We start from the raw sequence: 59,691 nt of genomic DNA on the forward strand, positions 1-59,691 counted from the left end.
CTGCTTTCATTTATCACTCTTTAACTGGCTTCAACATCTCTTCTCTCTTTCCTGTGGAAGTGAATGATTTTCTTTTTCTAGTTCCCTTCGCTTAATATACTCCTCTTTAACTTTATGGTGTCACTACACTCCAGATGACACTTGATTAAAGGTGGAGTGCGTGATTCTGCAGAAAGAGTGTTGACATTTGTATATGTTTGATTACATACATTGTACGGACAGATACCATGATATAACACAAGAGTTGAAAGTTCACATCAAGTATTTTAACTAATGTTAGCTATGCTGTGGCTGCTGCAGAGCTAACATGAAGAGAGGACAAGATGGCTTCCCACACCAGCTCGGGGAAGACTCCCCGGCTACTATTGCAAACATGACAACCACAGTATATCCTGACGAACTGAATGTCTGAGTGCAACAGCCCACTCTGCTTTCTCTTTTTGTTTCTCATAGTCAGGCTGCGTACGTTACAGGATTCTCTTTCCAGAACCGACATCTAACCACGAGGAGATGAAGAAAACTTTAATCAAAGTGAATGTGCTACTATTTTCTACTATTGCTAATGAAGATGCAGCTTTAGCTCGTGTTGTAACTCACTGTATGTCACAAAGATGTCCAACTGATTACATGGACTGTCTTACTGCCCCCTGGATGCACACATGGATGGTTAAGATGGTCAAGTCAATAAAAAAATAACATGAATAAAAGAAAACAATGAAATTCTACCCATAAGCATCCATAGAGCAAGTCCCCACTTTTCACTCTTTACCCAAATTGGTGCAGGTAAATAAAAAGCCGCCCTGGAGGCTGCAGGGGATGGAGAGTGTATTTGTAGACAGAGAGCCAATGGGTGAGGGAGGGGGGAGGGACATGAGAGCGCGTGTGTTTGCACTAAGTGTGTGGAAACGTGCATGTGTGCCCCATGTGCACGCAAAAAGGGGAGAGAGAGATAGAAAGAAAGAGGGAGAGGGAAAGAGAGAGTAGGGGGGACGTCCTTTCTACAGTGGACCTGTCACACACAATATTTAGCATGAAGTCAACCCCCCTGCCTCCCCCCTCCCTCCCTCCACCCCTATAGTATGTGTGGGGATCAAGCCTCACTCCTCGACAGCCTTCATGTCTGACAGCACAGAGGGAGGAAGAAGAAGAAGAAGAGGGAAAAGGAAACTGACCGAGCGACCGACTGAAGCTTTTTTCTGACTTTTTGACGCACCGGGGAACTTTTTGTCCATGTCACCAGAAAACCTGAGGCCAAGATACCCATCAGCCTTCAGCCGAGCTCTTTGTCTTTTCCACGGATTAATTTAACCAGACCGGGATTCAATGTAAGTGCAAATAACCGCACTTTCTCCCCCATCCTCTCCTCTCTTTTTCTCTGTGTGCGTCTGGGATCCATTCAGCGCGTTTTTAATTGTGCGTAAAAGCTGATACAATCCAAGACAGGCACTCCATTAACTCTACTCTATGGTAGACTTTTCAGCATTCCATAAAACCAACAATTCCCTTTTATTCTTGTACAAATGAAAGTTCAGCTGTGCGCTCTCAGGGCCTCTGGATTCGGCTTCAAATACACAGAAAAAAGTAACAACAGGAGTTTGTTTTTGGGGTGCGCCTCCGTGGAGCAGATTACGATGCTTTGAACGCGACACAATTAAAAGAATGTGAAGCATCTTCGATTCAGATTAATTAACATTTTATGAAAACATTTATAACTCATCATCAGATTAATCGAAAAGCAGAACAGGCTCTGCGCGAGGGCTCCGTGCCGTTTTGGCCTCGCTGAAATGTACGCTTTTATAACACAGTGCTGTGTTTTAGTGCTCATTAATTATCAGAGTCGTCCTGCTTCGATAAATGCTGCGTGTGCCCGTATTTTGGACTTGTTGGAAAAAGAATAGAGTGAGTTAGAACCGGGTTAAGCAGCGTTTCCACGCCCCGAAAATGCCTCTTTTTCTCCTCCTTAGTTTCAGTCTGATTTTTTCACCATTATAAGTTTGTTTGTTTGTTTCCTCCAGAATTGCGAGACTTCGCAGAGGCGGACGTTGTGAAAATATTTGGGAGGTCAAAATATTTGGGGATGTTGGGGAAATTGATAGGTGGCAGGTGGCTGCCGGGGCCACAGGAGACCGCGGACAGAAAAACAGAGCTGTACACCCCCCCACCCACCTCCACCAACCTCCCACACACACACACAAACATACACACACACACACACACACACACACACACACTCAGCAAGCGCACATACCCACAACTTCAATCTCCTCTATGCTTTTATTATTTGCGTCCATATTACGACCATTATCACAAATCATTTCCGGATTTTAACCTTTTAATATTTAAGGGTGAAAGTTCAATACTGACCTTTATATTACAATTATACAATTATATACATATTATAAAACAAAGTTAGACAATATAAAGTCCGTTAGTTGCTCACGTTTTCAGCGTCTCGCGGCCTGGGTTCATTTTTTTAAATTTTTTTAAATGTTTTGAATGTTTTGTTGTCGCGCGAGCGCCGATGTGAGGCCGAGTTTATTTCATTGTTTAACCTGCAGCACATTCTGCCTCACTCAGCCAAAATAAACACATTGACACCAATAATACTAACATTAAAATTATAGTCTCATATTATGTGAAATATTACGGTAAATTAAAAGTGGAGAGTTGCAACCAGAAATGTTCTGTTTGCTTTTTCTATTTTGTACTTTATATTTCACGCATAAAGCCAAAATATTTACGGTCTAAGCTGCGCCCTCTTTTACCAAACAATTAATTTTCGTTTTTTAAAGTCTGCTCTGTAGATTTTCTTCCATAAAATATTTTTTTAAAAAACTAGCCAAAACAAAATCCCCGGTTTAGATTTCCTTCAAGTAGGCCTTCAGACATGGCCTCTTTTGCATCCGTTGCCGGGTCAGGACATAGTAAAATAACATTTGTATAATCGAAGTTTTCGTTTGGCCTCAGGATGCGATGTAAATCTTTCTTTTAGTGCTAATTAGACAACCAAAGCGGCGCGACAGAGAGTCTGAAGGCCACGGTCTGCTGAACCCACAGGCCGACCTGTGCCCTGAAACACCACAGAGCAGCTATTTGACGCACAAGTGTAAATCTATATTTCATTTTAAATATATATAAATGAGCCTACCTTAGTTTGTCATTATAGCGAAGCAAACATCGTCAATAGTTGGAGAGGTGGAACTTGCATTTGACCTTAACTCACCTGTTAAACCACAGAACAAGGCGCAAAACATGAAGTAAGGTACAGCAAAAAAAAAAAGTAATATTCATGCATTTAATCAATGTATTCATTTATGTATTCATTTATAATTATTTAATGTAAACTTTTAATTAACATACATAACTTATTATATCACGGCGTATTTTAGCGCTGCACCCGTTAATAACCTACAATCCACCCTCCCGCTACGCTTCATCATGTCTAAAATATGCTTTTATTTTGAAATAACTTCCTATGAATTATTAAGGCCCAAGACGTTTCACGCTCACAGAGTCAAATCAGAGAAATACGTCACACCGTGATATTATCCCTGCTGCAGGACGGCGGTGTGTTAATCACTGCTGTGCACTTGTGTTGCCTCGCTGATTGCCCCCCCCCCTCTCTGTGCACGCGGGCAGAGACTCTGCTGCTGCGGCGCTGCCCGGCCTCACTCCCTCAATCATATGCAAATGGCTGTTATAGGAGGGCACAAATTAACATCTACAAACATTGGACTGAAATTCCATCTGCCGCCTCTTCGAGGAGGCCCTTAATAAGTTCTCAGACAGCAAAGTGACACACATCTTAATCAACTCTTAATCCCGGGAATTAATTCTCGACGCGTTTATGAATAATTCCCGGGCTAATGCCTGCAGTCCGTGGAAATGCAAGCAGTCTGCCGCGCGCACCGCCAGATGGACCCGCGCAATCTCCCGAAAAATGAGAGGATTTTTTTGCTTCCATTATTATTTCTTTTATTATTATCACCAGATATATATTTTAATGAGATCGGTGTCACCGGGCGGCTGCTTATGCAAAGCGCTCCAGCTAATGCAAACCGGGGACTCGCGCCTTGCTGTTGATTTGCGTCCAATGTCTGAACAGGAGGCCTGCAGCACTAAGGGTAAACACCCAGCACCATCCTAGGGATGTTTAAGGCTTTATTTCATAGTTTAGAGGCGGCCAAACAGCGTGTCAGGTGGATGTGGAGGTGGAGGTGGCTGCTTTTGTGGCACCAGTAAGCCAGGAAATAGCCTGAGCCCTGTGATACTCTCTGTAGTAGATGAAGAGGAGGGCCACATCTTCCTCCAGAGTCACAGTGATCAATGTGCCTGTCTGCTTAGCTGCTTGTTAGCTCAGTGTTAGCTTGTTGGTCATATTGAGCTCACAGTGAGGGGGGAGAAGGGCCCTTCATTTTGGAAATATAATCATGTGGCGCCCCTGCTGTATGTGTATCTGGGAGGGGGAGGGAGGAGGGGGGGGTTACTGACACCTTGTTCTGGACAAAATGACTGGCTTGCATCACCCGCACGCCCCTCACTTCCAGAGCCAGCCGGCCTCTCAGCACCACATTGACACCGGGCCGCCTGTCCATCCATCACTGCCACAGCGGATAAAGTCCCCCCGGACTGGCTCACATTCATATTTCTGACCAAAATACTGGACCTTGCTGCTGCTAGACTTCACAAAGGGGACAGCTGTTGCTCTGTCAGGCAGGCGAGAACCCGGACTGACCTGATCCAGCAGCCACGGGGACGTGTTTGTGGAGGGTCTTTGATTTTTAAACTCTTAGAAAAACAGCTCAACACAAATCTACAGCACAGGTAAAGCTGCTTTTAACAAACATTATTTGGTCTCTTATTTTGAAAGAATCAAAAAGTTGTTTGGGTGTTTTGTTGCTGATTTTTGCTGTACATTTGTGCTGAGATTTGCGACTCTCAACAAAGAGAAACTTCAGTTTTTCGTCACTCAAAAGGACTTAAATCTTTTTTCTCTCAGAGTTAAAGGTGGGAGCGAGATTGTTGCTCATGTGTGCCTCGTGAGTTACGTTTTATCTGGGCGATCAGCAGGCTTCTTGCTGAAATGTCAGGGTTCAGGTTTGTTTTAAAAGCTCAAACACGAAATGAGATGACTGTTAGATCAAACAGCCTGCCGTGCAAAACGCCCAAGTTACAGAAAAGGCAACAAATGACTAAAAATAAAAGGTCACATTTTCATTCGAATCCCTTTGAAATCCCAAAACAGGCCGATCGTTCTGTTATTGAATCATTCAACTACAAAGAGAAGGGAAATAATGAAACAATATTTGTGCGGCTATGAAGTAGGGAAAACTGATCTTTCTGACCCACAAGTCAACTTTAACCCACAAATCCATATCAGAGGCTCATTAATCCGACGCTACAACACAGAGGGAGCGTGCTTACCGAGCTAATCTCTCTGCTGGGAGACTCGGCCTGATCCTTCCAGTCTCGCATCTTTTTTTTTTTTCCCAGAGATGCAGCGATGGCCTCTGGCCGACAGAAGAAGACTCATTTTCCTGTCTCTTAATCTTAGCTAAAAGCTCTGATCATTCTCACGGACGCCAAACAAAAAACAGATGCAAGCCTTTTCTTTAAAGTCTCGGCCGCTTTGTGTTAGCAGTGACAAATGCTCAATGTGCATTCGACAGCGTTTTCGAGGGGGCTGAGTCGATGCTTGTCCGGCCGGAGGAAGACGGCAGATGTGCTCGATGGAAGAAAACGTTCCCTCACCTATCAGATGTCACAGATATTCAGCCGTAATAAGGTGCTAAACCTTTAATCAGAATATGCAGGTTGGCTTTAGTGCAGCATTATGATGCTTTGTCAGAGCGACTGACACAATGTTAAGTGGGGGTCAGGGAGAGTTTAAGGGAAAACTTTAATAACTTGCAGTGATGACATTGTTGGTGTTTGTGTGCCAAGTTCACATCATTAGGAGAGGAGCAGTGGAGCTCTGTGGGAGCTGATCCTACACCAAGTGACTGAACAACCTCCGTTTGATGAGCCTGCATGAGTTTAAAACCCATTTGAAACACACGTCCATCCAAATATATATATTTTTTACAATATACTAATTAATTTTACTTACAAAATCGATCTTAGTTGTGTTTTATAATGCACACGTGTCTTCAGTGCTTTAAATCCGCAGACGTGTCTTTTGCTTCAGATGAGATGGTCTGTTATTCCTACGGGATTTCTTTTTACAGTGAAGCACAAACTATGTCAGATCACTTTCATGAGAAACTGAATTGGCATGTAATATCTTTAATATACTGTCATACTTTGGCAACAGGAGTTCACACTGGAGGACATCGAGCTCTCGAACACTCCTTCAATGATTTGTTCAGATGAAAGCAGGAGATATGATGAGTTTAGTGACTGTTTGGAACAGAAAAGTAAAGAGTTTATGTAACAGGAAAATAAAAATGTAAATGATTGAACTTTTTTTTTAACCTAAAACTCATTGTACTGAAGTTGTTAACACTTTTATTTGAGACTAGAACAGAGCCGGAGCTCCTTCTGAGGACACAGAGGTCACGCAGTCAGAGCCGTGTCTGGGAGTTTGGCTGTTGTAAGGCGACTGAAGACGGCTTCACATTGCTGCTGTTAAAGGGTTATTCTGATGGAACCTCTTGGACTTACTTTGCTGCATTTGCATTGAGGAAAAAATATTGAAATGTAAACTAAATTGAAAATAAATAAAAGCACATAGAGTAGTACAAGCAACCAAAACTAATGCTAATGCTTTAACCAGCAGAAGCTTCGAGCAGAGTCAGACTCTTTGGTGGAAAGCCGTCTGCCACGATCGGCTACTGACCGGTCACTGACGATAAATTATTCCGCCTAAATTATATTAATCAGAATCCCCTTTTTTAAACAGTTTGTAAGACTTTCAGGAGGAGTGTTAACCCCTGTCAGCTCTAAAGTGTCTGTCGTGGCTGATACCGTGTGTAAAGCGCACGCTGATGATCAAAGAGCGCCGAGGAAAATAATGTCATTTCAACAATTTGAAATGTCGACAGTGAGTCTGGTTCAAGAGTTCAATCAGGTTGTGCAATGTGTTGTTGTTGGTGGTGTTGTTTGGGGTGGGGGTGGGAGGGTGTTGTTTGACGCCATGCCAAGCTCTGAATCCCGCCTCCCCTCGCCAGGCTTCAGATTTAACCCCCGGCAGAAGTCACATGTGACTGGCACACAAAGGCCTGGTATGGTGGCAAACAGGCAGCGGGGAAACTCTGCTGGGGGGCGCATTCTCCAGGGGGCGAGGAGAGCTGGTTTTGAGAGCGAGAGAGAGGGGAGGGGGGGAAACATGCCTCCCCCTGAAAATCTAAATTTGCTGCCTCTAAGTATAAAGCTCGTAGCCACAACGCTGACTGCACACCGGCAATGTCCTCACAGGCAAAGGTGGTATTGTCAAAGCTTGGCTCGGAGTCGCTGTTTGATTTTCAGGGATGAGCTTTATCGCCTTTTTAAATCTTTGATGACATGGACTCATTGTGGCCCTCAGCAGCCTTAAGACTCTCCTCTAAACCTGTAAACTTTAGCTTTTACTCAGCCAGTCCTGGGAAAGGCAAAGGTAAATAGAGGAGGAGGGTAAACAGTAACAGCACGCTGAGTTTAGGTGAGCTGAGCCTTTACTTTACGCCCGTTTAATCCCCTTTATTCCTCCATGAACAGACATGTTTCCTCCGTGTGATATAGCGATTGTGTGACTCTGCTTTTATTATTTTAGCAGCTTTTAAATGGAAGCTACTTTTGTCACATTAATCAAAAGCATTCTCTCATCATACACACTGACTTTACAACCATCGTAGCCATAAATCACCCCAACCCTCGATCATCTTGGACGGTGTGCGTCTGTGTACGCGTCCCAATATATTCAAGGTGTTAACTGCTCTCAGATAAATAAACCGGCAGCTATTTTTGGGCCTCATTGAGCAACAGTTCTACCTCAGCGGCTGGAATCGGCCTCTGAAATGTCATCATGTATTTTACAGCAATAACTCAATCGCCCTACACCACGTAGCCCGAAATAGAGTCGATTCAGGGCAGGTCCTGTTTTAGCTGCTTATGTCAGGCTCGTATAAAGGGATCGGGATTACAACCACGACCAGCGGTGAATGGAAAGATCGGAGAGAAAATAGAACTGGAATGTGCTGCTAAATTAAACCAATACACACACTCAGACTTCAAATGAGGGTTACTCATTTCAATAAATTGGTGCTTAAATATAAAAGTCTAACAGGGCGTATTCTTCAGAGGGTCACAGTGAGGTCAGTGTTTTTTAACCATCTTCTCGTCTCGACTTCTATCTTTGATAAAAAACTTTACGATATATTTTTTTAGAGTACATCTTCACAAAAATATGTGATGTCCTTTTGGGCCTTGTGTTTTTGTTTAGGGAGACTGTAGAGTGGGAAGTAAACTTTTTAAGGAGTTTTTTCTGCACTCTTTCTGACGGGCTGCAACAAGCTTCCAACAAACGGAAGCAGAGGATTTATTTTAATGTCTGAGAGGCAAAAACCAGGGCAAAAAAAAAAAAACCCAACCCAAATTAAAACAAACACTTATCCATGTTGATAAATCTTTCTGCTAAGTGAGATGAGAGCATCACTTCTATTATCTTCTCTCATCTGCATCACAGCAGCTGGACAGCCAGTGAGAGGACGGGAGGCTTTGGCGAGTCAAACAAAGTGAAACTTTAAAGGGGAACGAAAAGGATTGTGGGAGATTAACCATCATGCTCAGTTACGGCGAAGAAGAAGAAGAAATATTTCACCTGTGTTGTTGTTTTTTTAAATAATGTTTGAAGGATCTTTGTGTCAACAGAGAGGCTAAACACGATCACACAATGAATGCAGATCTAATTAAATGTGTGAACGAGCGCATTCCAACAATGATGTTGATATTGTGTCTCTGACATGTGTGTGTCTCTCCCTGTGTGTGTGTGTGTGTCTGCAGAGCCTGGTTATGGATTTTAACCTGCTGACGGACAGTGAAGCCCGCAGCCCGGCGCTGTCGCTCTCTGACTCCGGGACCCCGCAGCACGAGCCGGGATGTAAGGGACAGGACACCAGCGGTCAGTCCACACGCAATACAATACGCATATACATACATCCACCTGGGCCGATGTTACGTAGATATGCGTCATTTTCCCACTATCATTAGATCAAACCTATAGTGTGTTGATAACATAATGACGATCATATAGCCTGAATTCGTGCAAGCAGAAAAGGGCACGTGTACACTTTTTATGAATAAGGCACGAGAAGGAAACATTCGTTATAATATTAGTGATTATATTAGGGTAATAATAATAATAATAATGATAATAATAATAATAATCAGGAAAAGCCTGCGTATTTCTGTGTAATATCTTTAATAAATTATGGATGGAAACGGCCTGAAAAGCAGCACATAGTAATTATTCCCTTCTGTTCTGTGGTCCATGTTCACAGTACATGCTGGATCGTCAAGGAACTAGAAGAGAACTAATCCCCCCCCAAAAAGCGACCATCAACCGATTACTTTACATTTTTAAATCGAGCACAGAAAAATAAATAAAACCGAAAATACGCCGTAAACTCCTCAGCATTTGCAGGCGCGTTAGAGAGCAGTGAGCCTGCAGGGACCGTGATCCTGAGAGCAGCCTCTTTAATTGGAGCTTTATTCGTGTCTTTACACAGCAGCCTCTCTGCCGCGCGTGCAGCTGATGACCTCTAATAACGCATCACTCATTTGACTTTGAATATGAAAATTTATTCCAAACGAGAGAAACCTTTTTTCTTTTCTCCTGAGAGCAGCAGAGTCAGCACGCGCCCTGATTTTATTTAGCTTTAAATATGACATCCATTGATCGATTTATTTATCTAAATGTGATCATCTTTTTCTGCACATTTTATCTGTGTTTAGTAATAAAAAAAATATATAAAACGAATAAATGATGATTTAAAGAAAATCTAACTTTTGTTTTAAAACCTCGTTTTTGTATTAAAATGTGGACTTTGGACAAAAGCGCCTGCAACATGAAACTATCACATTGTAAAATGGGAATTACACAAAGTGATGACTAACTAGGCTACCTCTTTTCCCCGGGCTTCTTCCGGGTTTGGATTTAGCTTTTTTTTTTAAATTTTTTTTGCCTTATTTGCCGATACCAACACGTAGGTCACGTGATAACAGATGGTTATACAGGTGTAAGTAACTACGTAAATACGTGCTTGCTGTTGATTGGTGGACTGTCGGTCGCTCTGTCACTCTGCTTACACAAACTGCAGCTAGCTTGATACACTTCTGTAACATTAATAAACATTTTTATGTTACTATCAGCATGTAGGCCGTATACATAACCTTTATCGTCCCCCCCTACCATCTGCATCTATCGGTGCTCTGTGAGTGTGTGTTTATGTGTGTGTAACCTAATCTAATTGCTAAAGTGTGTGTGGTTAGAAACCCAGCCGTAACAAACTGTCAAACACAAACTATTTTAGTCCAAAAATGCTTTCATGTTTCTGCTGCTGCTCAGGACGTCTGAAGGAGGCTCAGACAGTCTGACAGGATTTACTACCTGCTGTCGATGAACCCCTTTTAAATACACGACGTGGTGCTTTTCATTGGAGCTACATGTTGATGTCTTAAATACATTTCTCTCCATACGTGGATTTTATTTTGAAAGTTAAGCCATAATTAAAGTAATAGCACATTGGCAAATTGAAGTGATGTGGTATAATTATTAAAAACATATGTAATTAGTATTATTATTGTTATTTATTTGTAATAATAATGTAAACCTAATTTACATGTTTAATTAATTTCGTTTCACAATAAAAGCCTCAAATATTAGCACGTTTATAGACTTCAATAAAACTCAGATATGATTTAAAGAAAATTCTTCTTTTCTAATATGTTAATATATATAAAATGTGAAATATTCAATAATTCTCTACCTCAGCTTTTCTCTCTCCTAATAACAGGCATGAAAATGTACAACATGTTTTTGTTTGTTTCTGTCCAAACTCTCTGAGAACTCTGCGTGTGCAGTGCATTGTGGGTCTTTTAAACTCCGTGTTTGATCCGCTCTGTGACATTTCTTGCTAAGCTCTTTCACATGCAGAAGATTCCAGTTAAAAGTCACATCCTCGCGTCGCTTCAAGTCAGTGACATGACTGGTCTGATGAGGAACAGACTTCATTGTGTTTTCCCTTTGAGAGCAGAGGGACACAATGGTGAGGGAACACTTTTATCCACAGGGTTATTTCTTCATCATACAGACGTTTCTTACATTTTATTGTTGCTTTTATTCTCATTTATAATGAACACAAAACACATCAGGTTTACTTAAGCATAATACGTCTGCCACACCTCACCACACCGAGCTGACGCCTGTGCCCCGGGCGGTGTGCGGTCTCACACCCATCACTGAATGACCACAGTGTGTCTCTTTATTCAAAGCTTTCTCTCTCAGCTTCTGTAAAGACTGACTTTGATTTTGAACTTGCGTGCTGGTTTTTTAAGATCTAACCTGGCCTAAATCTATCTTTGATAGTCCATCAGTCGTGATCACTCCTCTTTGATGATGCCTACACGACGACAGCCTTTATCTCTGCATGTATTCCGGGTTTGTTGTTTCTCCAGTCGCTGAAAAGTGATTTGGTTAAAAGCCTCTCGTCGCTGCTTTCCAGCTTAAATCCCTCTGAGAAGCTGACCTGGAACGGCTCTGTCATGTCGGCACATTATCAGTCAGATTGCTCCCATTGTTGCTCAGCGCGTTGCTGCCCTTTCCTCTGTATTGTGATAGACTTTGGCCTTAAGTGACAGCTTACCCAGTGTCAGTTTACTGCCAGATAACAGCCTGGGCCTGGCCCTTATTGGTTTTGCTGGTGGCCCTGCGGAGCCTCTTTTTAAACCCTGCTGATCATTTGGAGCTGCTCTGAGAGCTAAGCCCTCGCCAAACAGAGCCCAACTTGCCCGAGTCACAAAAGCCTGATCCGCGGGATTAGCTGGCCAACTAATTTCACTTCTTTCTGTGAGGTCCTTAAATTGCAGGAGTGAGAGGAGCCCTGGCAGACATAACATGGATGTGTGGTCCTTTAAAGTGGCAGCGCTGGGGGCCAAATGCAATCACTCAGAGCTCCTGCCCATCTTTGAACGTAATGCAGTGTTTGGAATCGCTCTCTCCTGGCAACGTCACACCCCTGCTCGTCATTCCTCCTCCTGCGGGATGGAGAGAGTTCACATGATGTTTGATCTGACAGTATCATCCAGTGGCTTTCAGCAGGGAAGGACGCTGCTGATGCAATGATGCAGAGTGAAAGGTGTCAGAATAACGTGCTGTTTCACAGATACAACATGTGTTAATGCATTCATTAAAACTGTGCAGGGACGAGAGCAGGAAACGTACATGCATAGACTTACTTTTACTGAAAGCACAGCAGGGAGCAGAGATTACAGCATACAGCTTTACATTTTAAAGGATCATTTATAAATATGTATAATTTCATTTATATCTTCGTTTTATATCATTAAGCTTTTAGCAGCTCAACAACAATCGCATCCAAGTTTATACGCCCTATTTTCTCTTATAACCAGAGCTCGTTTGAGGATTATGTAACAAACAGTGTTAGATAGAAACAGAAATGATGGATTTGTTTAGATTTAATAACCAAACATTATAAAAATGTGTTCCAATTAACTCTACTTCAACCGGCGATACACTGAAATGCTGCTCACACATTACAATAATGATGATAATAATAATGCACTGAATTACTAATATGACGTTAAACATGGCTTTCAGCATAATAAGCACTTTGTCTTTTAATGGTTGAAGTTCCAACCATTGAAGTTTCCAAACTGTCCTCTTATGTTATAATTACCATAATGTTTACTCTTTCTTATCATGTCATACATTATGGTGTAAAGGCAGAGTCTGATTTTCTCTATATAGTACAAAATGACTCAAGTTCTTTCATAAGTAAAATATGATACAATAAATGTACTAATGTACTTTTAACAAGACATTTGTGTCGGGCTGTACATTTATTAAGAACATATTTCTGCTTCCTCTCTTTAAAGTGGTAATCTCAGTTTTGTTCTCTTTGGCGGTACCCATGGCGATAAACTGTAATTGCAGGAGCACACAGACAGTGTCGCATGTGTGACGTCCACAGTTGGCCTCTTGATTTTCCTCACCGATGGGCGTTTGCCTTCATCTGAGCGTCGAATTTGTTTCTTTTTCTCTGGATTTTCACTTATTTTTGAAGTTGTATCTGTTGTCATCGATCTTTTCTTTGTCTGTTCAGCCATACCAAAAGTTCAGCAGATTACTGCTTAAACACGTGCAGAGACAGAAAAGCAGCTGCTTAGCTCCGCCTACCCTCTCTGGCAGACCAGCCACTGCTGGGTGATGGGAAACGCGTCACTAACTGGGCATTGCTTGTGATTTTTTCCGTGAAAGTCGCCACCGACGCCCAGTCTGTATTACAAAGGCTTTCAGCAGTGGGCCATAGGCTCAATTACCATTGTGTTACCTCATTTGGCGATAGATAGTGACTTAACAGACATTTATTTAAATGAAAATCTTCGAGATTATCTCTTTAAGCCCGACCATCATGGTACAAAATGAAGAATGGCTTTGCGCTAACTCTCGTTATAATCCCACTTTTGGAAAGGAGGGGTTACCAACTGGGCCATGTTTTCAACTGATTGTTAAAATTGTGTGAACCACTTTCCCTTCATATATCTGCAGATAAGCACTCCTACAGCTTTTGTCAGTGCCTTCTACACAGACTCATCATGTTCAAGACATTGTGAAATAAGTCACATGTAAGGTTAAATACATGCTTTGCAGTTTTTCCGCACTATCCTCACATTATAGAGTGAGGCATTGATCCAAGCTTACATTTACGTCAGTGATACCATTTAAAAATACAAACCTTTCAGCAACATAAACATTTTATCAATTATTATTATTAATATAGCAACAAATTTTACATTACGTGTAAAACATTGTTGTTGCTAAAAACAGGCACTATAGGCATGATTAGATTCATTCTTACTACAATTTATGATCTAGTTTATTTAATTTGACTGAAAAACAAGGTGAGAAAAACTCTCAAACTCAAAGTTAACTTAGTAGCTTTTCATGTTCATGTCTTGTTCTCATATTGTGTAATCTTCCTGCCTCGGCCGCTCCTCCCCCTGTCCTCATAGAACTTTTGTTCTTCTGTGCCTGCAGACACAGAGAAATCCCACCAGAACCAGCTGGACGAGTCGAGCGCAGACGACGGCTCTCTGAAAAAGAAGCAGCGGCGGCAGAGGACTCACTTCACCAGCCAGCAGCTGCAGGAGCTGGAGGCCACCTTCCAGAGGAACCGCTACCCCGACATGAGCACCAGGGAGGAGATCGCAGTGTGGACCAACCTCACCGAGGCCCGGGTCAGGGTGGGTACACACGGCTCTGCACGGCCGAGCATGGTTACATGCAATCAGCCATTTGTACATCAGTGTGACACATTGGTCCTGATGAACTATTTTCTAGATTGTCCTGATATTTGATGTGCATGTTTCTGAGGCCAAACCCTGAATCTTCTCCTCTAGCACCATCTCATGGGCCGAACTTTCACTTTTGTATAAATATAAAAACGTAGCGTAGAGATTGGCAGGATATAAACTCCTCTCAGTGGATGAACCTTCCACATTTTAGGAACACTGTGAGCTTTTCTCTGGTGCAATCTTGTGTGCAAAGGCATGGAACACATTCAAGCTCCCAAAGGATATTACCTTTAGTTTTCACTGTAACTCTGAAGCTTAAAATTTTGTGCACAAACTTCCCTGACTACATGGGAGGAAAAACGCAGCCCTTCCGTGTATGTGAATCCCATAATTCTTTATTTTGTGAACAAAGATAAAATAGATCTCACTATAATCACCTTTAATTTTTTATCCCACTGATTTGCTATTTCAGCTGGACTTCCTGGTCTGATTTTCATTGTCCATAGTAGTCCCTGCACTGTTTTTACCAGGTCTCTTTCTGGGCTGAAACCCTGCGAATCTTTTTGGTATATTATATTATTGTGAAACTTGTATGTGTGGGGTATGATGAACTTAAATAATTATCTGCCGCCCCTTTTGAACAACAGGATTGTGAGACGTCAACAGAGGCAGTAAAACAGCCAATTTGACGTCCATGTAAATAGTTGCACCGGACCAACGGACAGGGTTGTGACACTTAGAGGTTTTAAATGTGCGTGCGCCACCAGCAGTACACAGCTAACTTCAAAGAAGAAGAAATTAGCAGCAACCAAAAATGGTCCAGGAATACCCTCAGAGCTGAAGATAGGATCTCCTGCCATATAACTGACTTTGAAAGGTACATGATGATGGTTTAGAAAGCAAGGAAATAAGCAAGGATGGCATCATGACAGTCCTTTTTAAGGATATATCGTGGGATCTGATTGATCTGATTCATAAATATAATTTCATAGGAATGATGTCATATTGCCTCCTACCAAAGCTTCAGTTCACACACCAAACCTGAATGTCAAAGGTGGCGCAGAGGTTGCCCACACACAGAGGTTTAGTCACCGTAGCTATATGGAGCAGGAGGACACACATTCCAATGGATGACAATACAATCGCTGGCCTGCCTGACCCGTAATGGATCACATTAATGTTGGCTGGTTGAAAGGTCACATAGCACGCACTCTTGGCTGTTATTTTGAAAGGACAACAGACTGCACAATGTCTCGTCCTTAATATCCATCAGTGGCCTCTCCAACCCGGGCCGCATGCAGGCCGATTCCTACGTGCCCGAAATACTTCCCCTGTCAGATTGATTCATGTGATTTGTCAGAGAGCTGTAGTTAATCACCAAAGTTACAGCCTGACGCGACATATTGATGACACTTAATCGAGGGTTTAGGGACACATGGTGCGGTATTCTGTACAGACTGTAAAGGCTTTAAAGGAGGTGTGTTGTTTCTGAATCAGGCTTTGGAGATACAATTGACTTCACTTGACTTGACTGAAATATTATTATTACTTTAATGTAATGGGACCTTCAGAGCAGGCTACAAAACCAGGCCACTACCATGCTACATGCTAGCAAGCACTGCTTTAAAGTCAGTGCTAAGGTTATGTTTACCACAGTTGCCAGTAGAGTTTAGTGTGTTAGCATTCTAAAGTTTGGTAGTTTGGTGTGTGTTAGCATGCTAAAGTCTGGTAGTTTGTTTAGCACTAAAAGCTCATTGCTAGCTTGTCTAATGGCCATAGAACAACACACTTTCGGAGCCACTCTTCCGTGTTTATATTTTCCCATCCCATTTATAAGTTGTAATTATAGTTCAAAATATATTCAGCTTGTAAACACAATGTTAGAGCTACAGCTGTGCCAAACAGAATCCCAAATGTAACCTGCCTCCACACTTTGATTTTTCACATTTTATAAAGGTGGTGCTGCCTAAAATATGCCTCTACAGATCATTATTCAGAATATAGGGCCTGTGTTTGACAGGACTTCATGGGTTACATCCATTTCTCCATCTGCCTGCTGGAAGTACAACCAAGTCTTACCGCAGATGGTGAAACAATCACACAATTTAAATGATTAGATTCGTTTATAAGGACACATATTCAACCTGTTGCTTGTCGGTCATCATGAGTTTCAAACCGATGGGTTTCAGTTGGAAGCCTTTCAGTGTCAAACAGCGTGATTACGTGTTGGTGGCACTCATTTCGTGCCCTAGTAGCCTTCAGGGCTTTCTGCCAGAAAGTTTTCTCTTACACCCGGGAGACTGTGGCCCGTGTTCAGTGTGGGACTAAAGTCAATGCTAGACCTAACCAATGCTCACAGTCTGATTATGTTTAGGCATGAAAAGTACTTTGTAGAAAGTAAAATTTTATTGGAAAATATTACTTCAAGGAAACTATCAAAGCAGGGGATTAGGTCAAGTTACGTACAAGATGAATTACCTCTCTTTACTCCACTTTGACTTTTATCCTCAGTCCTGCCAGTATGACCAATCTGTTGCCCCTGACCGACTGCCACTTTTTTATTCTTTGTTGGCTTTCCAAAGGTTTTTGGAAAGCCACTTGGTTTGGTAATAGACCCACCATCATCAGTTCATATCACTTCTTCTCTAAAGAAAGTATTTTAATGACCTTCTCATGCTGTCGTTGAACCATTTTACGGATAAATATGGCTTCAGACGAGCTACTGAATAACCCTTAAGCTTTTACCACAAACCTTCAAACTGCATTGCCTCTGAGCCATTAAAAAGATTGGGTAGCTCGTGTCCTCTGGCGTGGGCTTTCCCCTGCTGTCACTGGAATGGAAAACTCAGAGTCATGTACTCTATACTCATATTAATGGTCAACAGCTTTCTGTTACTATAATAACAGAGGGTTGGATGATACCCCGCATGCATGCCAAGGGAGCAGAGAGCAACTGAATATCAACATGGGACTTTTACACAAGGTTTATGGGGGTCAAAGAGATAAAAACATTTGATACTAAATTATTTTAATGTGAAATGAAAACATAGTTTTAACAGATGACCAGAGATAGATGCTGTGTTTAAATAAAAGGTTTCTGTCTAACCAACGAGAAAGAGACAGAACCGTTCCAAAACTTTCCTCTCAAACGAAACAGTTTTAATTTCTAAAAACCCTCAATTTAGATTTTCCACTCGAGCTTTAATCCAATTCATTTCCTCCAAATATAGGAGCAGAGAATGACAAATTTGAAGATTTCTCTCCCCTGACATTTCTTTCATTGGGATCTCACTATTCAAATAAGTCACTGATTAGTTTTAATAAGCCTCGCCTGATATCACTGTTTGATGATACACTTTAACTTTCTTTCTGGGATCATTATGTCTTCAGAATAGTCTGGATACATTTGCACACAATATCACTGAGAGTATTTGAGACGGGTTAAGATACTCTGACTCAATGTTTTAGAATAAAACTTTATTGACTTCTGACACTTTGGGATATTTGAGGTAAAAGTAAGTGTTAAGTAAAAGTAAATAAGCCCTTCAGTCATTCTGTTTTCCAAAATAAGATTATTGTAAATTACAAGTCATGCTTTGAAAACATCTCATGCCTCATGATTGACAGTAAAATGATTCACTTCACCCATTTAAGCTCTATGCTGGTCACAGATTTCACCTCATCTGGTTACCTTAATTTCCCCTCACATCGAGGCTTCATCATTAAAATGCATATTAAATAACAATGCTTTGTCTAGTTTTGAACTCTGACTGTGTCATACCTTTAATTCTCACAGCTACAAGATTGAACAAGGAAAGCTTCCACAAAAGCCCTTTTCTGCACTGCCAGTTCAAGGCGGGATTATTACGCCGGCATCGGAGGTAGTGACAGAGACGTAACAGTTGCAAAACGGCGTCAGTGTAAACAGCTTAGCCGACAGGGTGGAACAGCGCCGTGTGTGTATTTGAACGCCGGAACGCTATTTAAATACACACGTGCACCAATGTAAAATGGCAAAGGCTGTATGATTGCTGTATCAATGAGTATAATCAAGCGGAAAGTATCAACGAGCTTTGTTACGCCGCTGAGGCGGAACTGCAGTGTAAAAAGGGCTATTACTACAGCCAGGTATATAGTTATATTTTATATTAATGTTTCAGTATGTTTCATCACCAGTGAAAAACTCCTCACAGGGGCTTTAAAGTGAGTGATACATGTGACTGTTAAAGAAAGCAGGATGAGATTTTTTGTTAAAAACCACCACAAGCATGTACAGGACAAAATCAGCAAAGAGATAAGAGGTACGGCTTTGTCCACAGGGGGCGCCAAAATCAACACAAACCCAAAGTGCCTCACAGCAGCTTTAATTTTACTATGACAAATACATTTCAACTTAAAAGCCACTGATACTCTGATACATGATAGCCACTGATACAAAATAACACCATGTCACTTTAAACAACAGTTCTAATGAGGATTACAAAATGAAAAGGTATTTTTATACCTTTGAAACAACTCAATGAAACCTCAAAGGCTTTGTACTTCACTTTCTTCATTTAGCTTCCCACTGAGAGCGTTGAGAAGTCTTGGATAATACAAAAAAACAAAACAAAGGTTTTTGTTATTTCACATCAGAGATATCTCTATTTCTGTTTCTTTTCCAAGCTCACCTTAATGATTTGGAGTATCTCAGTTAAAAAAGGTGATGTTGCTGACCTATGATTGGTTACCTATGATCAAAGCACACCAGAGTTTTAGTCTTTAAAAGTGATACCCTCTGAATGATTGTGGTTTTTTTTAACAATGAAACTGACTGCATTTCCTCATGCACACTTGGACACATTCAATGTATTTATACTGTATTTATATTCGGTAAGTACTCAATTCTGATTGGCTATAGGGTGTTCATTAATTCCTGACAATGGACACCTTCTAAGTAGTTGTAGTGAAACAATGACATGGCTGGTTACCTAGTCTTCTAGTTAAACACATGGTAACAATATGTTTGGCTTTCGTCCACTGTGTGCATTGTTCTTGACTTATTATCTTGTTGTCACACCTTTAGCTTTCGGTCTCGAAGCTGAACCAAATGATTCAACGAGCTGACATAACTAGAAACATCTCCTTTACCAATCGAAGCTGAGATCTGTTGTATTTACTGCAGTAGTGGACAAGGTTTCCATTGCATTGGACTATTATGATTTTTAGGTATTACATAAAACGTCAGGCATTTCTTGGTTAACAGATTTAAACTTGATTTTAATTGCAAAACCAATAAAGACAAAGAAACGGACACCTTTGGGGAATGATCCCTTTCATAACAACCCTGTTATTGGTGGACGACTTTCCCCAACCTGCCTGGGCCTGAAAAAAACCTTGAGCTTTTAGGGAGATATTTAAGTTTCAATAGGTTTTACCAATTAAACTTTACACTCAAATGTTTGTTTTTTTCTCTTTTTGGCTTCCATAGGTATGGTTCAAGAACCGACGTGCCAAGTGGAGAAAGCGGGAGAGGAACCAGCAGGCAGAGTTATGCAAAAACGGCTTTGGAGCCCAGTTCAATGGACTCATGCAGCCCTACGACGACATGTACACGGGCTACTCCTACAACAACTGGGCCACCAAGAGCCTAGCCAGCAGCCCGCTCTCCGCCAAGAGCTTCCCGTTCTTTAACTCAATGAATGTAAGCCCCTTGTCATCCCAGCCCATGTTCTCGCCCCCCAGCTCCATCCCCTCCATGAACATGGCTTCTAGCATGGTGCCCTCAGCGGTGGCCGGGGTTCCCACTACAGGGCTCAACAACCTGGGCAACCTCAACAACCTCAACAGCCCGTCGGCGCTCAACTCGGTAGCTGTGACGGCAGCAACTTGCCCTTACGCCACCACAGCCAGTCCCTATATGTACAGAGACACCTGCAACTCCAGCCTGGCCAGCCTGCGGCTCAAGGCCAAGCAGCACGCCAACTTTGCTTATCCGGCGGTGCAGAACCCTGTGTCCAACCTGAACCCCTGCCAATACGCTGTGGACCGGCCGGTATGAAGAAGAAGCTCGTATGACGACCCCTGACCCTACCGACCAGCTGTAAGTCCACTATTACCCCACTTCACATCTCTTCAGTTCCATCTTAAAGCTGCCAGATGTGCTGCAGGCTGGCAGATTGTGTTTGATGGCACTGTATGAGAATAATCTTCAAAACTGACAAATAAACAAGTAGACACGCCCAGATGGACCACCGCGCTTCAAAGGAATTCTCTCCAGTTTGTGAGACTTTGTCGCTGAACTGACCAACTGCTTCAAAGGATTTCTAAAATTTATTATCCACATTTTTTCCTTCTTTTGAACTGCATGATTAGAGTAAACGTAGAAATCAAGGGTAAATAAAACTTGGATGCTTCAACTGGACTGGTGGTCAACATCTTGGCCCAAAAATACCAAATGCGATCGTTGCTACTGTCGCAGGAAAAGGGACCTGTGGTTGCAATGCGGGAGAAATGGAGGATGTATATAATGGACTTTTTTCTGTTTTGTATGTGACAAAAAAATATATGAAAACGTACTTTAAAGATGAGAAAAGCATGCTCTTCAAAAGCAAAAGGCCCTAGGTTGATGTACTATGATTACATCCTTTAGGAACTTTAGACTTTGTTGTGAATTCTTCCCCCCCGCGGAAGGTCATAGCTCAAAGGTCAGCTTGGGTGGGCAAGAAGAGGGTAGTCCTGGAAAGTGAACACATTAACCTCAAGCGGTTAAATACAAAAACAACAATTAAGTCACACATATAACAGAATATCAGCAAGATTTTTTCAAGTAAAACTCTAAGAAGCCATTGAGTATATAGATTTGTGTGGTGTTATACAAAGGGAGTCCATGACTGTAAAAAATGTATGTAAGAGTGCAGTTGTCATTACAAAAAACAAGCTTTTTTTCCCGATGTAGCCTGCTTTGTCTCATTAAATAACCAATTAAAGGATCCGTTTTTATGAACCATGAATGGATTTTGACATTGAGCATGTCCTTCCATATCACTTATCTATAGCCTCTGGCTTTACTCGTGTGACTCAGGCCAAAACGTTATGTCCTCACAACAATGAGCGCGGCTCCATGGAAACCCCCGACTCACTTCCATGGCAACACTTGCGCAACGATGAAAGAGAGTAGTTGGCTGGAGGGAGATATAGATGTTCCCGATGGCCGCTCTCTGATATGTTTGACCTACACTCCGAGTGGGAACCGCAGGCTATCCAGTGACACAGCAGGAATTCACAGAGGCAGCGCCAGGATTACATAAGAGCCTTCAAGGAGCGAGGTGTCCCAGCGGAGCCACAAACGAGGGGTTAGCAGCCCATCAATCCCCATCAGCCCCTGCAACTGTTTATTGCTCTGACATTTCCGCTGTTGTGAGTTTTTCTTGATGCTGAATTCTAGGTAAATTCTCCAACATCATATTTGACATGGGGGAGCATCTCTCTTCAGGATCTTTCTATGAGGGTGGAAATATCTCAACATAATGTAAATTCTGCAGATAATAAATTAACGCAATTTCAACTACGGATACTTCTGCTTCTACTAGTATAATACTGCTCACTAAACATCCTTTTGTTCTTTCTTCTTATAGCCAACAGGTGACATGGATCAATGAATCATACATGTCATTGGTTTACAGATGAAAAAACAGAGAGCCTACTAATTGAAAATATTCAAAAGTAAGATATTGAAGATATATTTTTACTGGCCATTTTGCCTTTAACAGATACAATAGATAATAGGACAGCTAAAGAGAGACAGGAAATATGGGGAGAAGAGAGCGGGGGATGACATGCAGCAAGGGGCCGATAGCAGTGCATCTCAGGCTGTGGCCTCTGTATGTGCAGCGCCAGCTCTACCCACTGAGCTAAACTAGCGGCCTGTTAATTTTAATATTTAATCTGGCAATTTGCCATTTAACAAAACAATCTAATAACTATTGTTGGAATAGCAGCGACAGAGCTTGTGATTTGCTTCCCTTGACAGAACCTGAGTACAATAAAAAAGGAAATAAGGTCCAACTTCTTTACCTACATGGGTCAGAACATTATTAAAAAAAATGACTCAGTTCCAGAGCGGTCTATTTAACAATAAAAGCTTTTTAGCATTCAAACAAAACAGTTAAATAACTTGTATCTTATACATAATTGGTTGATAATTACATTATGTAATTACATACATATTTACAAAAAGTCATCATTAGATGACAAAAGCATGAATTAAAGGGTTACTGTTTTATTCCCAACATGGAAGCCTAATGTCAAAGGCCTCTCCATGTTGCTTCTGGCTAACACGCACTGCAGTGTCATCAGTGGTAGCTATGGCCCATTCTGACATGCCATGAGAAAAATGAACTGAATTTAATAATAACTCAGAGCTGTCAAACACTTGTACTGAATCTGCTGCTGTTCTAAAACTATAACTTCTATAAACTATAAATAACTATACATTCTAAGCAGGTTTGAAGTTCCACTGAATAATGACACAAAGTCAGGATGCAAACTAAAAAACACATTTGGACTGGCAGCGCTCACACACAGTACTCACACTGCAAAAGGCTGCTGTGTCAGCTCTTGCTTACTAACAGCAAAAACACATTAGTATGGTTAAAAAACAATACCATGGCATATAATAGATATAATAATGTTAAATGATATTGGGACACAGCGATTGTGACTGCAGTTTTTTTTATTATGTTTGAAAGTCAGTTGAAGGATAACGTGTTCTTAAAACACAGCTGTTTGAATGTGAAGTTTGCAGCCTGAGGATACAAGGCTTTCATTCAACTAACAATATTATGCTTGTGGGCAGTCTGTTCAAAATGTCCTGTTAGGATGGAATTATGTTTAGGATGATGATGAAGTGGGCTGCACGGTGGTGCAGTCGTTAGAGCTGCCGCCTCAGAAGGTTCCTGCTTCGGATCCCGGTTTGGACGTAGTGGGCCTTTCTGTGTGGAGTTTGCGTGTTCTCCTGGTGCATGCGTGGGTTCTCTTTGGGTACTCCGGCTGGTCGGCTGGGTCTGAAGCCATCTTGTTTGCTCTGCAGCTGCAAGTAAAGCCAGAGTGAAGCCACAACACAGCTAATATTAGTTATAAAATTGCCCTTCTGCTCTGGCATTATAATACGAAATGTATCCGTACAGTGTTTGCAAAGGGTCTTACAGTCACGATCTAATCATAAATATACAAACATGTACAATCTGTCACCAGAGCCCCACCTTTAATGGAGCTCTATGTGTCATTTGAAGTGTAATGACACAAAGCAGGTGATCTCTGAGTAAAAGAATGAGACACGAAAGCAGGGGTTGGTTCTGATTTTACCTTAAACTTAAAGCAAAAGTTGCAGTGTGCATGTGTGGGTTCTCTGCTTGTACTCCAGTTTCCTCCCATGTAAAGTTTGCAGCCTGAGGATAAAAGGCTTTCTTACAACTAACAATGTTAATACATGCTTGTGTGCAGTTAAAATGTCTGATTAGAATCAAATCACGGTTAGGATAATGATGAAGTATCCACCTCATTTTAAAACAGGTGTTATTTACCAGAAATCTCAATAATCAAATAAGGTATAGCTCATGTTATAGCGAGCAATAGACACAGAGTAACAGTGTGTTATTGTACCAAAAGCAGTTAGAGAGAGAGTCTGACTCAAACAGACAAGCGAAGAGATTTCCACATCAACTTGCTGATCCGACAGCAGACATTCTCCCGGTGGCCCAAACACAAACCTGTTTTGTGGAGTGAGGTGGAGCGGTCACAGTTTGTGCTCCTCACTGCCACGCCACTCCAAAGGATCAATATTCCTGCAGAGGGTCCCTGATGTTTACTCACAGTGCAAAACTACGGCAAGCGGAGAGAGAGCACAGAGCGTGGTCTGGAAAAAAATACAACAGCAGAGGAAGTTCTAACGATTACCTCAGAGGATAGAGGGGTGTGAAGACAAAATAACAGTGGGAGGAATACGAAAGGATACCAGGTCTGCTTGTCTTGACATAATACTTATTAAAGAGCAAACTTATTCTTTTCTTTTCTTGTATTTTTCTTTACAAAAGTAATTCACATTCAAAGCAAAGGCAATGCATTAACATCATATGTGCTAAACTGAGCCCTCAGAGCAGACTGGGTGTTCCCTGTCAGATAGTGTTGCTGCAGACGCTTCTTAGAGTCAAAGTTATAAAAAAAAAAAAGAAGAAGAAGAATGAAATGCCAGATTTTTTATTTCCCCGTTAGAACTCGATACATCATTACAGCGCCGAGCCAAAAACTGAAATGACACGTTTCTGTGCAACCAGATCCGTCTGCAGCCCGTCACTGCCACTTCCTGTGGAGCGGGATCACTTTTACAGGCAGACAGTTTACATCTGCATCAAGCCTCTGATGTACACCCCCGCTGACATGGAGGGGATTTAGCATCATATTTTGTAACACATTCAGGTTATTTAATACACCAACCAACTTTTTTTTCATGTCTTACACATTACATTCAAATGAGCATTACATATAAACACGATGGCTCTTTCTACTGAATCTAAGCTCCATAAAAAAGACATTATGCAACACATACAGTTTTAATCTTTGGAGGAAAAATAATGTAATGGATTTTGTAGTCATGTAACTCAATAACTGATTATGCAGGATTGTTAAGGAGTTAATGTGTGTATTATTAAAACAATTATGTGTTAGGGTCAGCTCATTTATGCCGACCTGTGCCCATAAATCTGTGACATGCATATAGTCCCTCATTATGATTTGAGGAAGTATAGTCTATTTGCATGTCATTATTCCTCACTGATAAGGTAGATTATTGTCTCAGAGCTGTTGGACTAAATGACAGCGATGAATGTGATATATATAATTAGGACTGAAGCAGAAAACACCTTCATGGTAATTGCTGTGAAGGAAACAGAGAGAGACGGAGTCACTCGGCAGACTCTTCTTACTGTTTGTTCCCGGTCGGGGATTAGAACAATTAGAACTGTCTGATACGAGCTGTTCAAAGTTATTAACGAAACAAAGCGACTTTTGGTGATACTTTTGATGAGCTGTTTGCTCAATCTATTTAAAAGGGGGTGAACCTCAGGAGTTAGTTGCGAGCACTGATTTAGGAGAGAAGTTTCTGCCACATGACTGTGGAGGGTGGTTGCAGAAGTTTTCATGTAGCTTCAGTCAAGCAGAAAGCTTTATCATGTTTAAAGAGACAGTTTTATTGGGGGCAAAGGACAAGAGAGTAAATTAGCTTTTCTCTGCATTAAACTAAGGACTGTATGACTGACATATTCAAACATGCATTTAAGTAAAAGTACATGACATTATGTAGAAATACTACATTTTAAGTTTTATCAGCAAATGCACTTAAAGTAGCGATGATGAACTTTTATTTTGTATTGATTTTGGCGCCCCATGTTGACAAAAGTGGTACGTCTGCAGTCGTAAAGATCCTGATCCGGCTAGCAAGGACATTTGTTTTGGAAGCGAGTAAAAGAAAGAAGCAACTTCCTTTGTTTGAAAGCTTTAGTTAGTACCATTCATACACCTAAATTAGCCTACAGCTAAGATCTAGTTCCTTGCTAATCGTAATTTTATTGGTAAAGCTACAGTTATCAACATTTCTTGTCATTTTGATTTATCATTATATTTAGCAAGCAAGGTCACTTACATGTTACTTACATGTTAGTAAGGCCAGCATGCATTGTATTTCAGTGGTGTCCCCTGTGACGTCCACACACTGTACACAGCACATTTCATTATGTATTGTATGAATTAAACAGACGTATTACTCACTTGACTGGGAGGAAGAGGACACATTCAGGATCAATTTTCAATTATTTCTAATCTGGCAAATCCAGACCACTTTTTGCCTGAATTCAATAACTGTCCATTTGAACTTTTTTGCTCTTCTCTCACTTCTCTGCTTTTTATCTTTTTGTTGATCATGTTATTTTCTAAAATCTCCTCCCGCTTCCTTTTAGCTGGCTAATGTACCAGATCCTCATTCTGCAGGCAATGAAATGCTGTAACAGATATGTATGAAATTATAAGAAGACAGTAGATTATGATGCCAGTGCTGTAAAGATATTTTTTTGGCCTTTCATGCCTTTGAGAGAGAGGACAATGGATGGGCTCGGAAACACGGGAAGAGAGAGTGGGGGCGACATTTGACCAAGGGTGGGAGTTGAACCCCAGGCGGCCATATTGAGGACTGTAGCCTCTGTACATGGGACGTGCGATTTAACCCATGAACTGAACCAGCACCCCTCGAGAGTAGTTTTAATATACATTTCAGTTTTGTTCATTACATTTTTTTGAAGATACAATGCGGTAAGTTAGTCCGCATTGAGTTCCAAAACTACGAGTAATTTCCCATCAAATGGTCCAACATAAATCTTTTTGTTGCTTTTTTCTTTGCTCTTTGGAATAACATTGGATTTGACCTTTTTTAGGTCTGTCGTGTGACGTTTCTTTCTTAGGGGTCACACGTTTAGAAACACTGCTTTAGTCTGAAACAAGACAGTGAAAATCTGCAAAGTGACCTTCAACTAAAGCTATGTGATATATTTAATGCTGTAAAAAGTACATTATTCCCCTTAAATTAATATAAAGAGTGGAGTACAAGTATAAAGTAGCACATGATGAGATTAGCTTCACTCTATCAGTCCAATATATCTGCAAACCAGTTGCCTCTATCAGTCTAACTGGGATTTCCACAGTGCTCTCCAGCACACAGCAGGTGTGAGCTGACACACAATGAACTCTCCCCGCAGCTGACAGGTAGAGCAGCACACCTGTTGGGATGTAAGGAGCACTCCTTCTGGTGTGTTCCAGAACAAAACCTTTTTTTATAATCAAATGGTCAAATAAACAAGTTTATGAAGACTGATAATTAATAACATTTAATATATGGGGGTGGAGCCTCAGAGTGTCCTTATATCAGAACATTTGTTCCAATTCACATCCTCAACAAGAAATCAGTGCGTGGCTGCTGCAACAACAACAACAACTACTAATACTATTACTACTACTACTTAAGCAACCACAACTCTTAAAAACAGTATTACATTAATTACAATTTAATTGTCTCAAGTCCATTTTTCATATAATATCTAGTTGTAAAGATTGTCATCATGTTTCCCACATGGTCCCCAGCAAGTAGCCTCTGTGACGGGCTAATCTTACACACTGTAATAACACCGTGATCACTTATCTAATGCTCACTTTCACAGCAAAATCCTTTCAGCATTAAGATGATGATGATGCCTTAAAGTTTCAATTTTGGGACTCTTTCCAAATTTCTGCTGATAAATTAATTTCTTAATATTTACCTCTTTAACCTTACTATCAACTACAGTTAGCTTTTGCAATATTTTATAGATATTTTAATGTTAACTTAAATTTTATTTCAATTTTGAATCAGAAATTGTATTACATTTATTTTTGAATATTCCCCTAAATGTTTCATAAGCTGTAGATACATGAATCATGAATCTTTTAGATGTTGGCAGGTTTGGTTTGGAGCTTTTTATGCTAAAACAGGCTCTGGCTTTGGACGTAACAACACAGACATGAAACACATGATTCCTTTTATCTCACCCTGTGAATTTAATTTATTTAAGAAATGTTCTATTATTTTTTCATTTCAATACTGTGAGCACAACAAACTTTACTCCGTTCAGCTTCATTATGGTTCAACTAACCCTTTAAAAAATTCGAATTAAAACTCTAGTCTCAGTACGATACACAAACAGAGAAACAACAACACACACATACTTATTTACCTTACCAACAGTGGACTATCATGCGACACTGACCAAGTGAGGACTTCTGTTACTGGTCATTAAAAATTATTTTAAAAATAGAAGAACTGTTAGAATAAGAAGACACACACACGCATAATCAGTAACGACTTTCTTTTGTGTACATCTCCTTCTTTTCTACACCTTTTTTTCTCTTCCTCTCACCCTCTCATCTTTCTCCTCCTCCTCCACGTTGTGCCCTAAAGGCCCAGTTCAGCCTGTGGTCCTGCTCTTCCTCCAACTGTAATACATTAGGAGGATTAACATTCCTACAGTAAGCTGCAGACCCAACCTACCGAGCTTTTCTGTCCTCTTCCTCAGCCCCTCCAGCTTGTGCTGTCTTGCATGTAATTTCCCGTTTGCCTTAGAACTCCCCCACCATCCTAATAATGTCCTCCCACATGCACGCCACGTACACAGGTTGAAGTTCTATTTGTAAGTCAGTACTGCAGGTATACAGGCAGACACACACTGTGCCGACAGCCTGGATTGTATTTTTACATGTGGGAAAGCAAATCACATCGGAAAGTATTTTTATTTCAGGGTTCAGAAGAGAACAATCTGCTACAAAGAACCTAAAAGAACACGTGAATTTCATTATTTCATTTTACCATGCGAAGTTAAAACTATTTTGGTGAACACTGGTGAACAGAAGAAAAAGAAGACATCTGTTGGGAACTATTTTCAGCAGCTGATTAATGGAGATATAGAGATTAGAAGCTTCCTAACCAGGAGTCACTCCTGCCCCAGGAGGTTCATCTTTATTTGGCAGGGGATGGCTGGTTAGGTTGTATTACAAATTGGTGTGAGGGTGATCTTTAGTAGATTTATTGTCACAATAACTTATTTGCTACAGCAGGCCAACTGCACATGTCCCACCGAACGAAGCCAGTCAAAACATTGAAACAAAGGTGAGCATGAGGTCAGAATGTGGAAACATTTAAATGGATAGTTGAAGCAAAGTGTAATTTGTAGTTTTAGCAGGACAGACGCAAAACATAACTTCAGAAAAATAAGAGGCTGTCTGAACATCAAACTCTCAGAAACACTGTCTAATATTGAGGTACATATTTTAATGACAATTTTGTCAATATTACAAAACCCACCGTTACATTTCCTGACTAATGTAGGTTTTTTGTTGTTGTATATCTTCCTAAAATTCTCAAGCTCTATAGTATGAGTGCATGCTAACTACAGTCTGGGTAGTATTTGACAGGATTGTGGGCACATTAGACAAAACAGTTTGGGAACCATTGTGGGATTGAGTCAAACCAACTTCTGTGTTCTTTATTGTAATAAAGGAACATGTCGCCCAGTGCAACAGTGTGGCTCAATGATGCGCTAAAGTGTAATAGTTTTTTGCTAACAATGAAGCCCAATGGCATCTCATCTCATAATGTTTGATTGTATCTTTGCAATTCTCATGAGACAATTGAGCTCCTTTTTGTCACTCACCCATTCATTCTAGAAATGAAATATGTCTGTATACATCACAGCTGATTATGCTTTATGTGTGCTTAAATCCAAACACTATATAAAAAAAACAACAAAACTAAAGAGAAGAGAAACTTTTCACTGACGTCCACTCTCAGGCTCCCAGCGGCCGGAGCTCAGCTCTTGTCTAAAACCTCTCCCAGACACCTCTAATTGGCCGCTATTTATCCAGGAGCCCAGGAGAGCAGAGTGCACCCTGGGCTGTTTTCACATGGGATTAACCCAGGTCCAAATCCCAACACACTTCACAGAGAAAAGCCTAACACTCTCACTGCATCATCTGGCACAGATTGGCCCCTGCCGGCCTGTTTACTCTATCTGACGGCTCTGATTTAGCTCACTGTTTCTGAGCTGCTGGTCCTCTGGCAGGTGATGGGTTTAAAGGTGATACACCCATTGTTTTAATCTATTACACATTAAAGTACATCTGATTCAAAACGTGCATGTTATATGGCTGGCAATGGTCTGTATCGCTCTTGTTGACAAAATGTGCACATCAGAATCAACAACAAGAGACTCTTTTTTATTATATATCTTATATATTGGAACATGCAAAGTACACCTGGTAGGTGAAAGAAAGATTGGATGTATTTTTTATCCCAAACAGTCAAAAAAAAATCGTAATTTAACTTTTTATCTGCACTTGCAGTAAATTTCAATAACATAACACATGGAACTTCCATTTCCTTTATATTTAATTTATTTAACAACTTTCATTACTGACTTTTTCATAATTATCTGAACCGAGGTTTACCTACTAGCTTTTTCAACCACATCTACTCTTCTTCGGTTGGGTAAAGAAAGTTATTTTGGTTACATAAAATCTGAGCTCTCATGTCACTGCTGACTTTCTCCATATTAAACATGCTGTAGTCATGACGATATGGATAGTGTATTGCAAGATTGCCTATTTTTGTGTAAAAAAAAAAAGCACATTATCGATGGACAATTTACTGACACATTCAGTATCAACATTTATGCAGTAAGTCAGGTATGTCAGTGAACAACATTTCGACATCATGTTGTAATTTGGTCCTTCCTTAAAAATGTATTATATTAGTTTTTTTAAAGTTATTTCTAGGACATTGGAATGGTTAGAAAAACAGAACCAACACTATTATTAGTGTCAATCAATTCAATCAATTAATTTTTTTTATTTATACAGCGCAAAATCATAACAAAGTTATCTCAGGACGCTTTGCAAATAGAGCAGGTCTCGACCGTACTCTTTGTTAGAGAGAGAGCCAACATTAATTCACCATGTTAGTCTGATACTGTTAAAAATACTTTTTACAGTAATACATTTAACACACATTTTGCAGATTTGCTGTAATAAGCGTGAAATACTGAATGATTTTATTACATCACTAATCAGTCTGGAGTAGTGACTCTGTTAAAAGCACAGTATGACATGAATACTACACGGGCAAGTCTTTGCTTTAAACCACACATTGGTAACAGGGATCAACTTAAACTGTGGTCAGCGTATGATTCAGTGATAACAGGGAGGACACTGGTACATTTACTTGCTCTCTAATGCCATCTACTGGACATAAAAGAATGAAGAAAAACAAGTGACTCTTGTAGATATACAGAGCAACACTTTAACACTTCTCTTTAATGTAGCATTTACAAACAGCATGAACAACATTTAAAAGATGGTTTATAACACACTATAATGTAAGCAGACATTATGTTTATTAATGTACTTATTCAAAACTATAACTCCACTGGTGAACCCGTTCAAATGATGAAAGACAATGAACCCAATTTGTAATATTAAAAAATGATACGTTTTCTTAGGAGAAATAAGCATTGACAATACTTTACATTGTATGCATTTTTATCTGCTAACAACTACATTTTAGCTTCTTGTACAAATTCAATATATCTTTATATCCCTCTTGTGAATAATAGATAGAGGGACTTAAAGCAAATTAAGTAAAGATATAACCTTCCTCCTGCTGTGGCCGCTGAGAGCCTGACCCATCATCTCCTCTGTGTCCGATCAAATCCACTGATGCTATTTAAACGTGGTCAACTTCTCAGGCTTTCAAAACATACAGGATAAGTCAGCTCAGTTTGACTACTTTCATTATGTTTGCCATTTTACAAAGTCCATTTTTGATGCATTGCATAAACGTTCAACTTTATATAATATTATTTTAAAATAAAAATAAAAATAGACGCAATCAAAATGACCAAAAGTACTATTTTCTCCTTCTCGAATACTCTTTGAAAGCACTTTACTATAGTCACACGGCGGCCATCTTTGTTGATGTCACACACACTGTTACAATGGTAAAGTTTGGGAATATGACATAATTTTTTTTAGAGTAATCACAATTAATTTCAGTCTGTTTCATAACCAGCGAAAAACTCCTCACAGGAGCTTTAAGTAAAATCAGTATATGATAAGCCAGTAGTTACCGACAGCTTAGTAAGTCAGCTAACGTATGCATTTAATAGCTGACATTACCGTCTGCCAGCTTACATTCATGGCTTTCCTATAGTATCATGTGACACTAACGAAATGTAATGTTAGCAAGGAAGTGGTTGAATGCTAACGTTAGCTGTTGTCTAATGGTTGGGGGTTGTGTTAACTTGAAACACCGTTGTCCCTCCAGATTTTCACTCTCCATTGTGTTTTCAGTTTCTGATCAATCAGGAAAAGGAAACACTTTGTTAGATTTGAATTATTGTCCTACAGATGTTGTTAATGATGTTTAAACACCTTGCTGTACACCAATGTGTTGCTACACTAAGGTCTTTTCCTTTTTTTGGTATCAACTCTTAAATGATTTGTTAATCAAATGTTCTCTCCCTTTGTTTTGCTGTCTCCCTTTCTCTTTGTGTTTGATATTTCCTCCTATCAGTAACAGTAAGCTTTGCCTTTTGTGTACTCGGGTCCATGGTGAAGATGAGGTCATGTGACCCAGGTCTGTTAGGCAGCACCAGAAGAGACTCAACATCCCCGTACCGCCTTACTTTTAACTTCACAATGTATTTATGTTTGTTTGTGCTGTAATTTTTCTATGTTGGCCTTTGGACGAAATTCCCAACATGTTCCTGTAAGTCAGATAGTAGGTACATTTACCTTTGTTGGAATTTAAAGGGCTGTAGTAAATAGCTTATTGCCTTTATTGGGTTAATTTTGCAATTCTGTTATTAACATATATTATTTCTTTTTCTAGACAACAAACACCCACGCATCCACACACGGTCTGCTTACTTACACATCTTAAATAATGTTTAAATGTAGCATTTGTTTGTCTCCTGCTCATTTGTAAATAAACTCCCCGAGCTGTGGATCGTCTCTCTCCTGTGCTGATTCTTTGACTGGAATCATTTCCATATCTGACACACCCAAATACAACTACCTTTCCAAAGGCCCAGCCTTTTTTCACTTGGCCTACAGCCTTACAGATATGTAAGTGTACGTCACTCCTTTCTTTTACTTTAAGAGTTACCTCTCTTCAGATTGTATGGGCTATGAGATGAGTGCTTTTCTCTTCATGATGAGAATATAGCTGCCCACCAGCAGTGCTGGCTACGACTACATAGTGATGGTGATGGGACCAACCACTGAATAAAATGTTGAAGAAGTCTATCTATAATTCATTATTATCTTCAGATTTCTGACCTTTTCTGTGGCCTCTGAAGTACACAGGTGAAATGATTAGCTAGCCAGATAGCTAGATAGGTAAATTAGTGAGTCAGCGATTCACTGCGAGGCCAGAGTTTGCTCTCTATATGTCAGCTGTAATGTACACTTAGGCCTCATACAGAATACACCTGACACTTTTAATCCTGTTGATGGAAGACATTTTCAGTACATGGGAATGTGAGTTTGTGCAGATCTACTGATCAATATATGTGTTACATTTCTACACTGCAGGTGACGGATGAGTGTATATGATATACACATGTAACTAATGAGTGACCTGTCACTGACCTCACACTCTTAAATGTCAGGGTATCACCTGTGTGTTTCCCACCACTACGTGGCCAAAAGCACATTTGGCAGCTGTATTTAAAGACATGCAGAGTTAGTTGACCGTGGTCTTGTCAGGTATCAAGGTGAGCACACACCATGATCACGTTAATATCTTGAATTCATTTCTGTAAAAGCAAAAGTTCTAACTTTTTGTCCAACAGATGGCACAGATGTGGAGTGTGGGTCTGCTCTGCTTCCTCGTTGGCGCTTCTTATGGTAAGTGTACTTTCATTTATATATGTATATGAGACCTCTTAAAAACATTACAGCTTCAGGTTATATACTGTAAATCTGCTTGTTCCCGCTCTGCATCAATGTTGTATTATTTTTACACTGAGTTGAACATTTAGAGATAAGACTTCATGCTCAGTTCAATCAAATGCAACATTTCTAAATGTCTTGTGACTAACAATATTTGACAATATTTGAACTTTGCAGCATTTAGATGATATAACCTTCTCCATTAAATTACTTGTTTGGCAACTGATCCAAATGTTGTCTTAGCTTTAGTGCAGGTTAGTTCAGTTTAGACGTGCATTTATGATCATAATCCTCTGCTTTCAGTGGCCCTCATGCGACATATTCTGCTTGTAACAAGTATGAGTATGAGCTGGAGTTGATAAAAACAACAAACTTATAATGGAAACATGTTAGCAGGTATTTGAGTGAGCTTACAACATACAAGTGTACATGTGTTACGTATGTAAGTAAGGTGGAAAGATTCAATTTGGAAACAGCATGTATCACTCATACAATTTGCATCACATCCATTGGGTGGGTTCAATTGGACAAAAACTATAATTTTTCAAAAAATCTTAGAGCCGAGACTCGTGTTGTGTCGTTCATTGTGTTTTGTTTAAATTGTGAACAAAAAAGTGCCAGGTATAAGAAAAAAATGTTGTTTTTTTTCTTAATGCATTTCTAAATTTAAACTTTTTCTAGATTGTATTTTGATTTAATTCTGAACATTTGGACTTATTTCTCAAACTGCAAAAATAACTTAAAAACGGTCTTCCTTTTCTCACCCATGGCACTAATACCAAAAGTTTACACATTTTGACTTTGATCTCCAAATGACAAATATAATTCAATTTCTTATGTCTGTCTCTAATAGTCTTCCGTACAAAAGAGATCTTGGGATATGCACAAGTTAAATTGTTAAAGGCTTTTCTGTTGGGTTCACACTGTGACCTTTGCAGTACAAACAAAGTGACGTCAGACTTTCTTCTGACTTCCTAATACCAAGATGCACTCGTTATTTAACGTTCACCTGTAATTTCTGAGACGTCTTTGACGGGCATTTACAGAACACTTCAAAACTTCATGCAGTTAAAGGATGCAGTTATGTTTTATCTGATCTGCTGGTTTATGATATAAAAACTGCTGATGTATCATTATTTAATCATATTGGAGACTGAGGGTTTATCTTAGTGCTGTGTTCTCCACATCAGCGGCCGAGGTCTGTTTCGATGAGCTGGGCTGCTTCAATGACCTTCCTCCCTGGGGGGGCACTGATGAGAGACCAGCCTCCATCCTGCCATGGGACCCCCAGGAGATCGGCACCCGCTTCCTCCTCTTCACCCAGAAGAACCGCTACTACCAGGCAAGAGACGCTTTTATGCATTTTTGCTTGGTAACGGCTAAGAAGCTGTTTTGTCTAATCACTGATGTGATTGTGTGCACATCATGTATGTAACCATCGTGGGGTTACAAGTAAAGTGATTAAATGTATAATAAGTAGGATTTGTCCTTGCATTTGCAACACATTTAAACTGGGCCTCTCCTCCTGGGCACTCTCACTCTCCTTGCGAAAACACGCCCACCCCGCTGAGCTAACACCGACAGCGTCACGGTTACCTTTGCATTAACATGCTAACAGCCGGTTACCGTTGCGCTAGCATGCAAACTACCAGTTACCTTTGCGCTAGCATGCTAACAGCCGGTTACCGTTGCGCTAGCATGCTAACCGCCAGTTACCTTGGTGCTAGCATGCTAACTGCCGGTTTACTTGTCCTAACCGGTTTGAGGCACCTACCTGTCCGACAGAAAGAAGGCCAACTCTGCCTCGCTCTTTCGCCATGTTCGCCGGTCTGAACTCCCACACTCACCTATACGCTGTGATTGGCTCAGAGAACCACAACAGCGCCCCTCCTAAAAATGTCCTGTGAAAAGCAGAACAACAGAGGGAAGGGTCTCCCAAGTGTCTGCACACACACTCACCAACACACATGTATAGAGGCCCATATGTGATGATTAATATTATATTATATTTGTAAAAGTCTATATTTTATTTTATACCTTTAATTAATCGTTTTTTTAAGTAAACTAAAAGGGCTTTTTGGTCATTTTAATTTCTCTCCTCGTTCATTCAGGCTGTAATAAGATCCCTTCTTATGTAAACAGCTTGTTCGAACAGCACACCAGAGCAGTGCCTGTCGCTCACAGAACATCTTGCTTTCATGTTATCAGGTTAGAGCAGCCATACAGCCTGCGAGAGCCATGCCTGAGCTGCACTGCTCACTGCTGCAGCGCCAAAAACATAGAGAAGAGGAGACCGCACCTAGATTTATTGCAAGACACACACACTTCTCGGCCCAAACAGACTGTGAAAATGATCTTTGGATAACCTTACTGACATGATATGAGGAATGAAACACCTTTCACTACAGTTTCAACATCTAAATAGGTAGAATATGTCTTTGTTGTGTGCCTTTATTCGTTTAAGATTTCAGTCAAAACTGACATAATTGAAATCCACGATGAAACAAGATCAATCTTTGGATTTTAAGGCCATTCACGAAGGCAAACTAGAATAAAAGAGACAGGGCTGACAGCAGCTCAGCAGCTGACACGCAGCCTGTGTGAACACCACGACCATATGAGCCGCAGCCGCTCAGCGTCACATGCTTCTCAGGCTGGTTGTGTTTACTTAGTGATGTGAGACAAAATCTGTTTATGAAAAACTTTTTGTGGCCTGTGTGATGAACAATCACAGCAACCAATAATGCTGAGGTATCAGTTCGTATAGAGGCCGACTTAAAAGGAGAAGAAAAAGTGAATCACTGCTTAGTTCTTTAATTTCTTTTCTTTTGAACTTTCAGGAGATCAAGGCTGACAAAAGCATCGAGGCAACAAACTACAGCAAGTTGAGAAAAACTCGATTCATCATTCCTGGTTATTTGGAGAAAGGAGATGAGGACTGGCCACAGGACATGTGTAAGGTAAGACAGCACAGTGACAACGTTTCTTTAACGTCTGGCGTCTCCACTGCTGTAGCCTTCTGCATATGACCACATTGCCATGTCACATATTTTTTTAAAACTGTGTTCTGTGTCCAGGTTACGGTGTCGTGGGAGAATGTGAACTGCATTGCTGTGGAGTGGAAGAAAGGCGTGAAGACTCAGTATGCCCAGGCTGCAAATAACGGCAGGGTGGTGGCTGCCCAGGTGGCACACATGATCCAATTCCTCACGGTAAGAGCTGTGCTAGCAGTTTCCATCTGCTTCCAGTCTTTTTGCTACATTACGCTAACAACATTCTGGACCTACCTATGTATTTTACACCTTATTTTCTGTCCCAATAGATTTCTGCTTAGTCCTTCACTGCTAGGGGAAGACCAATAGGACTTTGATTCAGGAGGCTGACGTGTGAAACCAAATATCCAAGTCATTTTGGTTTTGGGGGTCTAAACTTAACCAAGTTTGGGGTTTAGGTTATAAAACGGTCCCTCTGAACTCCGGGGCGAGAGTTTCCCCTCAAAAGCCCTGAAGGCAAACTGTGTTAGCTTATACTCTAGGAAACAAGTACCAGCTGATCACAACACAGAAGTACCAGCCAATCCCAGCACAGGAGGGGGGGATTAGGCAGAAACCTGAGGCAGAAAAATGATCGACTATTGGACATAAAGAGAGAGTTGTTATTCCCTAACTGTTGGTCGAGGTCCTTTAAAGGAGGATCAAAAAGCAAAATTGGTTCAACCTTGATGTAAACTCACTTCCTCTACTACAAAATACTATTATTATTTTATGTGAAACTTTATCTTAGTACTGCTTCTGAACAGCTGAGTAATCACTCCAAAAACAAACACAGAATTACACAACAGGGAGGTCAAAAGGGCACAGCCATACACACATGAAGGCTGAGATAATATGCTCTCTCACACACACACACACACACACGCAGTGGTTGAAGGACACTCTGTATGTTGAATGATTGATATTGTGGACGATACAGTATGTTTGAATGAAACGCATGTTGTTTGATGCAGAGCAAATACAGGCACACAGCTGATAAGTTCTACATTATCGGACACAGCCTCGGAGCTCACATTGCAGGAGACGTGGGTAGCAGGATCCCCAGCCTCGCACGCATCACAGGTAAAACTCACACCTTATGATTTACAATTTACTGACATTAATAACCAGATGGATCCTGCCTTCCAAACTTTAATTTCCTACTCCCAAAGAGTCCAAAAAGGCATCCCTGTCCAGTCAGTACGAGATGATGGCGATGTTTTTAGCTAATATCTAAAGTAAAGGGATCAGACACAGGGTCTTCCATTGATGTCTCTGTCTGTGCTCAGGGCTGGACCCAACTGAACCCTACTTCCAGGGTGCCAATGCCTCTGTGCGTCTGGACACCAGCGATGCCACCTTCGTGGATGTCATTCACACCGATGGACTTCCATTCGACTCTAAACTTGGTACGTATCACTGCTGATCACAACTAATGAGATCAAACTGGAAAGTATTTGCTAAATGTCTTCAATGTACTTGTAACTTTGTCCAAATACGTGTAATGCTGTAGTTGAGGAAATGGAAATATAGGAGCTTTATTGAATAGTGGGCTTTGAAAGAATCTTTTTTCTGTGAAGGAAAAGTGACTTCCGTTTCCCTCCTCTCAGGTCTGGGGATGACACAGTCTGTGGGCCATGTTGACTTCTACCCCAACGGAGGAGAGCTGATGCCCGGCTGCTCCGCCAACAGAGGCAAACCCAGTGACCTGGATGCATTCTGGGAGGGTGAGAAGAATCCAGACACATTTTAATAGACAAAGTGGAAACGTTGTTGAGTCTAATTGTTTATGGTGGTTCAAAAAGGCTAGTTACTTTACCATTAATAATGTCCATGTAGTTTAGTTCTGAACAGAAACAGCAGCTTTTTTTTCATCTCACTTATTGGAAATCATCACACCTGAGTCGTCTTGTAAGGGAAACGTTTCAGATCAAACGGCCCAATCACATCGCTCTCTCCCAGACGATACCTTATCCACAGATAACTTTCTAAATTGTGTTTGGTGGCATGTTCTTGTTAGCGAAGAGAAACCTGTGTATTTATAACAAAGTCAACAGACTGTGTTTCATGAATCATTCATGAGATATTTTACAACCTCTGCCTTTATATAAAACATTAAACAGCTGTACAGATGGCCATAGAAGTAGATGGCATGTCACCATACACCACGGTACAAGAGAAGCAATAACTCTGAAACCCCATTTTTCAAACACATCTATGTATGAATAACAGTTATTCTTTATACTTTTAGATGTATAAAACAGTACCGTACAATTTGGTGTATAAGATGCACTTGTAATACAATTTTTATCTAAAAAGTGGACTCCGTCCTATATACTGGTGTGACCTATATACCAGTATAAAATGCAGAGAGAGATCAGTAGATAGGACAGGAAATGTGGGGAGTAGAGAGTGGGGGATGACATGCACCAAATGATCGGCAGACCAGGAGTTGAATGTTGGTCGAGGATTCATAGGGCACCTGCTCTACCAACTGAGCTAAACCTGCGCCCCCGCTATAATATGTTCAAAGCTTCGTCACGGACATGCACTGTCATGATCACCAATGCATCTGCCATCCTCACAACTATCACTGTTACTGTAGCATTGAATGAAAATAAATGTAAAAAGTTTTCATTACTAAGTAGCTTTAGAAAACCTTTTTCTCTCTGGGATACCCACCCAGAACAGATTGTGTCTTATATTCCAGATTTTACGATAAAACAAGCAAAAGCAACATTTTGTCAGCAATGCAGTCGGGGCTTCCCATTTCTCCTTCTTTGCTGTTCACCAATAACTCTGTTGAGCACAGGGGTACCCCAAGAACATCAGTGCACTCTTGTGGCTTTAATAAGAAGTGCATTGGTTTCCCCAAACAGCAACAGAAGAATGAACTAGTTAAGTGTCAGTAAACAGCTGACATGTCATGATATGTATTCGCTTGGATGGGAGTCAGCAAATGTATTTGCTAACCACGTTCGGGATTCATGGTACCAAACAACAATAACAGGAACAATACAACAATCATTCATGTTAAAGTCAGAGTTCACGTCGTAGTAAATCAACTTAATCCAAGATTTAAAAGGACTTACAGGATTTACTGTTTCTCTCTCTCCTGTTTGTGTGTTGGTGTCGTGACCTTTGATTTACAGCTTTGATATGATCAACACATGTGTTCTTATGTCTACATGCATGCATCCTATACATGCCACAATGACTCACACATCCTATTTTCTACACCGTGCAATTTACGATGCAGAGCCCCTCTGGAATATTGGAGTCGTCCCAATGGAAGAATTATAAAGAAACCCCAGGTGGAGTTATTCTGTCCGGACAAATCTGAGCAAAAATTTTCTAATATGGACGACGACGCCTCGTTTGAAAAGGGCCCGCTGAGTAGCAAAGATCAAGCAGCAGCATTGGTGCCATGCCGGGGTTCAGGGGTGGGCTGGGGATGGAGGAGGGGGTAGCACAGCTGAATCTGACACGTTTGATGCTATAGATAAGAAAGCGAGAGTGGGAGCCAGGGCTGCATAGCTGGAGATCTTGGAGTGTCTGGTGTTTGCCCTGAACTGGAAGAGAAAACAACAGACGCTGGGACCAATTTCTATACGTCTGTCCCTCCCTGACACTGCCTCTGACATATGACGCATAATGATCTTAGTCAAAAGGTCATGAGGTCAGACTTCAATTCAGGACTTAAATGTGGTTCAACATCTCTTCACTTATTCCTCCTGACCTGACTCTCTTTTAAAATTACTTCCCTCCTAATTTGTTTCCTCTATCATTTGCAAGGTACCAAGAAGTTTGATGCCTGCAACCATGTCAGAGCCTACCAGTACTACAGCGAGAGCATTGTTAAACCCCAAGGCTTTGTCGGATTCCCCTGCTCTGACAAGGACAGTTTTGCTGCTGTAAGTCTTTGGTTCGCCTGCCCAGGTTATTTTTCACAAAATTTGCACATTACATCATCAGCAAATTGCATTCTAAAAACTTTTGGTAGGTGCAGGTTTAAATACGAGAACAATTTGGCATGGAAATGTGTCATTTTTAGCCATGATAGAATCAAGTAGAATTCTCAAGATGCTAAGAAGTATAGCTTCAGTTCTTCCTTTAGACCGACAAACCTTTGTGTGATCCTGGAGTAAAAGAAAGGAGGTACTGTCAAAAAACACAAGTCAGTGTTGAATGTAACATTTCCTTGCATTGTGATATTCAATTTCTCTTTTTCATTTTGCCTTGAGTTTGTCCCATGGAGAGAGAACCTCTCCAGTACATGCTTGGCTAATAGGGGAGCTACTGTGGCGAGGAAGTTAACCAGTAAAGCCCTTTTCCCACGGGTGAAAAAACCTGCTAACATCCGGGCTTTTTTGCTTAGTGAGAAAGGTTACAATCAGCATTCAGATGACTCTGCAGTAAACCCGGGTACTTATCGTCTCGTCACAAAACCCGGGTCGACGCGTTAATCTCCGCCCGCTTTCCATTGTGACGCTATGCGCCGTCGGTAACTTCTGCGACTCCTCATCATCTCAGCTACAAATTCTGCCAGTCTCCGTCCAAATGCTCGAACATCGTTCCAAATTTGTTGCCGCCGAGTTTGATAAACAGACTGAATGAGTAATAGATACAATAAAGACCTAACCACCGTAACATCTTCACTGTTTACTAACCCTGTTTCAGGCGCGTTTGTGACATCAGACAGTGACGCAGCAGAAAAGAGACTGGAAGGAGTATACTCCACTGGCAATGGGAAAAGAGACAATCGGCCCGCGTCAACGTGCTAATTTCGGTGGAAAGGGGTTTAACATGCTATGTAGCTGGTTACATTCTAGCAAGAGCCAGTCACAATAGCAGGCAAAGCCAGCTTGCTTGCAGAATGGTGCAGTGGGTTAGTTTATTTAAATAATAATGCATTTGTACTGTGTGTCATAACTGACTTACTACAGAAATATACAACGGGATGGTGCAACACAGTTGACATGGATGCAGCCATTTTGAACTCTCAGGATCTTAGGTCAGCAGCTTTTAGATGCTGTGCAGTCAAAACATGGCAGAGTAAAGTTAAGCTGAACTCTAAATGAAGCTTTATTCTGATAAAGTGCACGTCTAGAGCAGCTGTAATGATCCCTGCAATGCCACAGATCGGGGAGGCATCTTGTCCTCCATTTAAAAAGTGACTCAGGGCTATCAGACGGGCTCAGACAGGAGAGGGGCTGGAGAAGGAGAAGAGGCCCATATCTCCACCATCCCAGCATGTGTTTGGGCATGCCACCTGTTGCTGTATGACACTGATATGTCTGTGAAACTTTTCTGTGGTTTTAGAAGTTGATTCGGCAAGATTGGATTTTTGTCGCGGTGGAGGAGGGCGATGTAAATGGGCTTCCCTCATGTCTTCCACGGGGAGGGCTTGTATCTGCAGCTGTTGGTGTTAATGACAGTTTATCCCTGCTCTGGACACATGTCCCCGATCAAAGGAGGCCCGTGGAGCTCCGAGCATGACCTCATATGACTATGTCCCTGTTGAGAGATGACAGCACCTCCTTGTCGTTCACCTCGTAAACGCTCCCTGGTGTTATTCCTGCAGCAATAGCTGACAGCCGCAGAGTCAGCCTGTTCCTACACAGCAACTTATTGTAAAACCAGCACCATTCTCCACCTTTGTATTTATAAGGTGGCAATCTGCGACATTTTAAAGGAGTGTAGGAGAGAAAGTCTTCTAGGGTTGTCACTTTTTACTGACAGGAAAAGACTCTTGCACTCCATCATAGGGGGGGCTCATTCTTCACACCTCACTATGTCCTTGTCTCCACAGGGAAAGTGTTTCCCATGTGCAGACAAGTGTCCTCTGATGGGCAAATCTGCCGACAAGTTCACTCTGATTGATGGCTCTTCTGAGACAAAGTACTTCCTCAACACGGGAAAAGAAAATCCCTTTGGCAGTAAGTACCCTGCCCTTTCTGTCAGGGCAACACGAAAGTTTGGCTTTAATACAATTTGGAAGAACTCACCGTTTAGATTTGAGTTTGCGAAGAGCTACTAAGAGGGCTTATTAAGTCATAAATAACTTTGTCACCTTTGTCTGGACCACAAAACAGCAGGCCCACTGACAGGAAGTGTAAGGAAATTGAGTGAGAGTTAATTATTAATGCTAGATTATTTTTCTTTAATGTTCAGCTGTAGGCACAGACTGTATAACAAGTGGTTCGATCATTGATGATGTCATTAGTCCGTCACAACCTAGAGTTAAAAAGCTAGCTGGACAGCTTTTCACTCCAAAAACAATATGTAGGTGTTCTCTGATAACTATGTTAAATCAATGTATCAAGATGTTATGATACTATGAGTGTAATGTTACTGCCTTCAATCTCTTCCTATTTCTAGCTTACAACTACAAAATGCTGGCAACCATTGATGGTCCCAGCTGGCCAAACCAAGCCTTCATGTACGTGGCACTCGCTGGAAAGGATGAGAGCACCAAGGAGTACAGGCTTCACGTGTAAGAACATTATAACACTGTTCTGTGGAAGATACTGAGTGTTGTAGTCAACGTGCTATGACTGACCTGGGTAAAGTAGCTGAGCAAAGTCTAAAATGCGTTCAGTGGGCAATATTCTACCCTCCAGATAGTCCTTATTTTCCAAATGTACAGGAACATACAGACTGCACCCATGTTCCACCTCTATGCTCACTGTTATTGCAGTTACCCATAAATGCTGCTTACACACTTACCTAACATTTATAAGGTGTTGCTTTATTCTGGTGGCAACATTTATGTGGCGCCACTATTTCAGGCAGCTGTGGAAATGCAGACAACAAAAGGCTGGTACCTTTTAATTTCTGAAAAGTAGTTCCTGGTTTATTTGGTGGAAACATGACTTTAGTTGACCAAGCCTGAGAGCTTTAACAACTGCACCTTCTCTTATCTGATCATGTGACTTCCTGCCGCCTTTGTCACAGATCTGATTATTGCAGATAATTCCTTTTAGTGTCATTTAGCTTCCCAAATATCAACTAGATGGCCCCTTTACAAAAAATCTCTGACTGTACAGGAAGCTTCGAAGACAAGTACAGTATGTACAGTACTTCACCCTAGCAACCAGATGTAGATTGTCTGGGTCAGCCAAGGTGGTAATGGCTGGTAATCCTAAACTTCAGGCTTCAAAGTGTCTTTATTTTTCTACATTGTTTGAAGAGAGGAAGCGTTTTAGACTTCCTCGACAGACTGGTAGCTATTTCCCTCGAGAAATGTGGGCTGGCAACCCTGAAACAGCACAGGCCATGTCTGTGTTTTAGGGAGCAGCTGTTTGACAGAGGACTCTGATGGCCTCTTAATTTCATACAAAACAGAATAATAGTAATCCAAAGCATGTTAATTAATTAATGTTAGTTGTTAATGTCAATTTTGAACATCTTAGAAATACAAATCTTGCGGCATTTTATTCTCATAGATCAGATTTCACAGTAAGAGTGATACACACACCACATGAAAGCAATAAAGTCACCACCCAACTCTGTTACAATAATGTTGCTCCAGTTGTCCCGCCAAAGCCATCCAAGGAGAAAGATATTTTCGATGCATTTGTATGTTTCCTGTATTGTGTTTGAAGTGTGATCTCTTGTGATCTCTCTCCAGGGGTACCATGATGCCCGGACGCACCTACGAGCTTCTGATAGATGCTGAGGTGAACCTGGGCGAGGTGACAGAGGTGAAGTTTCGTTGGAACAACCACCACATCAACCCCATGAATCCAAAGTACGGTGCATCCAAGGTGGAGCTGCAAAGAGGAAAAGACAAGAAGATGTAAGTTTGCCGTCTCTGTGAACATCACTGCACCCCTCAGCTTATTGTGATATGCAAAATATCTTGTTAATATTCAGCCATATAAATGAATAGACAAGAGAAAGCATGAATATATAAATGTAAACATAGAAACATGGTGGCTCATTGTTAGAGTCGGTCATCGGCTGGTTCAATCTCTGACTGCTACAGTCTACACTTGGATGTGTCCTTGGGCTAAACACGGAACCCAAAATTGCTCTCACTTTTAGTGTATGAATGTAGTTAGCTCCTGATTGGCACCATGCATAGCAGCCTCTGACATCAGTGTGTGAATGTGTGTGTGAAAGGGTGAATGTGACATGTAGTGTAAAAGTGATTTGATTGGTTGGAAGACTCCCAACTTTTCACAGTATTTATGTTTGTGTTCCTTTTTACCTGTGGCTCAGTGGTAGAGTCGGTCGTCTTTCAATTGGAAGGTCGGAGGTTCGATCCCCAGCTCCCTCAGGCTACATGTCGAAGTGTCCTTGGGCAAGACACTGAACCCCAAATTGCTCACGGTGGCATAGCCAACGGGTATGAATGTGATAACTGATTGACAGTTGGGCACTTTACGTAGCAGCGTCTGCCATCAGTGTGTGAATGTGTGAATGTGACATGTAGTGTAAAAGCAGCTATATAAGTACAATTGACACTGTTATACACCTCCAAGTGGATACATTAAAGAAACTTGGGATGGGGCTATATTATACCCTATGTCTTTGTTGCCGCTTGGTTGTTGGGGACGCCTAATAGTTATTGCAAATCAAGCAAATATTTCCTTTAAATATGTTTTAGTTATTTTTGATCTGCCCTGATTAAAAGACAGTATGTAGTTAAGTATTTAAGAGGTAACTCCTTCACCACAAACTGCCTGTAGATGTGATGGTGACAAAATACAGTAAATGATCATAAATTATTATTTCTCTAAATAAGTCACATTTTTATATATATGTATTAGATATTTTATTTTAAACTGGTTATTTAAGATCTTCATTAGAACAATCTCTGTTTTAGGATTGTGGTCATACTGGTGATCAGATGGTGTTGTACAGGACTGCTTTACATTGAGCTGTGCTTGTTATAGTCTGCCCTCCCCATGTATGTAAATATAAAGGTTTTAAATTAGAGCATCTCTCAATATAAGGCAGTTCAATACCACTCCACCTTTAACTCTGACCTTAGTAATAGTAAGAGTAACTGAGCTTGGTTGTTATTCTTTTGTCAGACGAAGCAGATCCATGTAGAAACCCAGAACACAACATGAGCTGGCTTTGCCACTAGAGGGCAGCATGGCACTGCCCCTGGTGCCCTCTGGTGGTGAGGGCAGCGTGGGGGTGAGATCTGGTCTACACTGGTGCTTTGTCACCCTCTGTCTTTCATACAGTACTGTACATCTATCAACAGGAATACACATAAAGTGATGGGGGAAAGGGGGGAAAGCTTGTGCTGGAAAAAAAGAACAATTACAAAAGAATCACATTTACGTTCTATTCTTTAGTGTCTGACTCGGTCTTTCTCTTTCCCCCTCTTCTTTCCTCACAGCTCCTTCTTCTGTGGAACAAACACGGTGGAGGAGAACGACATCCAGTCTGTGCTCCCATGCCCGGTTTGACCTACCACTATATCACCTCGTCACTCAGTCTTTCAATAAAGATTTTAAATTCAAACCTCCTCTGCTCTTTCTTGTGTTTGAGTTTATTTAATGTTGCAGTGTCATTGAATGATCAGGCGATGGAGGGAGCCTCATGAAAGGGCAGAAGAATGAAAGACGAACAGATTACACGGGAAACGGAAAAGGATGTTGAACTGATATAAAAGTCAAATTGAAGTGGTCTGCCCACAGCATGTTGGAGAAAGTAAGCTTCTGGTAGGATCTGCCTTTTGCATGATGATAAGTAACTAAAGTGCATAAACCCTGAAGAGACACAGAACTACCTCAAAGAGACACACAGCACCAGAGAAGGACACCATACCATCACAAGAGACGCAAAACAATCACAAACAGACACTAGGTGGTTTTGGACGTTAGCATTGGCCTGGTGCCCTCAACTAAAGGCCTCAAAAATGATCCATTGGATCATTACAGAAAACAAGGCCTACGGAAAAAATACAGGTAGCATAATGATCTTTAGTGTTGCAGACAAATGTGTCTTCATGAAAGCCCTTTAACTTTAACTGCCAGTTCAAGGGCGGGATTATTACACCTCTGTTACACCTTGTCTTTCATGTAAAACACACAGAGGAGGAATGGTGGGACGAAGTCGTTCCACCTCTGAGCCAGCATCCGAGGTAGTAACAGAGGCAAAATAGTGTCAGTGCAAACGGTGGAGCCTGGAACAGAGCTGTGTGTTACGACGGAGTATTAGGGCCATATTGAGGAAACAAAAATTCTCTAATATTACGAGAATAAAGTCGTAATTTTAGGCTATGGTTAGCCTGTATCTTATTTTGAAGGGTAATATCAGAAGAGCAGCCAGCCCCTGCGCTAAAATGACTAAGATCAGGGGGCTGGCTGCTCTTCTGATACTTATAATGTTTAAAAACAGTCCAAAATATTATTATTCTAATAAAATAACGACTTTATTCTCGTAATATTGTGTCTTTTTTTCATTACTCTCTATTTATTCTTTTTTAATGTGGCCCTAATACTCCATCGTAGTGTGTGTATATGACGCTCGCAACATCGGAACGCTTTGTAAAAACACACACTGGGGCGGCTTTACTCCAGCATTGCCTGGTCCTCTGTAAAATGTCAGAGGTAGCATAATGGCCGAGCTTCATTACGGCGTTGTGGTGGAATGGCGATGTAAAAAGAATAAAAATACCACATTGGTGTGGTGAATTTTGAAGTTTTTAAATGCCTTTTAACAAGAGACTTAATGAAACTACAGATGCTGTTAGGGACTTAAAAGGCCAATCCTTTATTTCTGTCTTAGTTCATATGTGCTTTAGTTTGAGTTTGAATCACATCAGCACACCTGTGCAGATCATTTTGGGAAAAACAAATAAATAGAATCCAGCAACTAACTGATATCATATATACAGTAAAATAACAGTTTTATATAAGTTACATTGCCAATATCTGAACACCATCAATCTTTAGAGACTGAATCAGGTAATGCATTTTAAACTGCAAGCATACTATCTTCATTCATTATTTAAAAGTCTTTGTAGTAGACTGAGATTTCACATAAAACCATCCCTGACAACTTCATTGCTATTTATAGTCCCTCATTACAGCAGTGTTATTACTGTCACTTCAACAGGCTCAGCGGCAGCAGCAGTACGAGGGATACTCCACATGTCGGACTGTTAGCGTCCCTTGTCTTCCACTCATCACAAAGCTAACCGTTCCTCGCTGCCAAGGCCTGTCAGGACAAGGAGAGGGTAAATATTACCCTTATTAATGTTGAAAGACATCAGGCTCCATTTGTGCAAACACAAATCAACAGTAAATTACATGGTGAGATCACAGCTCTCTTCTGCTCATTTGGATACAGAGTGTACCCGCACCAAATCTTGTCTAATGTGTCACATATATCTGTAATTCAAAAAGGGCCTTTGCATGTGTGTGTGTGTCAGTGTGTGTGTGTGTCTGCAAAGCACTTATTAATCTGTCTGTGGCCTTTTGCTGGCTTATGAAGTCCTGATTGTGTGTCATTGTTTTGGCTTCATTTATTTTAACACACACCCCGTAATCACGCTCGTAAATATACGGCTTTAAAAAGGCGAGCTGCCATTTTCATCATGCCACTAACAAAGTGCATTTGAAATCACTCTGACTTCCCCTGAGCAGAGCCATCAGCGCTCACACAATACCAATCAGAAGCAAAAACTCCCGGCATCAAAGCTTCAAGCTTGACTACATTAATAATATTAATAAAACAGCAAATTGAATGTGTGGGCTCAGAGGTGGGGGGAGAAAGTGTCTTGAAATCCTCTAAAGACACTCGTCTTTGTCTCTGACTCCTGTTTCTCTTTTCATTATTGGCTCATTGAAAGTGAAGGCTAATGACAAAATAGCGGGCTAATTCCTGTAATTATGTGTGTTTGTCAGAGGAAATTTGCAAATGACAGCGCTTCTTTTTCTGATCTTTAAGCCAGTAGCTTCGGGGGTGGCATTGTTACTAACAAAGCATTGATAAACAGGTCATGAATTAGCGAGGTATAGAGATGTAGGTGGCAAGAGGGAAACAGCTCCACTGGGGAGTGCTTGCACAACAAACTTAACCCCTGTCTGTTAGCTAGCTACGTTGCATTGTTTAAAGAACAATTCAGCGTGAACAGAGACACGCATGTTGCAAAGTCGAGGCGAAAGCAGGAAATGAACGTCCAACAACAAGGACGAAACACTTTAAAATGCTACATGATGTTTGAATATAAAGTAAAATGGTGAAAGGAGCCGAGAGAAACAGTTTACTGCCAAACACGTTTTTCCCTCTCTCTCTCTTGTCCAGCGCCTGCCTGGAGCTGCCACAGGGAGAAGGGGTGAGTCTATTTGACCTCCATTAAAACACCGAATTGAATACTACAATATTTCTATGACCTTCATAATAAATGGATTCAGCCGTAATATGAGAGGACACAAAGGAATCTATTCTGGTGAGCAGGAGGGAGGTTGAATGGAGGCAGCTGGGTCACACAGGGTCACCGCAGTCTTTTTAAAGCACATCCTGACTTCTTTGTGCTGCAGCTGTTTTGTGCTGATATTCAACGATTTGAGTAGATAACTGCGCCACAGGGTTTGCAGTGCATTCACAGATGATGCTCAGTTTGTGGTTAAATGCATTCTTTGAGTAGTAGGGTATTTTTTTCAGATTCAGAGTTACCGATTGTAGCCTGGGTTAGCTAGCTGAACAGTAGCTACCCAGGTAATATCTATAACCCATTTCCGAGTTTTCAAATTCAAAAATGTCACTACAGCTTGGTTGTACGGTGGCCTTTAAGGGGCGCTCACTGGGACAGCTTTCTTTTGACGAGGGAGAGAGAGAGAGAGGCCCAATCTCAATCTCCACCCTAAAGCCTGACAGACTTTACTGACCCCAGTTTAGCAGTGGGTGTGTGTGTGACTCCATGAGGGCTTGAGATGATTCACAAATGAGGAATGGGACACACTGCCATGACACTACATGTTGCTTAGAAACAGCCATCGCTGTTAAATAATTTTATACGAGAAAGCCACACCTCAAGTATGTATTTGTGTTTGTGACGTTAGAGTGTTTTTACATTTTAGCACCTAACACAAGTCAGAAAGCTGTGAATGTAAATCTTATGATGGTGTTTCAGTGAAAATATAATATAATAATATATATAATATAATATAATCATATAATGATTTGACAGTGGCACAGCACTAAGTCCTCTTACACTTAGTGAGAATGTGTCTTAAAGTCCATGAGCCCTGAATGTGAAGATTGGGAATGGGCAAGGGAGACAAGGCTCTAAATTTTTTGATTATCTATTGAGTGCCCTTCATCACTGACTACTTTGCAAAAACACAACTTTAATACATGCACAAAAAAGCCCTTACAACTTAAGTCTATGATTAAGGTGAAACCGGATCATTATTAAAGGAGAAAGGGTTTTTGAGGGACAGATAGATTTGTGCTAAGTGTAGCTTCCCTTGTACCCCTTTCCCACCGGAATTAGCGCGTTGATGCAGGTTTTTCAGACCCGGGAAGACCTGCTTATAGATGCCGATTGTCTGTTTTCCCATTGCCGGTGAAGTATACTCCTGTTGGTCTCTTTTCTGCTGCGTCACCGTCTGACGTCACAAATGCACCCGAAACAGAGTTAGTAAACAGTAAAGATGTTACAGTGGTTAGGTCTTTATTGTATCTATTACTCAGTCTGTTTATCAAACTCAGCGCCGACAAATTTGGAAAACTATTCGAGTGCTGCTCGGACGGAGACGGGCGGAATTTGTAGCTGAGATCACAAGGAGTCGCAGAAGTTACAGACGGAGCATAGCATTGCGCAAGAAAAGGGGCGAAGATAAATGTGTCGACCCTGGCTTTGACGATTGTAACCTTTCCCATTAAGCAAAAATGACGGGTGTTAGCGGTTTTTTGTCCAGTGGGAAAGTAGCTTTAGCCACGGATCTCAGTTAGTTGGTGGCTAGCGGTACTATTACCTGACTCTGCCTTGTGTTGGGCTCTAACCGGGGCATGTTTGCTGTTTCTGTATTTTCACTGTTTTAGACTTTTGCATGTGTTTTTTGCATTTAAAGCTTGTTTGTCCTAATAGGAACCGTTTGGGCTGTTTGACTTGTCAGCCACCATATGGATGTTCTGTTTCTCCACATGTCTCTGACAAATGTGCCTCCTGTTACTTAAATTTAAAGAAACAAATCGACTCATTAGTACCTGTAACTGCTAGTTTAAAAACAGTTTCCCTGGCTCTGCTGGGAATGTTTTATTTACTGCTCGGGAGAGAGTGCTGGATCCTTACCACTTAAAAAGCTTGGGGAGCAGCACACCGCTCTGTATTTGAGCTGATTGACCATAAATGCATCAAGTGTATCGAGACTCTTGAAATTGTTCAGAGCTTCTTGAGAGAAGGAGAAACATGTTAACATAAGTATAAAAGGTGTCACAAGATATTCTTATGCACACAACCAAGAGTCAACAAAGTAATTCATGTTCAATGCCCTATGTTAACTTACTTTTTGAGGAACCTGTTTCCGCTGTGACACACCAGCATCTCTGACAACACATTTTGTTAGTACTGTTTTAAGTGGTAGAATTTAACTGATGGAGAACAAACCATATTCTGTTTGGAGTCTGCTGCTGCCCTCAGTCTGTCTAATTCAGTCAACACCAGCATGAGTATGTGTGTGTGTGGGGAGTGTGTGTGTGAGTGTGTGTGTGTGTGTGTGTGCATGTTAAGTGTTCAGGCGTACCTTTACACCTGAACACTTAAGAAGGTTACACAAATATTCAATTCAAACAAACAAATTCTAATGAACTTACATTCTGTCTGTTTTCAACCAAGTGAAGCTTTAACAAGCACAAAGTGTGTCAAGCCCCCTGTTATGGTCCCATGATTTCATTGGTTAGTCATGTAGCTCTGAACCCTGCCATTAACTGGAAGAGAGCGTGTATGTGGGAGGGCAGCCGAGCCGACAACTAAAGAGCCACTTGGAGAGTTTGGGTCCCTCCAGATTGCCGTAGCAACTACTCTACTTCATAGCTATTTGAGGGAAACCGGCCACACCTATCCAACCCTCTCACCCTGTCTCCACAGTCCCCTTCCCCTAACCCCTACACACACACACACACACACACACACACACACACACACACACACACACACACTCACACACTCACACACACACACACAGGCACATCCAAGCTAAAAACAACCTTGCCCTGTAAAGGGTTGAGTGGCTCTCTGCCGCCACTTCTGTAAGAATAATACACTCACTGCGTAAATGTATTCTGGTTACTGAATAAGTGCCTGTGTTTAGTTTCATATTCCACTGGGTGATTCACTGCCGGGGGAGTTTGAGGGGAACTAAAAAATTGGTTTAATGGAAAATTGTTTCTGTATTGGACTTTTCACTAATGTCTCATTTAACAATCCTCTCTCTGACCATGAAAGAGAGGATACATAGCCGAATCCCACAGTAGATGGGCTTCCTGTCAAAAATACTCAACAGCTTTCGCTGAAACTTATTCAAAACAAAAAGCAGTTTTTTGGCGTCATACGTCCCATGTTACAGCTCGCAGAATGCTGTACACTGTAAAAAACAAGAAAAAAAAAAACTAGTTGTGGCCGTCGGTGTAAATAAACTTTACTAGTCATATTAACTTGTTCTTGTAATCCTTTACTTCACTTCACTTTTAGTTTCAATTTGTTTTGTCAACACTGTTTTAATTTTGATTGCAAACTAAGGACCTTCTAGCTGTGAGGAAACAGCACTAACCACTGCACTATGTAGACACGTCATGTTGTATTAAAAGTGGTAAACAAATAAAGTCTGATTGGTTGACTGATGTAACATGTCAACATATTTATATCTGGGTGAACTTTATTATAAGGTGTATGATCTTGACTGACATTCTTTCGTTTAAATTGCATTTTTCAATACCTGAGATGACATCAATGGTAAATGGACTGTACTTATGTAGCACTCTCCTAGTCGTCCGACCACTCAAAGCTGCTCATTCACACACTGATGACAAAGGCCAGATTGTCATCAGATTTATGCCCATTCATATGAGCAATTTGGGGTTCAGTGTCTTGGGCACTTGGACATGTGACGGTAACAGGGAGGGATCGAACCCCCAACTTTCTGCTTGAGAGACGACCGACCCTACCACTGAGCCACAGCGGCTCAGCATATTGAATTATCACAACATTTACACTATCTTCTAGCTAAACTGACAATGAACTATAAGTTACAATGACTCATTATTTTTTACAGTGTATGATTCAGCTTGTTAACATCTTTACGTCTCTTTACAATTGTGGGTTGGATACTGGAGTAGAGGTAGTATCAGGGCATGAGGTATCAAACTTAAGCTTTAATGTTACACCGCTACCCATCACTAGTAATGCTGCAAAGTTATAAAATGGCTGCTATCACCTTTACTTAGCTAAGTAAAAAACGTAATATTAAACGTATTTATTAATGATTATTACTGATACATAATGGAGCAACTTTGCTATATTTCTGTGGGCATTTCTTTTCTTGACAAAAGTCATCATTAGTTTGGTTGTATTTGGTAGTTTGGTTGCATATTTTGTCCACTGAGGGCTTCCGGCTCAAATGACGCCCTCTCTTTGACATTCATCAATTAAAAAGAAGCTTGTCATATTAATGATAAAACATTTGTATATGTATATTATTACACAGAGACTTATTTCGTTGATTAATGTAAAACTACCAACAGCCAACATACAGTATAATCTGTTTGTATTGAAAAGGTTGATAGTGAATCACCATCCTTAATCCCTACCTCCTCTGCACATGCACACACATCATATCAGGTGATGCCCGTTCACTGTGCTGTTTTATTTTGGAAGATCTATTTCTAAAAGAGTTCAAACAAACAAAAAACTGTTGGAACTCGATACAGAAAAATTAATCATGTCTTCTTATGATATTTATCTTACAGTATATATTTTCTTTGAAAAAACTTTTCTTAAATTGAATCTTCTTTGAATCCACTTGGTGGCAGTGTTGCCTCACAAAGACATCCACACTTCAGTCCATGAACCAGTCATCTTGTTCTCTCCAGGCGTCCTGATGGTAAAATGAGCTGTATAAGGATGTACAGTCAGCCACTATGAACCATCCTCATCTGAACAGCCCTTACTGGGTTATCTTGTTTATCACCAATTATAGCTTATGTTAGGCTAATGCTGCACTGCTCAATCATTTCCAGCATCAGACACTTAACGATAAAAACAATTAGTGTCAGTCACTCTTGACCATTAACTGAAGAAGCCACTGTGACTTCACCCATTGCTTTGTCAGCTGCCTTTTTTGAGCCTCTAGTTCATGATTTTGGGTCATGTTGGTTTTCCACAGCCAGAAGTGACAATATTTTGATGAAAACACGTGTTTAAAACATGTACGTTTAAAAGCATGTGAACAGACAAAGTATGTGGAACACGTGTTTGCACATGTGAAACATGTATTTTACACATTGGACACGGGGACATTTTCACCGTGAGAGGCTTTACACTTCACATGTGCAGCTTTAACACATAGTTACAGTAAAGTCAGACTGTGAGTACAGTTGAATAATGTTTGGTCTGCATGGTCATTAAGGGGGGATCTTAGCTTTAGCTTGAATCCACCTGTATCTTTTACTCAACAACTATCGGATACCTTTGGTTATCTCTTAGATAGCCATGGGGTATGAACGCATTGATCCTGATTGGAAATTGGCACTTAGGCCTTTGCCATCAGTGTGTGTGAATGTGACAAGTAAAAGCGCTTTGAGTGGTCGGAAGACAGCAGCCTCCTGAGTGAAAGTCCTGTGTTTGACCATTAAATGTGACATCATCATCTGTCACGCTGAGCCCTCTGGGGGCTGTGGAGGCTGCGATGTGGTGGAACACTCTGGCAGCACAGGGGAGGTTGGAGCTGAAAAGGATTCTTGAACACACACTGAAGGAAAACATGTTACCTTGCATCCGTTCTCCCACCCGATAACCTCTCCCGTTGACCAGTTCATTGGTGGGTTGTGTTTAACAAGCCAAGGGAGACCAAGGATGGGAGGATGCAGAAGAGAGTTGAAGAGATGGAATGTAGTGTACCGTTACGTTATGTTTGAATGATTATCTGTCATGATCAGTTGAACAGGTGAGGTCCAGTGAGTAGACAGCCATCCAGTGCATTAGCTGTCAGGGTTTTAGGCAGGGGAATATGATTTAAACCCAGTTTCATGGCCAATTTTATGTCCATAAAATTCCCATCAGCCCCTGAGTCCACTAATAATTTGTGAAAGAGAGGGAGATTAGCAGAGATTGGGTCAGGGGTCAAGAAGGAGAAACAGAAAAAGTTGTGCGGTTCACCAGTACCCTTCTCTTTACTGACAAACCTTGTCTTTAGGAAACCATGAAGTGACCCAGCCGGGAACAGTAGATACACCCCCATCCCGCAGCCGGCGCTGTCACTCCCCATGCCTTTCCCAGTTGCATAGGCTCCTCTGGGTGAGCTGTTGAATTGGATCCTTGGATAGGACGTGGAGGGGACCGAAAAGGAACAGGATGAGAAGGGATGGACTGGCCCCCTCTGGAATGGCGGCGTGTTTCAACCTCTCTTTTTCTCTCTCTCTTGAAGGCAATTATCAAACTTGATGGTTAGGGTGATGAATGAGTCATGGTCAACCGGACGTTCAAGGGGAACCAACTGATCTTTAATGATGTCGGACAGTCTGTTGTAAAAGACATCCAGCAGTGATGGGGTATTCCAGCCGGTGTCAGCCGCTAGAGTTCAAAACTCAATAGCCTAATCAGAAACCTGACATTAACCTTGCCGGAGAGAGAGGAACGACCTGGATGCCTCTGGGCCGAGAGTGGAGTGATCAAACATCTTTCTGAGAGTACCGGTGAAGAGGTCCACACAGAAGCATACAGGGGAGTCTCTAGCCTACCCAGCTGCAGCCCAGGCCTCAGCATGGCCCCGGAGATGGATTATAATGTAGGCCACTTTTGCTTGCTCTGAGGGAAATGATGAAGCACACTGGACAAAGAAGGAGCAGGAGTTGTCCGAGTCCCCAGAAAACCTTTCTGGTCCTGAAAAGTGAGGAGTTGAGACCACCTGGACTGGCAAGGTAGCAATAGCAGAAGCAGGAGAGGGGGCAGCAGGAGCAGCCTCAGGAGCAGAAATCGGAGTGGAGGCTCCCAATGTGTCTAGGCGGCTCATTGTCTGTTGCAACTGTTCATTCAGAAGACACACCTGATTGCCAATTGAAGCCTAGAAGCTGGCTTTATGCTCACTCATCTCTCTTACTCCAAAACAAGCAGAGGTTAGTAGCTCCTCATGTTGTTGAAGCTCTGGGATCGAATGGCAGCTTTCAGAATATCAGAATCGGCTGAGTCCATCTTATGACCAGTTCGTATGTAACGACCACAGAACCACAGGTAATAGGACTCACAAGCATGACTCTGAACACAGTCTTTGGATGGAAGTAAAAGTCTTTAGTCAAAACTCAAAGCAAAGATCAAAGTCCAAAAAAGTCTTACCAGAGAAACCAGGTTTGAACGCTTGACACTGGGTACAAAGACAAACTGGCACAGAAGGAAGGGGAGAGTCTTTCACACCTGACAGCTTTGGTCCGGACTTTTGGAATTTACTCGGAAAAAACGGTTTAATTGGACAGATGAGAACACACATTCAAACACTCGTTCAGACCAAACTACCAGACCATGGTCCGCTAGAGAAGATGGGACTCGGTCCATTTCCAAACGAACCAGGGTCCAGTTTGATTCTTGTGAGAACATAAACGGACTTAAAGTAGGACCTTATATAGGCAGCAAACCAAAAAACTATGCATTGCGGGTTAACGGGTGTTGACACTTGTGGAGACAGCCATGCAGCCAGGCAGCAACATGAGTTGAGGACAGACGTGGGGGAGCGACGAGGAAATAGAAATTTGCGCTGACCAAACAGTTTCACTAAAGGAGAGTGGTATTGATCGATCTGTGGCACATTGTGGTTTAAATAAAAAAAAACCTCAGACAACAAGAAATCAAAGTCCATGATCGTGTGCCTGACGAGTGTGCTCTCCCTCTTTCTGTTTACTTCAGGGAGTTTGCCCACGTGGAAATTCTGACCAATCAGAGAGTTTCCTTGCGCATCAAAACTTTTGGACGCTGGTAAAAGCTGCCGTGTGAACAAAAACCAAACTTTAGGCAAAATGCAACAAATCGTAAATATGGCTGGCATGTAAGAGTAAGAGGAAGTGTTTCTTCCTTCCTAAAAAATACACGACACAAGGAGATTTTCTTTGAAATACACATACATTTTATTTGTGACAGTCTGACAGTGAATACCTGGCATTGATCAAAATACACCCATTACTGTGTGAAAACTGCAAGAGAACAAGACATTAAAGTAACTCAAGATAATAAAAAAAATATATAAACAAAACTACTTTGCATCATCGATAAAGAACTAAAAGAACAAAGTGTACATTGTTTTGCGTTTCAGGGTGGCTGAGGTTATCCTAACTACAAGCTCAATCATTTTAGCTGTAAAATCTTCTCAATGATTGTATATTTTAGATATTGTTAAGCAGATACTTGTACAAGATGCAAGCTGGCTAGACTGCTACCTCGAAACAAACCCACTGAAGCGCTTCACTTCAGACTTCAATGTCAGAAATTTGACGTCTCAGCCAAAATGTTACATTTCTGCCAAGAATAGAAGCTAATTTTAGCTAAACATGTCTTCATATAATGTTATTATAGCTTTGAATAAAGCTGCTACATAACAGTATCCTGTGCATCACATAATACTCAAGGTAGCACAAGATACATTGTAAATATCTAACCAAGGAAACAATGTGGTGTTATTAAATCCTTCCACTTGATATCCATTCTTTGTGAGTACAGAGATGTGTAGACGTAGTAAAAGGTTACTAGGTTAGTTATCAGTTAAGTATGTGAAGTGCTGCCCCACTGTGGTTGTTATGAACTGCATTAGCATCAGATACATCAGCTCAGGAAGCAGCGAGTTTTACACACAGCCGTGCCAGTCTCCAACACTGTGACAAGGCTGAGGAGCACACAGGTTATTCCAAAAAACACCAACACCACCATCATCATCATCAGTGGTGAACCTTGATTTTGTGTATTAGTAAAAGCGATCAACTTGTTGCTTGTCGTTGTTTAGTCATTCCTATGTGACACATGCGAAACATGCATTGCAGAAATAGTGCCGAAGACAGCAGCTTGTGCGACTTTGTACACCGACACTGAAAAGCGAGACGAGCCGTAATTCACAGTTAAAATAAAGAATTGAAGAAAATAGCGTTAAAAACTGTTAGATCTTATCTTTAAGATATTACGATTCTGAAAATGCTTTAGCACAAACTTACACAGGCTATATGTCTGTGGGGGATGTTGGTCAACAACAATGACTGAAGAGATTTCTTGGCCTTTCTTCTTGAGCAAAATATCTTTAACACCTTCAGAAGGTTTAATATTTTTGCATCACTGTGATATGTTTCCTCTTGACATTGTGTCTCGCTCTAAGCTAATCAGCTAGCTAAGAGGCATTGTGTCCTATGTCAAGCTGCACACTTATCAGCTAGCTAGAAGACATTATGTGTCATGTGTAGCTGCATGCTAATCAGCTAGCTAAGAGACATTGTGTCTTATGTCTAGCTGTACGCTAATCAGCTAGCTAACAGACATAGTGTCTTGAGTCTAGCTGCACGTTAATCAGCTAGCAAAGAAACATTGTGTCTGGTGTCTAGCAGCACGTTATTAGACATTGTGTCTCATGTCTAGCTGCATGCTTATCAGCTAGCTTAGAGACTTGCGTGAGGTCTTGTAAACAACATCTGCCTCAGATTGTGTTAAGATTTGGGTAGAGTTCTGAGAGAACTGTAACTGCCACAGCAGCAGACCTCACAAGCTAAAGGACTGAAGCAGATTTAAGACCCAGTCACATCATCTGTTTGACAGCCACATTTTGGAATCGGTACTATTGATGGAGGTGTTGAGTTCAGATTTGGTGAAATTTGATGGCCCCATTATGCTTCAAACTATGCACTTGTTGGATCGTCTGAAAGGAAATAGTGTCACTTGGAGAAAAAGGCAATCCAACAATCATGCCCACTTAACACAGCAATTAATTGCTTTGCAACAATTTGGATCACACCATGAACAATCTGGGAACCCACCCTCTGAAGACGAATAAGAAAGCCAATGGCTAATATTTTGGGGCTTCAGGAGTAGCCAGCATATATCTGGATAAATGTTGTTGGGATAACCGGGCGCTGGTGATTGTTTACAGCCCAACTAGCAACCTTAGACACATGAATGGACTTGGAGTTGTAAGACGACATCTACGATTGGATTGTTATCTGCACTCATATGTAGATATCTGTTTATAGATATTACTAAAACCTGATAGCCGATGGGTTCACCCCCTTTGCTCTCCAAAGGGACGGTTTTCCTACATACAACCACAGCCTTAAGACTATCTCCTGAAGGTTAACATTATTTCACTCCATTGAGACCAACAAAAGAGTATTGGGAAGGGATCGGGGCGGCAGCGAGATACTGTAGTAGTTGTAG

At 41.1% G+C, this 59,691-nt stretch overlaps 2 protein-coding genes across 3 annotated transcripts; both read left to right on the forward strand.

Moving 5' to 3' along the window:
- The first annotated feature begins 1,123 nt into the window (after window positions 1–1,123).
- On the forward strand, window positions 1,124–21,619 carry pitx3 (paired-like homeodomain 3). 2 transcript variants are annotated; one of them, XM_069658586.1, is made up of 4 exons: window positions 1,124–1,325; window positions 8,980–9,097; window positions 14,255–14,460; window positions 19,982–21,619. In XM_069658586.1, the coding sequence occupies exons 2-4, from the start codon at window positions 8,989–8,991 to the stop codon at window positions 20,549–20,551; spliced, it is 885 nt and encodes a 294-aa protein (XP_069514687.1). In that variant the 5' UTR covers window positions 1,124–1,325; window positions 8,980–8,988; the 3' UTR covers window positions 20,552–21,619. The 2 variants fall into 2 exon arrangements, with proteins under 2 accessions (XP_069514687.1, XP_069514688.1); XM_069658587.1 differs by lacking the exon at window positions 1,124–1,325 and adding an exon at window positions 7,611–7,639.
- A 12,355-nt stretch (window positions 21,620–33,974) lies between these two features.
- Window positions 33,975–46,537, forward strand: LOC138588727 (inactive pancreatic lipase-related protein 1-like). Its single transcript, XM_069658972.1, has 12 exons — window positions 33,975–34,029; window positions 35,265–35,416; window positions 36,915–37,034; window positions 37,152–37,286; window positions 38,081–38,189; window positions 38,396–38,515; window positions 38,717–38,833; window positions 40,902–41,020; window positions 42,919–43,045; window positions 43,488–43,602; window positions 44,740–44,907; window positions 46,468–46,537. Exons 1-12 carry the CDS (start codon window positions 33,975–33,977, stop codon window positions 46,535–46,537), a joined length of 1,407 nt encoding a protein of 468 aa, XP_069515073.1.
- The last annotated feature ends 13,154 nt before the right edge of the window (window positions 46,538–59,691 follow it).

The sequence above is a fragment of the Semicossyphus pulcher genome, unplaced genomic scaffold (assembly GCF_022749685.1).
Source record: "Semicossyphus pulcher isolate SPU_LCO1_2020_fin unplaced genomic scaffold, fSemPul1.0.p SCAF_12, whole genome shotgun sequence".
NCBI lineage: Eukaryota > Metazoa > Chordata > Actinopteri > Labriformes > Labridae > Semicossyphus > Semicossyphus pulcher.

What these genes read in the sequence shown, in the direction of transcription:
- LOC138588727 (XM_069658972.1), top strand. Translation starts at nt 33,975, where the DNA reads ATGGCACAGATGTGGAGTGTGGGTCTGCTCTGCTTCCTCGTTGGCGCT. An exon ending in ACATGATCCAATTCCTCACG is followed by an intron (nt 37,287 to 38,080) that starts GTAAGAGCTGTG and finishes TGTTTGATGCAG; the next exon opens with AGCAAATACAGGCACACAGC. An exon ending in AAAAGAAAATCCCTTTGGCA is followed by an intron (nt 43,046 to 43,487) that starts GTAAGTACCCTG and finishes TCCTATTTCTAG; the next exon opens with CTTACAACTACAAAATGCTG.
- pitx3 (XM_069658586.1), top strand. Translation starts at nt 8,989, where the DNA reads ATGGATTTTAACCTGCTGACGGACAGTGAAGCCCGCAGCCCGGCGCTG. An exon ending in TAAGGGACAGGACACCAGCG is followed by an intron (nt 9,098 to 14,254) that starts GTCAGTCCACAC and finishes CTGTGCCTGCAG; the next exon opens with ACACAGAGAAATCCCACCAG. An exon ending in TCACCGAGGCCCGGGTCAGG is followed by an intron (nt 14,461 to 19,981) that starts GTGGGTACACAC and finishes TGGCTTCCATAG; the next exon opens with GTATGGTTCAAGAACCGACG.